This window comes from Hoplias malabaricus, chromosome 7 (assembly GCF_029633855.1).
Source record: "Hoplias malabaricus isolate fHopMal1 chromosome 7, fHopMal1.hap1, whole genome shotgun sequence".
NCBI classification, from domain to species: Eukaryota; Metazoa; Chordata; class Actinopteri; order Characiformes; family Erythrinidae; genus Hoplias; species Hoplias malabaricus.
The window spans coordinates 40,896,625-40,962,199 of record NC_089806.1 but is presented as its reverse complement, the minus strand read 5'-3'; the positions used below and the strand labels follow the sequence as shown (position 1 = coordinate 40,962,199).

Genomic DNA, 65,575 nt, shown 5'->3' with positions numbered 1-65,575 from the left:
CATGTCTTTCAAATCAGGAGTGAGCTGAGTGTTAGGAAAATCATCCTCCATTCTGGGCACTACTTTTCTGGTCCAAAAGTCCTCCAGCATGGACCACTCCTCTGGTTCCAGTCTAGCTCTCCACAGGTTCAGCACAGACCTCATAAGACGAAGAGACGAAGACCTCAGGCCTAGATGAGAGGCGATGGCGTGGACATCCCTCAAACCTGGTCCTGCTACTTCCACTAGGTGCCTGAGTGTGACCACCCCTGAGGCACACAGCGCTCGAGTGAGACCAGGTGTCCCTTCGCTCGCCACGTCCAGGCACTCTCCATACACAATAGGCTCCTCAAGCAGCCAAAACAAAGAGTCACACTTCTCTGGTCTGTTCACTTTAATGTGCTTCTCGGAGACATGGCTACACCAGAACATTCCAGATGATAATGTTTCAATCGCTGGCTTTCAGACTGTTCGGGCCAACCGGAACCGCACAGAGAGCGGTAAGCGTAAAGGGGGAGGGCTGGCTGTGTTGGTTAACAACCGCTGGTGCTCTCCTGGTCACATTACCATCAAGGAGCGTATCTGTTGTCCGGACATTGAGCTGTTGGCTGTTGGACTCAGGACATATTATTTGCCGAAGGAATTTTCCCATGTTGTTGTGGTCGCTGTGTACATCCCCCCCTCTGCCAACCCGATGTCGTCGTGTGACGTCATCCACTCCACCATAGCGCGTCTCCAAACTCAACACCCGACTGCCTTCATTGCCATATCAGGTGACTTTAACCATGTCACTATGGCCAGGACATTACCAAACTTCACTCAGTATGTGGACTGTCCTACCAGAGAGGAGAGAACATTGGACCTGCTGTATGCTAATGTTAAGGAGGCATACAGCTGCTCCCCCCTCCCCCCTCTGGGTGGATCTGACCATAACTTGGTCAACCTTAGTTCAAAGTATGTGCCACAGGTGAAGAGTCAGCCTGTGACCATGAGGACAGTGAGGAGATGGTCAGTGGAGACTTCTCAAGTGCTGCAGGACTGCTTTGAGAGCACAGACTGGACAGCACTCTATGAGCCTCATGAAGAGGACATTGACGGGCTCTCTGAGTGCATTACAGATTACATCAACTTCTGTGTAGAATCCACTGTCCCAACCAGGACTGTTAAATGTTACCCAAACAACAAGCCGTGGGTAACAAAAGACATTAAAGCACTCCTCAACAAGAAGAAGAGGGCTTTCAGAGCTGGAGACCGGGAAGAGGTGAGAACGATTCAGAGGGAACTGAAGAGAACCATCAGGGAGGCTAAGGAAAGATACAGGAGGAAGCTGGAGTGGAAACTCCAGCAGAACAACATGAGGGAGGTCTGGAGTGGTATGAGGACCATCTCTGGCTTGAGGTCCAGCAACAACAGGGGAGAAGAGGGCAGTGTGGACAGGGCGAACGAGTTAAATTTGTTTTTTAACAGATTTGACACTGTGAGCCCTGATCTCCCCCTCCCTGACTCCTCTGCTGTCGGGCCTCAACAGCCCACTCCACTCCCCCTCCCTCCCCTTCCTGATAGCCTCCCCCCCTCCTGTGATAGTCCACGTCACATCTCCTGTCCTCCCCCACCAGGGACCTCTACAGTGAATCTCACAGCTGACCAGGTGAGAAGACAGCTACAGAGACTCCACACGAACAAGGCTGCAGGCCCTGATGGTGTTCCCCCCAGGATGCTTAAAGCCTGTGCCACCCAACTTTGTGGAGTCCTGCAGCATGTCTTCAACATGAGCCTGAGTCTCCAGAGGGTCCCGGTGATGTGGAAGACGTCCTGCATTGTTCCTGTGCCAAAGACTCCGCGGCCCAGTGACATCAAGAACTACAGGCCGGTGGCACTGACGTCCCACATCATGAAGACCATGGAGAGACTTGTTCTGGATCACCTCCGGCCCATGGTCCAGCCACTTCTAGACCCCCTCCAGTTCGCCTACCAGCCTCGTCTGGGGGTTAAGGATGCCATCATCTACCTGCTGAACCGAGCGTATGCTCACCTGGATAAGCCAGGCGGCACTGTGAGGGTCATGTTTTTTTACTTCTCCAGTGCGTTTAACACCATTCAGCCTGCTCTTCTGGGTGACAAGATGAACGTGATGCAGGTAGACGCCCCCCTCATGTCCTGGATTGTTGACTACCTGACTGGCAGACCACAGTATGTACGTCTGCAGCACTGTGTGTCAGACAGAGTGGTCAGCAATACTGGAGCCCCATAGGGAACTGTCCTCTCTCCCTTCCTCTTCACCCTCTACACCACTGATTTCAACTACTGCACAGAGACTTGCCACCTCCAGAAGTTTTCTGATGACTCTGCACTAGTTGGATGTATCAGCAGGGGTGATGAGGATGAGTACAGGGAGACGGTGAACGACTTTGTTGCGTGGTGTGAGCTGAACCATCTGCAGCTCAACATGACAAAGACAAAGGAGCTGGTGGTGGACCTGAGGAGGGACAAAACGCCGGTGACCCCTGTGTCCATCAGGGGGGTCAGTGTGGACATTGTGGAGGACTATAAATATCTGGGCGTACACATTGACAATAAACTGGACTGGGCTAAGAACACTGACGCCCTTTACAAGAAGGGCCAAAGTCGTCTCTATTTTCGGAGGCGTCTGAGGTCCTTCAACATCTGCAGAACTATGCTGAGGATTTTTTATGAGTCAGTTGTGGCCAGTGCCATCCTATATGCTGTTGCATGTTGGGGCAGCGGGCTGAGGGTGGCAGATGCCAACAGACTTAATAAACTGATCCGTAGAGCCAGTGAGGTTGTGGGTGTAGAGCTGGACTCGCTGACGGCAGTGTCTGAGAGGAGGATGCTGTCTAAACTGCAGGCTATTATGGATAATGGCTCCCACCCTCTTTATCACATGGTAATGAGACACAGGAGCACGTTCAATGCAAGACTCATTCAGCCAAAATGCACTACAGAGCGCCACAGGAGGTCATTCCTACCAGTGGCTGCCAGACTTTATAACTCCACACTTAAAGCACGACACCTTTCACATGTACAGTAATAACAATAGAACACATTTTTTAATTATGAGTGTAACAACTCAAATGTGCAATATTCTTACTGCTGTATACAGTATATCTGTATTTATTATTATAGATGTGTACATATTGTAAATTTCCTTTTGTGTTAATTTTTTTATTAGAGTGTTTATTCTTTTACAACTGGTTGCTACTGTAATAATTGCAATTTCCCCCTGGGATCAATAAAGTATTTCTGATTCTGATTCTGATTGTAAAGGGTTTGCTCTGTTGCTGTTCCTGCCCCGGCCACAGGGAGGAGTCTAGTGCACCACCAGAGACAATCAGTGTAACCCCCCTACACCAGGAGCTGGGGATATATAAACCTGCACGACCAACCCTTTCTGCTGGCTCGTTTGTCTCAGGTGGGCTACAGATACAGCCAGGTCAGGAGATTTCACACTCCCTCTTGTTCTGTTTCTTTTCCAGTCGTCTCAGGTTTTCTCGAATCCTCTCACCCTTCCTCTGTCCCCTGAGTCTCCCAGGACTCTCTGTTTTATTCTCTTCTTGTGTTCAGAGAAACACTTTTTAGTTATTGATTGGTCTCAGTCACTAAGGAGACAGACTGTTTCCCCTGGGGGCCTCTGTTCTCTTTCCTGTTCAAACTTTCACTAATATGGGTGGGTTTTGTAGTGGTCTTTATTTCTCCACCTGTTTTCAGGTCGTTTGAGTGTTGTCTCTGTTTCTGGGTCCTCCTTCACAGCGCCCAGTGACTCTGGGTTAGAGCTTGTGTTCAGCTGAGACTGAATCCTGCTGATGTCTGTATTGCCTTAAATTAACTATATTGCTCTGCTCTTGGGTTCCTCTTTCCTGGTACACAGCAGCTCATCCTGTAGGACTCCTGTCTCGTAACAAAGTCCTCAGTTCAAATCCCTCAGAGTGACTGCTGTTTCTATAGTGACCTCTCAGACAGTTTCAGCCTTGGTTTAAACAGAGGATATCTCTCTGATCCACTTTTCATTACAGAGCCTTTGCTGTGGTCACTGGTCTTTCTGCAAATGGTGGAGGTTGTGATCTGACACCAAGAGAAAGAAAGGCACCAGCTTCAGTCCTGCTGTGGGCAACCGTCTACACGTCTTATGAGGTGGTCAGGTTTCAGTTATTGTCTGTCTCCACCAGGTCCGGTCTGAGTCCACTCCAGAAGGGATGGAGTGGTCAGTCTGGAGTAATGGAGTTGTGCAGCTCTGCTGTGGTCTTAAATATTTACATGCTGTAGAGTTAATGTTTATTGAATGCTCCACAGATGAGGCTGTGTGGCTTATTTTTGTGTCTCATAGTTTACTAAAGTCGTGTGATGCTGTCAAAGCTTTCTTCACCTTTTAATAATCTCAAAACAATGTCCAGTTTCCATCCTTATCACTTGTTATATATTATGCTTCACAATGAATGACATGTTCCATCAGTAAATAAAAGCCTTCACTCTCTCACCAGTCTAGTGTCTCCATTGTCTTTATTTATTTTATGTAAAACTGGAATATACTGAGAAATAACAATTCTTTTGTGTAAAGTCTGGGGGTATGTTACAGTGGGAGTTGTTTGCTGCCCTTTTGAAGGAGGACATGGGAAACAGGGGCAGTTCGGTCCAAGGTCATCCACGTCTCACATCCATGTTGTAATGTGACTGACAGGTTCTGATATAGTGAGAAGCCCCTCCTCAGTCTGTGCAGCCCAGCTCCAGCTCTGCCTCCTGCTGCGTGACCAGAAAGACTTTAGCAGCCACCTCCATCTCATCTCCATGGGTTTGGGTCACAGTGGGGGTTTATTCTGATGTAGACAGATGGGTGAATGTCTCATGTCTTCGTCCTTGTTCCTACAGTCAGTTCTCTCCTAATCAAAGCTAGATGCAGGTTCCACACTCTCCCCTGGGCAATAAACACTGACCACATTCACCTTCTGACAGTGTGGCTTCATCTGCCAAGACATAAAATAGGAGCCGCAAAAGCGGAAGTAGTGAGTGTTCTCATGACTCTGACAGTTCCTTATCAGCTGGGTGTGGACTGATTTCTCACTCAGCTGCTGATGAAAACGTTGGGTAAAGTCCAGTCTCATGCAGATGCTCGGTGCTGGTGGACATTATACTGTGTGTGTGTGTGTGTGTGTGTGTGTGTGTGTGTGTGTGTAAACAGTGTGTGTAGAGAGTGTGGAGTGGTCACTGTGCTGGAACCCAGTGCTGTTTTACTAGGGACAATGTTGCTGATATTTTATCTTCTCTTCACTGGACCTCAGGGCTCTGAAGGTGAGTGAGACAGTTATTTAGTTATTATAATGTAAATGTGTAATGTTCCTCATCAAAACTGCTTCTTCATCTTTACCACAGTCAGAGTTCACATTATTTAACATTATTCAGACACTTTGGTCAGACATCTTCATCTTTAACACGTGGCCTAAAGAGTGAGCAGTTACTTTGGGCAATGAGCGGACATTGTGGTTATAAACAGAGGAAATGAGCATTAGTATAAAAGTGATCTGACTAAGACACCTGAGGAGTTTCACCACAGGAAACGAATGTCCAGTTATTACCCGTCATTAAGAGATTAAAAAGACATCCAGGTTCGATTGTTGGAGGAGACAGGTTCCCTGCTGTGTGTTTGACTGACCGTGTTCTGACCCCTTCTGGTCCTGACTATGATTCGAAGGTTAACTCTAATAACGGAACTCAGCACATGCTCCATCTACAAATCATACGTTACTTTATTTATTTAGAATCAGAAGTTCAATCAGAAAGGGCTCATTCTGAACTGTTGTTGTGTTCATGTTCCTCAACAAAGTCTCTTCACTAAATCAGCAACAAGCTCAACTTATTTCACTGCTCTGTGTCTCTGCAGGTTGTACACTGGTCTACACTCGTAGAGAAATAAAAGACCCTAGACACATCTCAGCGTATCTAGGAGGGTCAGTCCTGCTGCCCTGTTACTGCACTGACCTCAGCACCACACCTGAGAAACTCACCTGGAAGAAAGACAACATGAAAACATCTGAATGGGAGGAGGTGTCTAATGAGAGCGGTCAGTACAGAGACAGAGTCCAGCTGTTTAACTCTCACTCTCCAGGAAATCTCTCTCTGCTCATATCACACCTGACTGAAGAGGATGGAGGACAGTACACCTGTGACAGTGAAGAAGATCGCATCATCATCAGACTCAGTGTTCAGACTCCTCCAGGTAACCCATTCATCCTCTCTCTCTCTCTCTTTCTCTCTGTTTGTGTGTGTGTTGTGCTGCAGCACTGATCTCATTCAGCCGTGTAGAGCCCCTCAGGAGTTTGATGGGTCTGTGTTGGACTTCCAGAACAAATCCTCCCAAGGTGTTGGCTGAACTGGAACTCAGGGTTCTGTAGTGAGGAGACGCTGTGATGATTCTCTTACAGACTCAAAGCTTTCTACTGAGCTCTTTGTTGGAGAGAGACAGTTAAATAATGTCCACTCTGCTGTCCTTTAATCAGTGGGCGGAGCAAAGTGGTGGAGGTGGAGGACTCTTAGGTGGAGAGCAGTGGTTAGAATTGTTGTGAATGTGATGATGATGGTGGTGTTATTGTGGGTGGAGTTTGGAGCTGGGTGCTCTCTCACTGGTTTGTTAGAGGGGGGTCCTGCTGATTGTTCTGATGTGGATGGTGTTTGGAATTTAACCCTTTCCTCAGTTTTGAATGATCTTTAGCTGTTGTTGATGGTTTACTCAGCGATGCTTTTCCAGATGTTAATGATCAGAGAAAGAGGTAAAACACGGGGTGGATTTGTGACACTGCACTGAGTTAAAGAAGGTCATGGTGTTGTTAGTGAACAGCGTGATTTATCATAACTCTGTCCTTAATGAAGAGCTTAATGCCCAGTTCCTGCTCTCACAATCACACCTTTCTCTCTCTACAGGCCTCACATCTACAACTACAACTGCCCCAACTACAACTACCCCAACTACAACTACAACTGCCCCAACTACAACTACAACTGCAACTGCCCCAACTACAACTGCAACTGCCCCAACTACAACTACAACTGCCCCAACTACAACTACAACTGCCCCAACTACAACTACAACTGCAACTGCCCCAACTACAACTACAACTGTCCCAACTACAACTGCAACTGCCCCAACTACAACTACAACTGCAACTGCCCCAACTACACCTACAAATGGCCCAACTACAACTGCCCCAACTACAACTACAACTGCCCCAACTACAACTCCTTCATCGACTGCAGTGGTGAAGGTCTCACTGAGTCTGAGCACTTCATCCACAGCGTCGTCTCAAACTCCTGCTGAACACGAAGCAGTGACTCCAGCTGAGCGTAAGAATTAACCACTGGGAGTTTTTAAAAACACCTTTGAAACATTCTTTAAAACCTTCTGTAAATATACTGTACTTTACAGAGTTTATAACACTGTGTTATTGTTATTCTCTCTCTCTCTCTCTCTCTCTCTCTCTCTCTCTCTCTCTCTCTCTCTACATGTCACACACACATGTCCAGGTGCTGAACTTCAAAGCATGTATTTCCTCATCTTTATTCCTGTCCCACTTCTTCTGTTGGGACTTGGAGGAGCCATCTATTGGAGATATAGAGGTACACACACACAGTCACACACACACACACACAGTCACACACACACACACACACAAATACACACTCACACACACAGACGCAGAGACACACACGGTCTCTCTCTCTCACACACACACACACACACACACACACACACACACACACACACACACACACACACACACTCTGAGATGTGTGAAACACCTGCCTCCCTGGTTTATTTGTGCAGGACAGTGTGGAGGTCAGAGTGGAGAGCAGAGAGGGAGAAAGAGAGAGCAGGACACAGCGGTGAGTTTAAACATCACATCATCTCATTATATACCTTCACACCACATTACATGCAGTGTGTTAATAAACAGTAGTGTTTTCTTTTGCAGGATCAGGTGACCTACTCCACTGTGAGTCCACAGGAAAAACCACCGCAGTGACTGACTCTAGAGAGAGGTCCGAGTACGCCACCATCAGACTCAACTAATCCCTAATGACCCTATCACACCCCGTCCCTTCTAAAGAGTCACATGGCTGTGTGTTTGAACTGGTCCTTTTCCTTTGATGATGTTATTTGGACTGTATTCTGTAATAAAAGCTCATACTCTCGGGGCTCCTGAGCTGCTGTGGGGTCTCTCTCCTCCTCCAGCAGCATTAGTTATTAGAATATGCTCCTTTTTATTCAGAGTTGATGACGTCTGCTCTTGGTTTCATTTGAGGAATTAAATAGTGCCACTGTTTGATCTCAGTCTATATCTATAGCTTTTATATTTTCTAACGCTCTGTTTTATATTTACCCTGTATTAGCTTTATCAACTGCACTGATATATAATAAATAAACATTATTCATTGTGAATATTCCATCTGTGTGTATCTCATTTTAATGGTTAAAGTGAAGGAAAATTCAATTACATTTGGGTGTGTGTAGGTCTTCACTTTATACTAATTATATGATGATCACTGTAGTTTAGAGCTGTGAATTCTGGGAAATGGAGTTCTGAGACGACAGATAAGCCATGGCACTCATTTCATCATCTAGTCTGTAAAACATCATCTGTAAAACATCTGGACAGAACCTATATGAATGTTGTACTTGTTGATATTGTATTAAAACCAGGAGCAGCTGTGGTCTGAAGACCCTTAAGACCTTCTCAGCTTCATCAGTGTGGGTTTCTCTGAGCTGTGAATTCGTGGAGCACCAGTGAGGAAGTGGTGAGTGTTGTCACGGTGCACATTCTTCTTTGTGGTGTCGACATTAAGGTGTGGTCCACTAACGTCCTGCTCTGTGTTGATTTCATCATTGTTGTTTGAGAGCAATGTCATTACTGAGAGTGTTGCTGAAAGCTAGCAACAATGTGCACAGCATAACACAGCCTCCATCTGAATCATAGACCCCCAGCTACGTTAAGGTGCCCTCCCCCCCCCCCTCTGTGGACACAGACATTCACTTCTTGCACACATCTCAATAGAAAAGTATGGGATTAAATGGGAGACCTTAAAGCAGCCGTACATGATCTAGAGTCACCATGCTCAATGCCAAGTGTTGCCTAAAAGGGTGTAATCCCCTCCAGCACTGAGCTGTGGAGCAGTGGAACTGTGTTCTCTGGAGTGATGGAGATCTAATACCTTAGGCCTGAGTCGGTACCTGACCTCTCTCACGGCAAACTGACCACAACACACCACAGAGCACTGAGTCATCACCTCATCACCACCTCTGTGACAGGGGGAAAGGGGGCTGGCAAAGTATGCAGAGCCACAGCTGGACTACAGTCTGTGATTGTAGAACTACAAAGTGCTCCTGTGTGGTCAGTGGAGCTGATAAAGTGGACAGTGAGTGTAGAAACAAGGAGGTGGTTTTAATGTTATGGCTGATCTGTGTTTACCCCCCATCCCCCACCAGTGTGCTGAAGAGAGTCCAATAAGAGGAAGTCAATGAGGAAACACACTGCTGCAGAGGCTCAACAGGAAGTGTGTGTGTGTGTGTGTGTGTGTGTGTGTGTGTGTGTGTGTGTGTGTGTGACAGAGTGTTAAAGCAGGTCACATGACCACTGTGGGCTACTCAAGGCCTAGACTGAGACTCCCATCAGCCTCCATCAGTGCACAGCGTCTAAGAGAATGATTTAAATTGAATATATATTTCCAATGGTTTCTGCTTGGATTGTGTTTCCTCCAGGTGAATGTCTCAGGTGTAGAGTTGGTGTCAGTGCAGTAACAGGGCAGCAGTACTGACTCTCTAGTGTATGCAGTAATCTCTGTTCTCTGCCTGTGGTTTTCCAGTGTGCATCCTGCAGAAACACAGCAGTGAATGTTCTTCATCTTTAAACACCTCTGAACTTATAGAATTTTATAAAAAGGCCATTATTGATCAGCCGGTCATCATGTGACTTTCCTATTTTGTACATAATGATGTACTTGGTCATTTAAATGTAATGTACATGTTCATTTTACTATAAAAAGCAAACATTCTTAAGGTAGATATTGTTCAACAAGGTGAAGAAAAATGTGTAAATGTACGATCAATAAAACAACAGTTGTCTTAAAACAAAGTCATGTGCCTTGAAGGTGTTTTAAAAATGACAATGTAGCAGCATCAGTTTAGGTTTTGAATCGATTCAAACAAATGACTCCAGCCTTTGTTCAGTTTTAACCCTTAAACTCCCAAATCTACAGTGAGACTGCAACATAATTCTGAAGTGTGCTTTAAATGGTGGTGTTGTGTGTTGGAGGATCTACAGTAGGAGAGAGAATGAACTTACCTTCAGCCACATGGAGCACCAACAGCAGATAAACACACACCTGCATTCTTACTGAGATCCAGAACACACTCACTACACACAGCCACAACAACACTACAGCAGTTACAGCCACAACCCCACCCTGATACTACTCTACTACTGTAGCTGTGCAGCTCTGTCCTCAAGTGTACACTCGACCTCACCCAGTCTACACTACACTACACTACAGTAAATTACACTACACTACACTACACTATACTACATTACACTACACTACAGTACACTACACTAAACTACACTATACTATACTACATTACACTACACTACAGTACACTACACTAAACTACACTACACTATACTACAGTACACTACACTAAACTACACTACACTATACTACAGTACACTACACTAAACTACATTACACTACACTACACTACACTAAATTACACTAAAATACACTACACTACAGTACACTACACTACACTAAATTACACTAAAATACACTACACTACAGTACACTACACTACAGTACTCTACACTAAACTACACTACAGTACTCTACACTAAACTACACTAAACTAAAGCCTGTACACACACTGCTGCAGAGGACCAACAGGATGTGTTGATTTGTGTGTATATGTGTGTGTATTTGTGTTTGTGTGTGTGTGTGTGTGTGTGTGTGTGTATGTGTGTGTGTAAATGTGCATGTGCAGACTACAGCAGGTCACATGACCACTGTGAGCTACTCAAAGTCTTGACTGTGACTCTCTATCAGCTTCCATCAGTGCACAGCATCTAAAATAATTATTATGAATTTTATAATGAAATATTGCGTTTATGTTGTTTGATGTTGACCTGTGTTTTCTGAAAAGCTGTAAGTTTCTTCAGAACTTTGCCACAATGATTTTACCAGGAGTGTGTGGAGGAGGCAATACTTCCTGCTGTGTATAATACCCCTGCCCTGTGACACAGTCCCAGTGTTACTCAGTAACTCTTCAAATCAAATAAAATCAAATTTATTAATATAGCACCTTTGATTTAAAGCCCAATGAGAGAAGGCCGAGGGCAACAGTGGCAAGGAAAAAACTCCCTTGAGGCTGGAGGAAGAAACTTGGGAGGAACCAAGACTCACAAAGGGGATCCATCCTCCTCGGATCAAACTATAGATTGAATTTTTACTTATCACCAATTAAGTGTCATTATGCTACAGTACAATAATAGTAATAATAATAATACTAATAATCACAATAGTGACATCAATCTTGGGGCATAATAATAGTGCATCAGATTGGATGAATCAGTCAGTGTTGCTAATCTGAGTCCATTTCTACTTCAGTGTAGTTGATCAGGGTGAGTGGTCAGAGACTGGCAGCAGTAGATGGAGGTGAGCAGCTGGTCTGGTCTGGTCTGGGTTGTTCAGTTCCTGAAATGACAACCTTAAACTAGAAAGAGGTTAGTTGCCAAAGACTAAGCTGAACAAGTGTGTTTTGAGCCTAGACTTAAACATAGTGACTGTGTCTGCGTCCCGAACACTAGCTAGAAGATCGTTTCAGAGCTGAGGGGCTTTGTAGGAGAAAGCTCCCCCCCCCCCCGCTAAAGTCTTATGAATTCTGGGTACTAGTAAGAGGCCAGCGCCAGAGTAATCTTGGTGGTTTATAGTGTGTGATGAGGTCTCGCAGGTATTCAGGGGCAAGACCATGCAGGGATTTATACGTGAGTAAAAGAATTTTGTAATCAATACAGAATTTAACTGGAAGCCAGTGAAGGGCCGATAAGACTGGGCTGATATGATCAAATTTTCTAGTTTTAGTGAGGACCCTGGCTGCAGCATTTTGAATAAGCTGGAGTTTACTCAAGTTTCTGTTGGAGCATCCTGATAAAAGTACATTTTAATAATTTATTCTTGTTGTAATAAAAGTGTGAACTAATTTTTCCGCATCTGGGAGGGATAAGGAATTTCTTAACTTAGCAAGCTTCTGAAGATGTAGGAAAGCTGTTCTTGTAATGTTACCTATATGCTGATCAAATGATAGATCTGAATCAATTATAACACCCAGATTTTTAGCTGATGAGCTAGGGAGAACAGGGAAGTCAAAATTATGATTTAAGTCTGATACCTTATTTATAGCAGGTTTTGGACCTAGAAGGAGAACCTCGGTTTTGTCGCTGTTTAGCAGAAGGAAATTATATGACATCCAATGCTTCACTTCTTTAACACAGTCCTCCATTTTCTTTAGTGTTGGTTTGTCATCTGGTTTGGCTGATATGTAAAACTGTGTGTCATCTGCATAACTGTGGAAGGCAATGCCATGCCTGCTAATACCTCTGCCAAGTGGCAGCATGTATAATATGAATAATAAAGGTCCTAAAATGGAACCTTGGGGAATTCCAAATCTCATTTTTGTATGAATAGAAGAAAAATTATTTACTTTTACAAACTGGTAGCGATCTGTGAGGTAAGACTTAAACCATGATAGGGCCATTCCTGTTATTCCAACCATGTTTTTTTTAATCTTTCTAGCAGAATAGTATGATCAATTGTATCAAAAGCTGCACAGAGGTCGAGTAGAACTAGCATGGATACGCAGCCTCGATCAGAGGCGAGAAGAAGGTCATTTGTTATCTTAACTAAAGCCGTTTCGGTGCTATAGTGTGGCGTAAAACCAGATTTAATATTGTCATATATGTTATTCTTATGCAAGTATGACCTAAGTTGTTGGGCCACAACTTTTTTCTAAGATCTTAGATATGAAGGGAAGGTTAGAGATAGGTCTGTAATTGGATAGTACACTAGGATCGAGATTCTGTTTCTTGATCAGGGGTTTAATAACTGCTAGTTTAAATGCTTTGGGTATGTAACCCAGTCTAAGGGACGAATTTATGATTGTTAAAAGGGGATTGATTATGACTGGTAATACTTCTTTAAATAGTTTTGTTGTTATTGCATCAAGTGTGTGAGTGAATATGTGAGTGTTACCCTGTGAAGGACTAGCGCCCCCTCCAGGGTGTATCCCCGCCTCGCGCCCAATGATTCCACGTAGGCTCTGGACCCACCGTGACCCTGAATTGGATAAGTGGTTACAGCTAATGGACGGATGGATGGATGGATGGATGGATGGTATTGCATCAAGTGTGCAGGTCGTACAATTTGACGAGTAGATGATTTTCACCAATTCTAGCTGTGGTAGTAGGTCAAAGTCCTCTAGTCTTCTATGTTTTGTTCTATATCATAGACACCAGATGACAGACAGGCTTGATTTTGTAATATGGCATTTATTGTTTGACTACAATTTTCAATCTTGTTGTTAAAAAAGTCCATAAAACCATTGAGCATTGAATGGCTGGGATCTGTGGATCAGTAGCTGCCAGATTGTTTGTAAGTTTAAAGTGTGCATTATTGAGCGCTTTAGATAGTAATGTGGGCATGTACATTTTTTAATATCTAAACTCATTCATTCATTCATTATCTGTAACAGCTTATCCAGTTCCAGGTCGCGGTGGGTCCAGAGCCTACCTGGAATCATTGGGCGCAAGGCGGGAATACACCCTGGAGGGGGTGCCAGTCCTTCACAGGGCAATACACACACACTCACACATTCACTCACTCACTCACACCTACGGACACTTTTGAGTCGCTGATCCACCTGCAACGTGTGCTTTTGGACTGTGGGAGGAAACCAGACCACCTGGAGGAAACCCACGCGGACACGGGGAGAACATACCAACTCCTCACAGACAGTCACCCGGAGCGGGAATCTAACCCACAACCTCCAGGCCCCTGGAGCTGTGTGACTGCGACTCTACCTGCTGCGCCACCGTGCTGCCCTATCTAAACTCAGTTCATATGAAATTAGGTAGTGTTCTGAGACTGTGGAAGACTGAGGGAGAATATATATGTTAATGCCCAGGGTCAAAACCAAGTCTAGTGTGCGATTATGACAATGCGTAGAACATGATACATTTTGTGTGAAACCAACTGAATCTATGATTGACATGAACACCTTTTTTAGGGGATCATCACTTTTTTCAAAATGAATGTTAAAGTCTCCTACAATTATTAATTTATCACAGGACACTGCTAAATTAGCAGCTAATTCACCAAATACATTTATAAATTCTGAATAGGGCCCTGGTGGTCTATAACTGTTTAATAAGGAGATTGTGTTCTTATTTGTGACTGGGTTAATTATGTTAATGTACATAATTTCAAAGGTAGTAAAGTTGTAACCATGTTTTTGGTTAATAATTTAATTATTTTTTTAAATTATACATAATCCACCCCCTTTGCCCGTCAGTCTGGGGCTCTGTACATATTTATAGCTTGTAGCTGTTTCTTGATTTAGTGCTAAATATTCATCATTTCTGACCCAAGTTTCACCAAGGCATCCATCCATCCATCCATTATCCACCGCTTATCCGGGTCCAGGTCGCGGGGGAAGTAGTCGGAGCAAAGAAACCCAGACCTCCCTCTCCCCAGCCACCGCCTCCAGCTCTGGTGGTATACCGAGGCGTTCCCAGGCCAGTTGAGACATGTAATCTCTCCAGCATGTTCTTGGTCTGCCCCGGGGCCTCCTCCACATTGGACATGCCCGGAACATCTCACCAGGAAGGCGTCCAGGAGGCATCCGAACCAGATGCCCGAAAAACCTCAACTGGCTCCTCTCAACGTGGAGGAGCAGAGGCTCCACTCCGAGTTTCTCCCGGATGTCCGAGCTCCTAACCCTGTCTCTAAGGGAGAGTCCAGACACCCTGTGGAGAAAACTAATTTCAGCCCGCTTGTATGCACAATCTCGTTTCTTCGGTCACTACCCAAAGCTCGTGACCATAGGTGAGGGTTGGGATGTAGATTGCATTGTAAATTGAGAACTTTGCTCTTCTGCTCAGCTCTCTCTTCACCATAACGAACCGGTACAGAGCCCACATTACTGCTGACGCTGCACCGATCCACCTGTGAATCTCCCGCTCCATCTTTCCCTCACTCGTGAACAAGACCCCGAGGTATTTAAACTCCTCCACTTGAGGCAGGATCTCACTTCCAACCTGGAGAGAACACTCGACCCTTTTCTGACTGAGTACCATGGACTCGGAATTGGAGGTACTGATCCTCATTCCTACCACTTCACACTCGGCTGCAAACTGGTCCTGGCACGATGAAGCCAACAAGACCACATCATTCGCAAAAAGCAGACATGGAATCCTGAGACCACCAAACCAGAAACCTTCTGCCACCTGGCCACGCCGAGAAATTCTGTCCATAAAAGTTATGAACAAAACCGGTGACAACAGGCAGCCCTGATGGTGTCCAACTCTGACTTTAAACCAGTTGGACTTAATGCCAGCCATACGAACCAGACTCCTGCTCTGTTTATACAGGGACTGGATGGCTCGTAGCGAAGAGCCCAGTACCCAGTACTCCCCAAGCACCCGCCACAGAATACCCCAAGGGACATGGTCGAATGCCTTCTCCAGATCCACAAAACAAATGTTGACTGGTTGAGCAAACTCCCATGTACCCTCCAGGATCCTAGCGAGGGTAAAGAGCTGGTCCTGTGTTCTATGATCGGGGCGGAATCCGCATTGTTGTGCTTGGATCTGAGGTTCAACTATTAGTCGGACTCTCTTCTCCAGCACCCCCGCATAGACCTTACTGGGGAGGCTGAGGAGTGTGATCCCCTATAGTTGGAACACACCCTCCGATCCACCATTTTAAAAAGGGGAACCACCACCCTAGTCTGCCAGTCCAGAGGCACTGCCCCTGATGTACACGTGATGTTGCAAAGACATGTTAGCCAGGACTGCCCCACAACATCCAGAGCCTTGAGGGACCTGGGGCGAACTTCATCCACCCCTGGGGCCCTACCACCAAGGAGTTTCCCTACCACCTCGGCCACCTCAGCCCGAGTGATAGACGAGCCCCCCCGTTGAAAGTTGTTTTCCATGTTCTCACTGAACTCCTCCTACATCTGAGTTTTTGCCTCAGTGACAGCTGAAACCGCGAGCCGCTTGGCTCCTCGGAACCTGTTGGCTGCCTCTGGAGTCCCCCGAGCCAACCAGGCTTGATAGGACACTTTCTTCAGCTTGACAGCCCCCCTCACCCAGGGTGTCCACCACCGAGTGCGGGGATTGCCACCCCGACAGGCACCAACAACCTTGCAGCAACAGCTCTGTTCAGCTGCCTCAACAATGGAGGTCCAGAACATGGCCCACTCTGACTCAATGTCACCAGCCTTCCCCAGGATGCAATCGAAGCTCTGCAGGATGAGGGAGTTGAAGATCTTTCTGGCAGGTTCCTCTGCCAAATGTTCCCAGCAAACACTCAGCACACATTTTGGGCCTGCCAGGTCTGACCGGCATCCTCACCCGGCATATGATCCAAATCACCAAGGTGGTGATCAGTTGAAAGCTCAGCGCCTCTCTTCACCCAAGTGTCCAGAACATATGGCCACAGGTCTGATGATACGGCTATAAAGTCGATCATCAAAATGCGGCCTAGGGTATCCTGATGCCAGGTGTACTTGTGGACACCCTTATGCTCGACCATGGTGTTTGTAATGGACAAACTGTGATGGGCACCAAAATCCAATAACTGAACACCACTCGGGATCAGATCAGTGGGACCATTTCTCCCAATCGTGCACCTCCAGGTCTCAATGTCATTACCCACGTGAGCATTGAAGTCCCCCAGCAGAACAATGGAGTCCCCAGAATAAGTGTTCTCCAGCACCCCCTCTAGGGTCCCCAAGCACAAATAACAGTCAGAGCCCTTTCCCCATCCCAAAGGGGCAGAGAAATTACTCTCTTGTCCACTGAGGTAAACCCCAACATACAGGCGCTAAGCCGGGGGGCTATGAGTAAGCCCTCTCCTGCCTTATGCCTCTCACCCTGGCAATTCCAGAGAGCATCCAACCACTCTCAAGGAGATTGTTTCCAGAGCTCATACTGTCGAGGTGAGCCCAACTATATCTAGCCGGTACCTCTCAAACTCGTGCACCAGCGCAGGCTCTTTTTCCACCAGAGAGGTTACGTTCCATGTTCCAAAAGCCAGTTTCAGTAACCGAGGATCAGAACGCCAGGGCCCCCGACCCCAGCTGCCACACTATCCACAATGCACCAGACCCGGATTACAACTTCTCCAACAGGTGGTGGGTCCATGGGAGAGTGGACCCTTATTACTCCTTCAGGCTGAGCCTGGCCGGATCCCATGAGTGAAAGTCCAGCCACCAGGTGCTCGCCAATGAGGCTCACCAGGCCTGGCTCCAAGGTGAGGCCCCAGTAACCCAACTCTGGGCAAGGGAGGCTGTGTCCCTGTTCTTAACCTATTCATCCTTGTATTTATGTATCACTCTTTGTCTGGCCCATCACCTAGGACCAATTTGCCTTGGGAGACCCTACCAGGGGCTATTGCCCCCGACAACATAGCTCCTAGGCTCTAGGAGGCACGCAAACCCCTCCACCATGTTAAGGTGGTGATCCAGGGAGGGATCACTAAGGCATAAACATCAAATTTCTGATCCATTATTATTTCATTTATAATGACTGCTTTAGCCTTAAGTGCTCTTATATTGAGTAGGCCAAACTTTAGGTCTGAGGAAATGATACTACGCTCTGTTTCTGATGGTTTAATAGTGATTAGGTTATTGGGGCATGCTGTTTGATATTTTCTGGGTTTAAGTTTGATTCGGGGGACAGACACAGTCTTGATACTGTAACAAATGTTTATATTTCTTAGAGCAAGCTTTTGTAGATACACTCTTACTATGGGCAAAAAAATAGCCATTATCTGTAAGTGTATCCTTAAAATCACTTACCTGTTCGCTGTGTAATCTACTTGCCTGGTTTGCGCTGGTGGGTGGGATTAGTCAAGCCTGGTGTAGAACGTCCTTAATGTTCCCAGAGAGAACTGCAGAACCTAGACGACTAGGGTGAAGCCCATCCCGGTGCTAGAGGGCAGGACGTTCCCGAAACACTCCCAGTGGTCGACTTAGTCCATGCCGACAGTGCCACAACAAACCTGCAGCCAGGAGTGGAGTGCAAAGAGCCTGCTGTATGCCTCATATCCTCGTATGTAGGTGGGTAGGGGGCCGGAGACAACAATCCTGGCGTCCATCTTCTTCCGAGCGGTATCCAGAAGCGAATGGTAGTGCTCCTTCCGGACCCCGCTGCGGCGGGCAGAAGTGTTGTTCATTCCCACATGGAGAACGACGGTGCCAGAGTCCTCAGGCTGCCGCAGCGCTGAGGAAAGTCACCTGGCAACATCCAGGACTCGAGTACCTAGAAGACAGGAAACAGTAGTGTTACTTTTAGTGCCTGAGACTCTTAAATGTCTGACTATAGAGTCGCCAATAATAAGAACACAGCCCTGTTTAGCTCTCGGTCCCGGTGCAGGTGAGGGCCAGGAGCTGAGCACCTCAAACTGGTTGGTAGAGGTGAAAACTGGTTGCGGTAAACCAGTGGTTTTAATGAAGGACAATAAATTCATATGTGTAGTGCTGCAAATAATTTGTTAAATTAATTAACTGGCAGCAGAGAAGTAAGATTGTTTACTCAGATTCTATGACAACACAAAAACATCAGTGTGTTCGAGGCAAAATGACACATTTCTAAAAATGGTCTGGACATGTCGCTCCCCAGTGTCACTGTTATAAATTAGACCGATGTTAATCCCTTGAGGGTGAGCCTCTACCTGACCTCTGTCATGGCTAAATGCCATCAAAACCTCACAGAAATGTCTAGTGTAAAGCTTTCTCAGAAGAGTAGAGGCTCATTCTGCACCAAAGAGGAACATTCCCCATGTTGACTGAGCAGGTGTCCCCAAACTTTAGTCTCTGTAGTGTAGTATATAGCAGTGACCTGGCAACATAAGCCCCACTGTCTGTGAGTAGTGTACACTGCGCAGACTCAGAGAGAAACAGGCCCCATCTCTCTTAACCACAACTGTGGCCTTGTTGCTGTGACAACAGAGAGGAAGCAGAGGCCCAAGATAGTGCTCTCTCTGACCATCAGCAAACTGACCAGAACACACCACAAAGCACTGAGTTATCACCTCATCACCCCTCTGTGTACACACCTCCACTCTGCAGCACCGTTAGCAATGCTAATGCTAATCCTTTAGCCTGGAGGGCTGTGTGGACTGGGGGGCTGAGTTGAGTGTATGGTGGATATCTGTCTATATGATCTGACTATGTCATTTAAATCAGATCAACAACAAAGGGCAGGACACAGACCTCATTTCTCAGACACAGAAGGGTGATTTACATTTAGATTCACAGCATTTGAAAAAGTAAGAGAGTCTTTTTAGAGAGAAAGTGTCCTGTATCTATAAACAGAAGCACAGACACACACAGAGGGTGATATTTATTTATTAATGAAACAATATGAACACTCAATGACAAACACAGCACAATCCGGATTCCTTTAAGAAGCTAATTATGTTAAAACCATAAGAAATATAAACACAATTTAAAAACATTTAATGGATAGTAAAATATGTTTAAACTTATAATAAAATAAGTGCAGCTGAGAGACGAGAGAAAACACTATAATTAGATAATTAGAATAATCATAATTAGAACGCTGATGTAGACTGACCACATCAACTAACACTACATACAATAAATTTACATTAAAATTAAAATGTGTTTTAAGTTTTTTGTTTTGATTTTGCAACCCGGTCTCACAACTATTTGTGATATAGTCAAATATATAGTGGACTGCAATTTGTGACATAGTCTCATATTTTTGACATTTTATGTGACAATATCACAATCATACGTGTATGGGTAATTACCATACAAATCGTCATATCCGTGCCCCGTGTTATGTGACAGTAACACGGAAACTTCTTCTCATTAAGGCGTCATTATCATCCATTAATACCACAGTCTTATTTTTATTTACGAAAAATACAACATTACTAATTCATTATTTGCTAAAATATCGATGTTTTTTAGTATTAACCTTTTGAAAATTTGTCAAAATAGGGTTAATAAATGTTCTTGTTTGAGTTTAAGCTGAAGTAGGACACCAATAATAAGCATTGCTTAGGAGAAATTTTTTAATAATAAAATACTTTATGCCTTTGTTGGAATAAGAACCTTTTTTTTTTTTTTCATTCATTATCTGTAACCGCTTATCCAATTCAGGGTCACGGTGGGTCCAGAGCCTACCTGGAATCATTGGGCGCAAGGCAGGATTACACCCTGGAGGGGGCCGCCAGTCCTTCACAGAGCAACACAGAGACACACACACACACACACAAACACACACACACACACACATTCACTCACACACTCGGACACTTTTGAGTCGCCAATCCACCTTCTAACGTTTGTTTTTGGACTGTGGGAGGAAACCGGAGCACCCGGAGGAAACCCACGTGGACACAGGGAGAACACACCAACTCCTCACAGACAGTCACCCGGAGCGGGAATCTAACCCACAACCTCCAGGTCCCTGGAGCTGTGTGACTGCAACCCTACCTGCAGCTCCACTGTGCCGCCAGAATAAGAACCTATGTTATGTAATTCGCATTATGCCTTTTTCTTTGTTATGAGTAATGACGCCTGTAATGAGGAAGAGTTTTTGTGTTACTGTCACATAGTGTTTGTATGGTCATTGCTCATACGCTTATGACTGTAATATTGTTGCATAAAATGTTGAAAATATGCAACTATGTCACGAATATATGTGGCTATATCACAAATAGGGGTGAGACCGTGTTGGAGTTTGACTGTGAGAGAAAGAAAGATGGCACAAGGTGATAGTTTGATTAGATGTTTATGTGCTCCTCTGACTCTGTTTTTCTTCTCCACTAAAGACTCACTGCTCCTTCTCCATCCACAGTGTTGTAGTAAACGGGGGAGGAATCTGGTGCTGAATTGGAGATGAACAAAAGCATAGAGTAAATACACACACACACACAGAATCATAAACAAAATTGTGGTGGTTTAATGAGTAGGTCATACCTTTGCTTCTCTTGGTGCAGTAGACCACCGCTACAACAATGTGGAGAAAGACCACCGTGACCAGGGCAAAGGGGACGAAGGGCAGTGACGGTGGAGACTCTGCAATAAGAACATCATTCACTGACTTACACAAAGATCATGGAGCAAAACATTAAAAACTATCCTCAGTCTTAACAACGCTTTAGAAAAATGTGTCTCCGACACACACCCCACACATTTCTAAAAGGAGCAGCACATTCGCTGTGAAACGGTAATTACAGAAATGTGAAATCTGGGCCTGGAATTAGCTTTTACCTTTTTGGGAGGAAACTGTGGAGGAAGGTTCAGCTGCAGATGTGGGAATGATTTGATCAAGTGTTGAACTCGGTGTTGGAGGTGGGATCCCTGCGAGGAGAGAAGAGTCCATGATGAATGTTGTAGAGATGAGCACTGTGCTGGAACTACACTGGAAACTTCCAGAATCCCAAACATTTTACACAACTACATTAATTCTACAACTGATCCACACTCAATAATTCATCACACACTGATGACCTCAGGACTGGTCACTGGTAAAGACCAGCACTACCTTATGAAGATGGTCCTCTACCTGCATCACAACACATTCACACTGTTTTACCTTCGACAGTGAGACTGATGACTCTGTGTCCACTTCCTCCAGCATCACATCTGTACCATCCTCCATCCTCTTCAGTCAGGTGTGATATGAGCAGAGAGAGATTTCCTGGAGAATGAGAGTTGACCACCTGGAATTTCCCTTGGTACTCAATTTTCTTATTGGGAACTATTTCCCATGAGTCTTTCACAAAATTCCAATTTATATTCCTAGGTTTGGCTCGTAGTTCAGTGCAGTAACAGGGTAGCAAGACAGACTCTCCTTCATACGCTGTGATAAAACTTGTTTGACCACTTGCCTCCAGAGAACAGCCTGCAGAGTCACACAAGCATAAAGACTTTATTGTGAATTCAGGGTTGAGGAAGTGATGTTCGTTTTGGAATGTCAACATGATTTTTGTAGGATGTGTTAATAACTCTAACACATTGCACTGATGTTGTTCTACTGCTACAACAATCAGAAACTTCACACAATGACTTCACACACTTTACACACTTCACAAAGACTTCATTTCTGAAGCAGCGCAGACAAAGACCAAAGGTGTGTGTAGAGTGTCCCCAACACAACTGTAGACACCAGTGAAGATAAATGTAGTTCTGACATCATCATTACATTATGGATATTGATCAGAGAGGGTTTACCTTTAACAGTGAGTCTGACATCTATGTATTGACCCCATTTAGCCTCACACCTGTAATCTCCTCCATCCTCTTTAGTTAGTTGTGATATGAGCAGAGAGAGATTTCCTGGAGAGTGACAGTTAAATAGCTGGACTCTGTCTCTGTACCGAACACTCTTACTTGACACTTCTTCCCATTGCAACCCATTTATTTTCCATATTTTCCAGAAGTGTCCCTGAAGTGTATAGTTGGTGTCAGTGCAGTAACAGGGCAGCAGTGTATGCTCTCCAGTGTATGCAGTAATCTCAGTTTTCTGCATGTAGTTTTTCAGTGTACAACCTGCAGAAACATACCAGTGAACAAGGTAAAACAATGGAAAAGTATGATCACTGAAACACCCATGGACTTGGTCTATTGGAATATACTGTCAATGGCACAGCTGCATTGTATCTGAGATATACAACACCGTCACTACACACAGCAACAACAACACTCCTGAAGACCCACCTCCTCACAAACTACACAACTGAACCCCAACATATCATCACCCCTTTGTACACACACCTCCACTCTGCAGCACTGTTAGCAATGCTAATGCTAATCCTTTAGCCTAGAGGACTGTGTCAGAAAGTGGACTGGGGGCTGTGATGGTGCTGAAAAATGTTTGAAAGCAGCCATTCACATTGTTCAATTTTAACCCTTAAACTCCCAAATCTAGAGTGAGACTGCAACATAACTCTGAAGTGAGCTTTAAATGGTGGTGTTGTGTGTTGGAGGATCTACAGTAGGAGAGAGAATGAACTTACCTTCAGCCACATGGAGCACCAACAGCAGATAAACACACACCTGCATTCTTACTGAGATCCAGAACATACTCACTACACACAGTCACAACAACACTATAGCAATTACAGCCACAACTCCACCCTGATACTACTCTGCTACTGTAGCTGTGCAGCTCTGTCCACTCGACCTCACCCAGTCTACACTACACTACTCTAAACTACAGTAAACTACACTAAACTACAGTACACTACACTACACTAAACTACACTATACTAAACTACACTACAATAAACTACACTACACTACATTAAACTACACTAAACTACGCTACACTAAACTGCACTACACTAAACCACACAACACTACACTACAATAAACTGCACTAAACTACACTACTCTACACTAAACTGCACTACACTAAACCACACAACACTACACTACACTAAACTGCACTAAACTACACTACTCTACACTAAACTACATTAAAGTCTGTAACTCTCTCAGCAGAACTTCACCGGACTCTTCGCTGTTCTCTAATGAACACAGTAAACAGGAAAAAGGGTCTCTCATGCTCTCGCTCTCGCTCCCTCACTCTGCCCTTCTCAGACATTAAATATAGGTATGGGGTTGTGTTCTGTTGCATCCTCATTTCCTTTTCTATCACATCATCTACTATGTCACACATGCAGAAGGTAGAGAGTGGTCTAAGTCCATCCTTCAGTAAAAGCACTGTTACTTGTTAAAATAATGACTACGTTTGAAAACCTGGATCCAAAGAAACAAAAAAAAAAAAAAATCACTGTAGGAATGTTTGGAAATGGTCCTCATCAGTGGACACTGATGTTCACAGAAGTAAGTCCTTATCCAATTCAGGGTCACAGTTGGTCCAGAGCCTGCCCAGAGTCACTGGACACAAGGTGGGAACAAACCCTGGAGGGTGCGCCAATCCTTCACAGGGTGACACACACTCACACATTCACTCACACACTCACACCTATGGAAACTGTTCCTCCTCCCAGTGTGTGTTTTTGGACTGTGGGAGGAAACCGGAGCAGCCATGTTTCAGTAGAAGACATTAAAACTGACCCCATAAAGAGAGTCTTGTTCTCTTTCTCTGATCTTGTGTCATGGCCTTAAACAGCACCAGAGGGACTTCTCTCTGTTTCTAGTTCAAGGGTCAGGGCTTATCTCCAGAGGAACACATTTTTGATTCCAGCTTTTCCTCAGCAGTGAACCGCACACAAACAGCTGACTGTGTTTATTGTCTGCTCCTACTTCATTCCCCATGTTGACTGAGCAGGTGTCACCAAACTTTAGTCTCTGTAGTGTAGTATATAGCAGTGACCTGGCTACATAAGCCCCTCTGTCTGTGAGTAGTGTCCACTGCACAGACTCAGAGAGAATCAGGCCCCATCTCTCTTAACCACAACTGTGGCTTTGTCGCTATGACAACAGAGAGGAAGCAGAGGAAAAAAAAATATATCTCTCACCATCTACAAACTGACCACAACACACCACAGAGCACACCATCATCACCTCTGTACACACTGCTGCAGAGGACAAGCAGGATGTGTGTGTGTGTGTGTGTGTGTGTTTGCAGACAACAGCAGGTCACATGGCCACTGTGAGCTACTCAAAGTCTTGTGTGACTTTCCATCAGCCTCCATCAGTACACAGCGTCTAAAAGAATAATGTAATACTGTGGGCGGTTCTGGGGTTGTGGGTTCCAACCCCACATAAGGTGAATGTATGTGAGGAGTGTGGTGTGTTCTCCCTGTGTCTGCGTGGGTTTCCTCCAGGTGACTGTCTGTGAGGAGTGTCGTGTAGACGCAAACTAGATGTAACACCACTGTACAAAGTGAAGACAGATCTTGACCAATAGAGAAGGGGATGTCTGAGACGTTGTGTTCTTCTGTTAAGCAGATAAATATGGAACACTCTACTAACTTCTGGAACACTTCTACTAAGAAGTAGCTGTGGTCTGAGCTCGTCACAGTTTCACTTCCTGAATCTTAAAGTCATCAGCTTGTCTCTAAATATAAAGCGTGGTTAATCCATGTTCAGTCAGAGACACAATCAACATCTGTGTATCATTCAGAGGAATGGAGATCAATGTATAGATTCTGATGTAAATTATTAACATGTTGACACTGGTATAATTCATTCATTCATTGTCTGTAAGTCCTTGTGTAGTTCAGGGTCGCGGTGGGTCCAAGGTGGGAACACACCCAGGAGGGGGCACCAGTCCTTCACAGGGTGACACACACACACACATTCACTCACTCACTCACACCTACAGACATTTTGGAGTCACCAATCCACCTACCAACGTGTGTTTTTGGACCATGGGAGGAAACCCGAGCACCCGGAGGAAACCCATGCAGACACAGGGAGAACACACCACACTCCTGACAGACAGTCACCTGGAGCAGGAATTGAACCCACAACCTCCAGGACCCTGGAACTGTGTGACAGAGACACTACCTGCTGCATCAGCGCGTGGGTCAGTGGTATTATTATTAATTATTATTATTATTAATATTATTTTTATTATTATTATTATTATTATTATTATTATTATTATTATATGACCATGATGGAATATAAAGGCTGTTGTTGTTGGTGGGGGTCGTGGTGGTGTATCTTTCTGTTTTCAAATAAAGTGCCCTTCCACAGTTCTCTCTATAACTGACCACCAGGATGTGTGTGTGTGTGTGTGTGTGTCTGTGTGTGTCTGTGTGTGTCTGTGTGTGGTGTGAGTGTGTGTGTGTGTGTGTGTTAACTCCAGTGTAGAGCTGCTGAGAGAGTGTGTATCAGTGTGTGTTAAACTCCAGTGTAGAGCTGCTGAGAGAGTGTGTATCAGTGTGTGTTAAACTCCAGTGTAGAGCTGCTGAGAGAGTTTGTATCAGTGTGTGTTAGACTCCAGTGTAGAGCCGCTGAGAGATTGTGTATTGGTGTGTGTTAAACTCCAGTGTAGAGCAGCTGAGAGTGTATGTATCGGTGTGTGTTAGACTCATTCAGCCGTGTACAGCCCCTCAGGAGTTTGATGGGTCTTTGTTGGACTTCCAGAACAAATCCTCCAAAGGTGTCGGCTGAACTGGAACTCAGGGTTCTGTAGTGAGGAGACACGGATGTGTCAGGGTTCAGTGCGGGTCGTCCCTCCTCTTTCTACAGGAGAAGAGGCTGCTGCAGTGACCTGAAGTGACCGAGTGCAGTGTGTTAATAAACAGTAGTGTTTTCTTTTGCAGGATCAGGTGACCTACTCCACTGTGGTCCACAGCAACAACAGAACAACACCCGCAGTGACTGACTCTGGAGAGAGGTCCGAGTACGCCACCATCAGACTCAACTAATCCCTAATGACCCTATCACACCCCGTCCCTTCTAAAGAGTCACATGGCTGTGTGTTTGAACTGGTCCTTTTCCTTTGATGATGTTATTTGAACTGTATTCTGTAATAAAAGCTCATACTCTCTGGGCTCCTGAGCTGCTGTGGGGTCTCTCTCCTCCTCCAGCAGCATTAGTTATTAGAATATGCTCCTTTTTATTCAGAGTTGATGACGTCTGCTCTCGGTTTCATTTGAGGAATTAAATAGTGCCACTGTTTGATCTCAGTCTATATCTATTGTTGTGTGTTGATTTCATCATTGTTGTTTGAGAGCAATGTCATTACTGAGAGCGTTGCTGAAAACTAGCAAAAGTGTGCACAACATAACACAGCCTCCATCTGAATCATAGACCCCCAGCTACGTTAAGGTGCCCCCCCCCCCCCCCCCCCGTGGACACAGACATTCACTTCTTGCACACATCTCAATAGAAAAGTAAGGGATTAAATGGGAGACCTTAAAGCAGCCGTACATGAGTCACCATGCTCAATGCCAAGTGTTGTCTAGAAGGGTGTAACCCCCTCCAGCACTGAGCTGTGGAGCAGTGGATCTGTGTTCTCTGGAGTGATGGAGATCTAATACCTTGGGCCTGAGTCGGTACCTGACTTCTCTCACGGCAAACTGACCACAACACACCACAGAGCACTGAGTCATCACCTCATCACCACCTCTGTGACAGGGGGAAAGGGGGCTGGCAAAGTATGCAGAGCCACAGCTGGACTACAGTCTGTGATTGTAGAACTACAAAGTGCTCCTGTGTGGTCAGTGGAGCTGATAAAGTGGACAGTGAGTGTAGAAACAAGGAGGTGGTTTTAATGTTATGGCTGATCTGTGTTTACTCCCCATCCCCCACCAGTGCGCTGAAGAGAGTCCAATAAGAGGAAGTCAATGAGGAAACACGCTGCTGCAGAGGCTCAACAGGGAGTGTGTGTGTGTGTGTGTGTGTGTGTGTGTGTGACAGAGTTTTAAAGCAGGTCACATGACCACTGTGGGCTACTCAAGGCCTAGACTGAGACTCCCATCAGCCTCCATCAGTGCACAGCGTCTAAGAGAATGATTTAAATTGTAAATTAATTCTATATTTAACCATTGTGTGTTAATGATATTTGATGCTGTATTCACTCGAGAGTCTTATTTATTTATTAAACCACATTATACACCCATCATGACACAAACAGAATCTATAACACACTGAATCACTGTCCGTCAGAATCAGAATGATATATTATATTATAGAAAAGTTCAAATGGAAAAGATCAACAAGAAATTTAGACAAATAATAAAGTAAATGCAGCAGAGAGTCGAGAGGAAACTTTAAATTTACTGTAGAATGAACACAACGCAAACTGTAGACAATATTAATACTTCATAATCAATAAAAATATCAAATAATCGTTTGTGTTTGTGTGTGTGTGTGTGTGTGTGTGTGTGTGTGTGTGTGTGTGTGTGTGTGTGTGTGTTAACTGTGTTTGATACAGGCATATTCTGTAGTATCTCCAGTGTCCAGCAGTGTGTGTGCTGATGTTGATGGTTTGTTGTGGACCACAGTGGAGTACGTCACATCGTCCTGCAGCAACAACACATTCAGAAACACTACGTTACCCCCTGGGCTTATTAACCTTTAACAAACAGAGTGACACTGACCCCTTACAGTGAGTTTTACCAGAACTAGAAAACACATTTCTATAAATCTGCAGTGTGTGTTATTACATGTGTGTGTAATGTTGGAGTAAACACACTCCTACAGAAACACTCACCTGTTCCTGCTCCTCCTGGTGTGTGTCCTTTTTGTTTACAGTAGCGTACAGCACGAGAGCATCATCCTGTTGAAACACAAATTCAGCCAATCACACGCTTTCTGAACACAATAAAACCTTCCTATGGAGCTTTTGCCTCCACATCTGAAAAGCAGCTTTAAACCCTGGATGGAAACCACAGAGTCTCAACAAATGCCTGAGAACTGCCGAGAGAGAAACAGCGGAGGTGGAAAACTAAAGGAAAACACAGGGAATGCTCCCGGATTCAGGAGTTTGGAAAAAGCAGTGAGGTCAGTCTCTGTGCTGCAGTGGCGTAGTGCAGGTCTTACCTGAGTCTCCTGACCTCCTCTACTTCCTGTCTGACTCTCCGTCCGTCCTCGTCTCTGAGCTGTAGAATTAAAGCAGAGACTCACACACAGCAACTGGACTGAGCTCCCAACACTGTGTGTGTGTGTGTGTGTGTGTGTGTGTGTGTGTGTGTACCTCTATATCTCCAGCAGATGACTCCTCCAAGTGCCATCCACAGCAATGAAACCCCCACAGCAGCGCAGATGGTGTTGTTCTTTGATGAATCTGAAAGAACAGAGAGAGTGATGTGTGTGTGATGGTGGGGGTCTCTGATTAAAGACCTGTGTATTTTTAAATGAATTGACTCCAATCCTTTTGTGACTGGGTCTGGACCTTCTCTGCCTTGTTCCTCTGTAGTGGATGTTGTAGGAATAGCTGCTATTTTGGAATCTGCAAACAGAGAATTGTCCATTGAGTTTACTGTAGGTTCAGGTGTATGACAAGCACAACAGTCCAACCAAGTATAGAGCTGGTGTAGTCTTCAGAATAATGGAGTGCTCTGAAACTCTGAAGTTGCCAGACAGGAATCTATGGTCACACTGTCCAGTGCCAAGCATCAGTCAGAAAACTGCCGCTCAGACTTGGGTTGTAGAGCAGGTAAAAGACACTGTGGAGTTACAGTTGTCCATTCAGTACATCTAGAACTAGCCTGTAGAGTCACATAGGTGTAGATCCATGTCCCCACTCTTGCTCTTAAGGAACACCAACACTGCTCATAAATGTAATGTAAGTGTTACTCCAACAGGTTTAATGGGTTCAAATCAAGTAAAGCATAACCACAAAACACAGAAAACACACTTAAGTGATAAAGCAATATACAGACATACAACACTCCCCCAGACATTAAACTCCAACTTTGACATAGACCATTCTAAATCACTAATAACATTCATTCATTCATTATCTGTAGCCCTTATCCTGTTCAGGGTTGTGGTGGGTCCAGAGCCTACCTGGAATCATTGGGAGCAAGGCGGGAATACACCCTGGAGGGGGCGCTAGTCCTTCACAAGGCATCACTAATAACATTAATTTATTAATTCATTATCTGTAACCGCTTATGCAGTTCAGGGTCACGGTGGGAACCTACCTGGAATCAGTGTGCGCAAGGCAGGAATACACCCTGGAGGGGGTGCCAATCCTTCACAGGGCAACACACGCTCACCCATTCACATTTACAGACACTTCTGAGTCACCAATCCACCTACCAACAAAGAAACCGGAGCACCCGGAGGAAACCCACACAGACACTGGGAAATCACACCAACTCCTCACACCCTGAGTGGGAATTGAACCCACAACTTCCAGGACCCTGAAGCTGTGTGACTGTGACACTACCTGATGCGCCACCATGCCACCCTCACTAATAACATGTGAGAACAAAATAATAAAATAATGGTGGCAGAGCAGAGACCCAAGGTCAGAAGAATTACTCTGTAAATTTCCAGAATTGCTGCGTGACTCATTTTACACTTCAACATTTAATCTAACACACACCAAGACTAATTCCTTACACATAGAAAACCTCAGGATGAGTCACTGGTAAATACAAACATCGCAATAGATTCACATTGTGTTTTACCTTCAACATCTAGAAGGATGGGAGTGATGTCACTGTATCCACTTCCTGCATCTTCTTCTCTGTCCTCTTCAGTCAGGTCTGATATGATAACAGAGATTTTTGTTACAGTGAACATTAACCAGCTGGATTCTGTCTCTAATATTTTAAGGTTTGTCACTTCCCATGTGCTCTGGCTCTTTTCCCACCTGAGTTACTTATGCTGAGCTTGTAGAGAAGTGCAGTAATAACGCAACAGCATCCTATTAAGGCTGTGATAGTGTTTTGACCTCTTCCCGACAGAGACATATACAAGAATACAGACTTCACTTTGAATCTGGTTTTGAGGAAGCCATTCAGGTTTGTTTTTATAAATGATTTAATAGACTCTGTTTTGCATGGACTGAGGAACTGCACTTAATACACTGTAAAAAGTGGCAAACTATATCACTGAAGTGGTTTATTGAAGTCAAACTGTGGATGATCAGTGTTTATTGGAGTTTAATAAAACTATGTAATCTTCTTGTTCCCACATGAAGTGTTTGGAGGGTGAGCTGATGAACTGTGTGTTACAGTGGAGGCTGTAGATTTGCTGCATTTCCTGACCAATGAGCAGCTTAATGATAAAGAAGACTGACCACACACCTGACCACTGCAAACAGAAGCATTTCACAACACTTTCATTGCACTGATGTTGTTCTACTGCTACAACAATCAGCAACTTCACACAATGACTTCACACACTTTACACACTTCACAAAGACTTCATTTCTGAAGCAGCGCAGACAAAGACCAAAGGTGTGTGTAGAGTGTCCCCAACACAACTGTAGACACCAGTGAAGATAAATGTAGCTCTGACATCAACATTACATTATGGATATTGATCAGAGAGGGGTTACCTTTAACAGTGAGACTGATGAATGTCAATCCACTTCCTTTAGCTTTACATCTGTACAGTCCTCCATCCTCTTCAGTCAGGTGTGATATGAGCAGAGAGAGATTTCCTGGAGAGTGAGAGTTAAACAGCTGGACTCTACCTCTGTACTGAGCACTCCCACTGAATATATCTTTCAAACGGTTTTTGCTTGGATTATGTTTCCTCCAGGTAAATGTCTCAGGTGTAGATCTGGTGTCAGTGCAGTAACAGGGCAGCAGTACTGACTCTCCAGTGTATGCAGTAATCTCTTTTGTTTCCCTGTAGTTTTCCAGTCTGCATCCTGCAGAAACACAGCCGTGAATGTTCTTCATCTTTAAACACCTTTGAACTTATAGAATTTCATAAAAAGGCGATTATTGATTAGCCGGTCATCATGTGACTTTCCTATTTTGTACATAACAATGTACTTGATTGTTTAAATATAATGTACATTTTAATGTTACGATAAAAAAAGAACATTCTTAAGGTAGATATTGTTCAACAACGTGAAGAAAAAAGTGTAAATGTATGATCAATAAAACAGTTGTCTTAAAACAAAGTCATGGACCTTGAAGGCGTTTTAAAAATGACAATGTAGCAGCATCAGACCGGTTTTGAATCATATGACTTCAGTCTCTGTTCAGTTTTAACCCTTAAAGTCCCAAATCTACAGTGAGACTGCAACATAATTCTGAAGTGAGCTTTAAATGGTGGTGTTGTGTGTTGGAGGATCTACAGTAGGAGAGAGAATGAACTTACCTTCAGCCACATGGAGCACCAACAGCAGATAAACACACACCTGCATTCTTACTGAGATCCAGAACACACTCACTACACACAGTCACAACAACACTACAGCAGTTACAGCCACAACTCTACCCTGATACTACTCTACTACTGTAGCTGTGCAGTTCTGTCCTCAAGTGTACACTCGACCTCATCCAGTCAACACTACACTACACTACAGTACTCTACACTAAACAACACTAAACTACACTAAACTAAAGCCTGTAAATCAGCAGAACTTCATCGGACTCTTCACTGATCCTTAATGACAACACAGTAAACAGGAAGTGTGCTCTTTCTAACAAACACTAAAAACAGTGTTGCACCTGATATCAATCATGTGTTTCATCCTCTTTTTTCTTCTTTTTCACATCCTCCACTATTTCTCACATGTAGAAAGTGATGGTCTAAGTGCACCTTTCAGTAAAAGCCTGTTTTTTGTAGAATCACCACTGCAGTAAACCTAAATGAACCAGTAAAAAACTTGAGAACAAGAACAAAAGCAGCAGCTCAGAGAAGAACTGAAGAACTGAAATGTGGAAATGTTTGGAAACACTCTTTAGAATAGCATCTTTAAGCTTCTTTAAAGTGACCCTCTAGTGGACACTGCTGATCTATAATTAGTCAGGGGTCAGTAAATTAAGATCAAGCTTAATCAAGTGAAAGGAGACAAGTCAAAATTCAAAGCATGTTTTAATATGTTATTTATGTGTGACACTATACAACCAATCACAATTACTTTAATAATATTAAAAAACTGTGGAATCCATTCAACAGACAGCCTGCAGGTTCTGGGGCTCACTCTCTATCCGAGGACACTGTGGTCATATATGGAGTGTTGATCAGTTTGTAGGTGCCTTAATGCTCTGGTGATCACTTCTAAAGGTCCACTGTTAATGTGTGGATAAGACATGTAGCTCATTGGGTGGTCTTTTGATTAGATGTGTACAGAAGAAGTTGGTCTGTTGATCAGGTTGAAGGGTGTCATCCTGATTTTCAGTTGTTTTTTCTCTACTGTAGATTCAATGACACTTTCTCATACACAGTGTCATAAGGAACCGTGGAGGACTCTGATGCTTAGATGGAGAAGATGAAAATAGCAGAGGATAAATACACACACACACACACACACACACACACACACAAACACACACACACTCACACAGAAACATAAACAGGATGTTGGTGGTTGAATCAACCTGATATTATGGCTGAAAAGTGCCTATGCTACTAAAAGACCACACCAGCTAAAACGTACATTTAACTACGTTAAACTTGATTTTACCCCCTAGCCTCTAAGGCCGCTTGGAAAACGGCATGCTGAACCACAGCATTCAAGTAGAAGATTATTTAACTTTTTTTAGTGGAAAAATGTGTAGGGCAGCACGGTGGTGCAGCAGGTAGTGTCACAGTCACACAGCTTCTGGAGGTTGTGGGTTCGAATCCCGCTCCAGGTGACTGTCTATGAGGAGTTGGGCCCAATGATTCCAGGTAGGCTCTGAACCCACCGCGACCCTGAATTGGATAAGCAGTTACTGATAATGATTGAATGAATGAATGAATATATATATATATATATATATATATATAATATCTGTCTGTGTAGGATATTTTATTTTGCTTGACACCAAGACCTCCCTCTAGACTTATGTGTATATATATATATATATATATGTGTGTGTGTGTGTGTGTGTGTGTGTGTGTGTGTGTGTGTGTGCGTGTGTGCTTTTGTATACTGCATTTTTTGTGTTTCTATACATGTGGCATATCATTTGATTGTAAAAATTTTCTGAACATTTTTCCAGTAAAAAAAGTTAAATAATCTTTTACTTGAATTCTTTGGTTCAGCATGCCGTTTTCCAAGCGGCCTTAGAGGCTAGGGGGCGCATATCAAGTTTAAAGTAGTTAAATGTATGTTCTAGCTGGTGTGATGTTTTAGTAGCATAGGCACGTTTCAGCCATGATATCAGGTTGGGTTGAATGATGTAGGACATACCTTTGCTTCTCTTGGTGCAGTAGACCACCGCTACAACAATGTGGAGAAAGACCACCGTGACCAGGGCAAAGGGGACGAAGGGCAGTGACGGTGGAGACTCTGCAATAAGAACATCATTCACTGACTTACACAAAGATCATGGAGCGAAACATTAAAAACTATCCTCAGTCTTAACGCTTTAGAAAAATGTGTCTCCGACCCACACCCCACACATTTCTAAAAGGAGCAGCACATTCGCTGTGAAACGGTAATTACAGAAATGTGAAATCTGGGCCTGGAATTAGCTTTTACCTTTTTGGGAGGAAACTGTGGAGGAAGGTTCAGCTGCAGATGTGGGAATGATTTGATCAAGTGTTGAACTCGGTGTTGGAGGTGGGATCCCTGCGAGGAGAGAAGAGTCCATGATGAATGTTGTAGAGATGAGCACTGTGCTGGAACTACACTGGAAACTTCCAGAATCCCAAACATTTTACACAACTACATTAATTCTACAACTGATCCACACTCAATAATTCATCACACACTGATGACCTCAGGACTGGTCACTGGTAAAGACCAGCACTACCTTATGAAGATGGTCCTCTACCTGCATCACAACACATTTATTTAATTCACCTTCAAAAATTATTTCAATGTCTCTGTATCCACTTCCTTCAGCTTCACATTTGTACCATCCTCCATCCTCTTCAGTCAGGTGTGATATGAGCAGAGAGAGATTTCCTGGAGAGTGAGAGTTAAACAGCTGGACTCTGTCTCTCTCCTGATGAATGTCAATGGGGAAAATTTCAATTTGGCTCTTGACTCTCTTCCAGGTGAAATTCTTGGGTTTGGCTCGTAGTTCAGAGCAGTAACAGGGCAGCAGGACTGACTCTCCTAGACGTGCTCTGATAGATGTTGTACTGTGGTCCAGAGCACAACCTGCAGAAACACAAGAGCATAAAGAGTCTGCTCTGAATTAACAGAATAACTGTGCTTTAATGTAACTCAGTAAAATGGTCAGAGGGAGTTAGTGGTGAACCTGGTCATCATCAGTTAAACAAGATTTTAAAACTACTGTAAATATGAACCTAAAGTGGGTGACTGAAGTGGTTTATTGAAGTCAAACTGTGGATGATCAGTGTTTATTGGAGTTTAATAAAACTATGTAATTTTCTTGTTCCCACATGAAGTGTTTGGAGGGTGAGCTGATGAACTGTGTGTTACAGTGGAGACTGTAGATTTGCTGCATTTCCTGACCAATGAGCAGCTTAATGATAAAGAAGACTGACCACACACCTGACCACTGCAAACAGAAGCATTTCACAACACTTTCATTGCACTGATGTTGTTCTACTGCTACAACAATCAGCAACTTCACACAATGACTTCACACACTTTACACACTTCACAAAGACTTCATTTCTGAAGCAGCGCAGACAAAGACCAAAGGTGTGTGTAGAGTGTCCCCAACACAACTGTAGACACCAGTGAAGATAAATGTAGTTCTGACATCATCATTACATTATGGATATTGATCAGAGAGGGGTTACCTTTAACAGTGAGTCTGATGCCTGTGGATGCACTCCATTTAGTCTCACACCTGTATTGTCCTCCATCCTCTTCAGTCAGGTGTGATATGAGCAGAGAGAGATTTCCTGGAGAGTGAGAGTTAAACAGCTGGACTCTGTCTCTGTACTCAGCAGAAAGGGTTATGGTAGTCCGACTGTTTCCATTTTCTTTCTTCCAAATGACTGTCTCAGGTGTAGAGTTGGTGTCAGTGCAGTAACAGGGCAGCAGTACTGACTCTCTAGTATATGCAGTAATCTCTTTTATCCCCCCGTGATTTTCCAGTGTGCATCCTGCAGAAACACAGCAGTGAATGTTCTTCATCTTTAAACACCTCTGAACATGTGGAAGTTCTTCAAAATGAAGCTTGACGTTCTCACAACAATGTGTCATCACCTGCACAACACCCGCTTCATCACAAACAGAGCATTACTTTAAAGACGTCTTTATAAAAAGAGATCACTGACCAGTCCAGACTCCAATCTACTGTTCCTCATTTTAACCACACTGTCAGAAACAGAGAGGATTGTACAGGTACATTTCTGTTTAACAAGTAAAAACAATGGAAATGTACCATCAAAGGAACAACAGTGGTCTTGGTCTATTGGAATATCCTACTCTCATGTTTCTAACTGAAGTTACTGAAGACCTGTGCTTAAGGGGACCACCCCAGTGATGTGAGGGGGATCACCCCAGTTACAGTGTGGTATCTGTTACTGAGAGTGTTCTGGAGAGAACGCTGTTCTGACTCTATCACAATGATGGGAGAAAATCACCTCGGCTTGAGTGGAGGTTCCATACAGAACCATGAAGACTCCAGGAAGCTCTTGTGTTACTAATGTTTCATGTCCTGGTCACATGCTTCACGAAAAAAGGCTCCCACCACTGCTACAAGTCAAGGAGCCCATTTCAGTTCCAATCTAGCATCTCTTCAGCAGAATCTGAAGCTCTAACTGGACTGTGGTGGACAGTGGACAGTAGGAGAAGAGATGAACTTACCTTCAGCCACATGGAGGACAAGCAGAAGATAAAAACACAGCTGCATTGTGTCTGAGATCTACAACACCGTCACTACACACAGCAACAACAACACTCCTGAGGATCCACCTCCTCACAAACTGCACAACTGAACACTAACACACACCAGTGTCCTCAACTCCACAACATTCCCCACAATATCAGCACTAAACTAAAGCCTGAGTGCTTTACTGGACTTTTCCACAACGTCAGAGAGGAACTGTGAAATCATTATGAGAACGTTGTGAATGTGAAAGGCTATGTTTATGGTCAGAAATGTGGAGCAGGTGCTGTATTTAGTTTAATGTGAAGTAAGTGGTGTGTCCTAAGCAGAGATTAGAAATTAATGAATATGTTTACTCGCGTTACTGTATTTGGGTAGTTTTTTTTTTTGTACTCTGTACATTTTTAAGTTGTTTTTAAATAGTAGGTTTTTTTTTAAAAGTAGTTTTTACTAATGTACATTTTGCTTAAAGTATTGCACTTCACTACATGAGTAAAATAGTAAATCTAAATGCAGGAAAAAATAAGAGACTACCTGAGTGAATGCTGGCCTGGAGAGCAATCTACTGCTAAAATCACAAGAAATATGGAGACGTACACTTGTATTACCAGAGCAGACCCAGGTGATTGTGAAACCCGTCCAATTAAGAGTTGATCAGGAAAGAAATGAACCCCAGGCCATATTTTAGGGACCACTTCGGCTTCAAGTGCAAGAAAGGTGACATGTTTATAATGCAGTGTGAGCTGTGATTGCCGTGAGAGAATTATCAATTTATGAAAACCCAACATCAAACATGCACATGTACATCACATACTGGTAGGTGAAATAACAGTTGTACCATTGTGTTGGTAGTTAAAAATAAGTTTTCTCATTTTAGTAAGAGGCTCAAATTAGCAGAAAATACATCAGTCTGTGACTCTATTGGCCTTTGTGTTACAACCCGATCTGCAATAGTTTTTTTTTTTTCTATCCCCCACACTTTCCCATGATTTATTAATGTTTTTTAATACATTTTCTGTTATTTTGAAGTGGCTAAATATGAAGTACTTACAGTTCAGGGTCTAGAGCCTACCCAGACTCATGGGACACAAGGCAGGATCCTAGAGGGGGTGCTAGTTCTTAAATTTAATTGGTAAAAAAAAAAATATTATTTTTTTAATTAAAACCAACTGGTTTGAAATGTATATCCCCTTGTCCTTTTTGCACTACACAGGAGTCCCTCCCCCCCACACACACACATATACAGATAAAAAAGTAAAGTTTTACCTGTACCTGAATAAAATATCATCAAAGTTACAGTACTTTTACTATAGTAGAATATTTTAGTACTCTTTCCACCTCTGGTCCTAACTGCACGATAAGAGATGTTTTCTTTGTTCAGACAGGGATCTTGTTCCAGGGCTGGAGCTACTTATTTCCTGGGTATTACACATGGTCTGTTCCACAACAGTGACCCAGCTTAAATAGCTGACATTCCACAGCACTTTGCATTTATCTTATCCTCAAACTAACCATAAAGGAACAGGAACCCATTTACTCAACAATCTGCAGCAAAGTTTTATATAAAATATTTTCAGAGCACTCTTTTAGAAAGTGGTGGGGACAAAATATCACATTTCATAAAGCGGTGGGGACATGTCTCTATTGTCCCACTGTAAACTAGTACTATGTTTATACGTGGCTGACCTCATGTGATGAGAGACTCAGAGAGAAACAGGCCCCATCCCTCTTAACCACAACTGTGGCCTTATCGCCATGACAACAGACAGGAAGCAGAGGCCCAAGATAGTGCTCTCTCTGACTTTCAGCAAACTGACTACAACACACCACAGAGCACTGAGTTATCACCTCATCACCCCTCTGTACACACACCTCCACTCTGCAGCACCGTTAGCAATGCTAATGCTAATCCTTTAGCCTGGGAGGCTGTGTCAGAAAGTGGACTGGGGGGCTGTGATGTTGTTGAAAAATGTTTGAAAGCAACCATTCACACTGTTCAGTTTTAACCCTTAAACTCCCAAATCTAGAGTGAGACTGCAACATAATTCTGAAGTGAGCTTTAAATGGTGGTGTTGTGTGTTGGAGGATCTACAGTAGGAGAGAGAATGAACTTACCTTCAGCCACATGGAGCACCAACAGCAGATAAACACACACCTGCATTCTTACTGAGATCCAGAACACACTCACTACACACAGCCACAACAACACTACAGCAGTTACAGCCACAACTCCACCCTGATACTACTCTACTACTGTAGCTGTGCAGCTCTGTCCTCAAGTGTACACTCCACCTCACCCAGTCTACACTACACTACACTCCAGTACACTACACTACACTACACTACACTAAACTAAAGTGTGTAACTTCAGAGGAACACATTTTAAATACATTTTTGATTCCTGTCACGCCCTCGTCTCGTCACCTCTGTTTTCCCCGGTCATGTGCTCTTTTTAGCACATGGCTATGTTTTGTTTATGTCCTTGTCTCCGCCCTTTTCCCGCCTTTGTTCCGCCTCCTTGTCCGTGTCATGTGTTAACCCGTCCTCCTCGTTATCTGTCCAGGTGTGTCTCATTTGTGTCAGCATTTAAGCCCTCTTGTCTCACGTCCTGTTTGTCATACATTTCTCCTTTCACATTTCTCCTTTGTCTAGTTGGTCATGTTATATAGTCTGTCCGTCTGTCTCTACAGTTGCCCCGTTTCTTGTCCTTTGTCGTTGTTTCGCTTCTTATCTGTCTGTCCCGTTTCACCTGTCTAGTTCCCCATGTTTAATTTAGCCTGCTTGGCTCCCTGTTTGTTTTCGTTCGGTTTAAGTCTCGTTGTTAAGGGTAGGGGCTGTTAGCCTCCATCCTCAGGACTACGGAGGTGGCGCTAACAGGGGCGCACCTCTGAGAGATCTAAGGGGTGCGCCTGTGAAACCCCCTAAACCCTCTACAGCTCCAGTGCGAGCCCGGCGAGCAGCACAAACCCCTGTCCTCGTAAACGCGGCGCCAACGGCCGCTCCTGTCCTCGTAAAAGCGGCGCCTCCAGCCGCTCCTGTCCTCGTAAAAGCGGCGCCTCCAGCCGCTCCTGTCTTCGTGAGCGTGGCGCCAACGGCCGCTCCTGTCTTCGTGAACGCGGCGCCTCCAGCCTCTCCTGTCCTCGTGAACGCGGCGCCTCCAGCTGCTCCTGTCTCTGTGAGTGCGGCGCCCGCCTCTCCTGCCTCCATGGACATCGTCGCAGGTTCCCCTGTCTCCGTGGACGTCGTCGCAGGGCCTCCTGTCTTTGTAATGGCGGCTCCCTCAGCCGTTTCTGCCCCTGTGACTGTGGCTACGGCCGTTTCTGCCCCTGTGACTGTGGCTTCGGCCATTTCGGCACCCGTGACTGTGGCCCCAGCCGCTCCTGGTCGTGTCCGAGGGACGGCCCCAAGGACTACGGGGCCGATCCCCAGAACTGTGCCCAGGCTGGTTCCTCAGACTGCCCCACAGACATTTGCCAGTCCTGGGCACCCCCCTGTTATATTGGTTCCCCTGTCTGTCCCTGTCCTGGTTCCTGTCTCTGTCCTTGTCCCTGTCCTGGTTCCTGTCTCTGTCCTTGTCCCTGTGCCCGTGTCGGCCTTTGTATCTGTCTCAGTCCCTGTCACTGTATTCGTGTCTGTCCCCCTGAATGTCTTGGTCCCTGTTCCCCTGCCAAGTCCTGTCCAGTCCCCTGCCAAGTCCTGTCCAGTCCCCTGCCAAGTCCTGTCCAGTCCCCTGCCAAGTCCTGTCCAGTCCCCTGCCAAGTCCTGTCCAGTCCCCTGCCAAGTCCTGTCCAGTCCCCTGCCAAGTCCTGTCCAGTCCCCTGTGAGTCCTGTCCAGTCCCCGTTTCAACCCTCTGTCCTGTCTCATGTTCAGTCCCCTGTTAGTCATGTCCAGTCTCCGTATCCGTCTAGTGTTCAGTCACCTGTCTTGTCTCCATTCCAGTCCCCTGTCCTGTCACCTGTCCCGTCTTCTGTCCAGTCCCAGTTCCCATCCAGTGTCATGTCTCATGTGTCCACTCCTGTCAAGTCTAGTCCTTTCCAATCCCAACTCCTGTCTCCTTTTCCCTTTTTTCAGTCTCCTGTCATGTCCCCAGCTCCAGTGTCTGTTCCCGTATTGTCCTGAGTCCTGTCACCCGTTGGTTTGTTGTCTTGTCTTAGTCTGTCTTGTTTTCCGTGCCCTCTCCTGTGCCAACTCCTGGGGGGTTTAGGTGTACGCGCCCCGGGAGTTGCGCGTTCATGGGGGGGGGGCATCTGTCACGCCCTCGTCTCGTCACCTCTGTTTTCCCCGGTCATGTGCTCTTTTTAGCACATGGCTATGTTTTGTTTATGTCTTTGTCTCCGCCCTTTTCCCGCCTTAGTTCCGCCTCCTCGTCCGTGTCATGTGTTAACCCGTCCTCCTCGTTATCTGTCCAGGTGTGTCTCATTTGTGTCAGCATTTAAGCCCTCTTGTCTCACGTCCTGTTTGTCATACATTTCTCCTTTCACATTTCTCCTTTGTCTAGTTGGTCATGTTATATAGTCTGTCCGTCTGTCTCTACAGTTGCCCCGTTTCTTTTCCTTTGTCGTTGTTTCGCTTCTTATCTGTCTGTCCCGTTTCACCTGTCTAGTTCCCCATGTTTAATTTAGCCTGCTTGGCTCCCTGTTTGTTTTCGTTCGGTTTAAGTCTCGTTGTTTTGGTATATTTCTATTAAAAACCCTGTGTTTTAGCAAGTGCGTCCGTTTCCGTCAGTCCGCCAAGTGATCCGTGACAATTCCAGCTTTTCCTCAGCAGTGAGCCCCACACAAACAGCTGACTGTGTTTATTATCTGCTCCTACTTCAAAGACTTCAGCTTCACCAAAGAGGGACATTCCCCATGTTGACTGAGCAGGTGTCCCCAAACTTTAGTCTCTGTAGTGTAGTATATAGCAGTGACCTGGCTACATAAGCCCCTCTGTCTGTGAGTAGTGTCCACTGCGCAGACTCGGAGAGAAACAGGCCCCATCTCTCTTCACCACAACTGTGGCCTCGTCACCATGACAGCAGAGAGGAAGCAGAGGAAAAAGTGATATATTTCACCATCAGCAAACTGACCACGACACACCACAGAGCACACCATCATCACCTCTGTACACACTGCTGCAGAGGACCAACAGGATGTGTGTGTGCAGACAACAGCAGGTCACATGACAACTGTGAGCTACTCAAAGTCTTGAGTGACTTTCCATCAGCCTCCATCAGTGCACAGCGTCTAAAAGAAAAATGTAATACTGTTGGCGATCCTGGGGTTGTGGGTTCAAACCCCACATCAGGTGACTGTCTGTGAGGAGTGTGGTGTGTTCTCTTTGTGTCTGCATGGGTTTCCTCCAGGTGACTGTCTGTGAGGAGTGTGGTGTGTTCTCCCTATGTCTGCGTGGGTTTCCTCCAGGTGCTCCGGTTTCCTCCCACGCTCCAAAACCACATGTTGGTAGGTGGATTGGTGACTCAAAAATGTCCGTAGATGTGAGTGTGTGAGTGAACGTGTAAGTGTTTGTCGCCCAGTAAAGGACTGGCTCCCCTCAAGCATGTGTTCCCGTCTAGTGCCCAGTGATTCTGGGTAGGCTCTGGAACAACCGCGACCCTGAACTGGATAAGGACTTACAGACGATGAATTAATTATTCATTCATTCATTATCTGTAACCGCTTATCCAGTTCAGGCTCACGGCGCAAGGCGGGAATACACCCTGGAGGGGGCGCCAGTCCTTCACAGGGCAACACCGACACACACACACATTCACACCTACGGACACTTTTGAGTCGCCAATCCACTTACCAACGTGTGTTTTTTGGACTGTGGGAGGAAACCGGAGCACCCGGAGGAAACCCACAGAGACACGGGGAGAACACACCAGTCACAGTCACAGTCACCCAGAGCGGGAATCGAACCCACAACCTCCAGGCCCCTGTGTGACTGCGACACTGCCTGCTGCCCCACCGTGCCGCCCATGAATTAATTAATTAAGAATACAATTATTTGTTGATGTTGTTTGATGTTGACCTGTAATTTCTAAAAAGCTGTAAGTTGCTTGAGAAGCTGTGCCACAGCTCATCAGCTGTAAATCAGCAGCAGCACCTGCGATATTTACTGAGAGAGAGAGAGAGAGAGAAGGGTCACTAGACATAACATCACTGGACGAAGTGAAGACAGATCTAGACCAATAGAGAAGGGGATGTTTAAGACGTTGTGTTCTTCTGTGAAGCGGCTAAATATGGAACACTCTGCTTCTACTAAGAAGTAGCTGTGGTCTGAGCTCATCACAGTTTCACTTCCTGAAGCTTAAAGTCATCTACTTGTCTCTAAATATAAAGCGTGGTTAATCCATGTCCACCATTAATCCAATCACCATCTGTGTATCATTCAGAGGAATGGAGATCAATGTATAAATTCTGACATAAATTATTAACATGTTGACACTGGTATAAATTATTAATTCATTTTCTGTAAGTCCTTCTCTAGTTCAGGGTCCCGGTGGGTCCAAGAATCACTGGGTCCAAGTTGGGAACACACACTGGAGGGGGCACCAGTCCTTTACAGTGTGACACACACACTCACACATTCACTCACACACTCACACCTACAGACATTTTTGAGTCACCAATCCACCTACCAACATGTGTTTTTGGACCGTGGGAGGGAACCAGAGCACCCGGAGGAAACCCATGCAGACACAGAGAGAACACACCATACTCCTCACAGACAGTCACCCGGAGGAAACCCATGCAGACACAGAGAGAACACACCACACTCCTCACAGACAGTCACCCGGAGGAAACCCATGCAGACACAGGGAGAACACACCACACTCCTCACACACAGTCACCCGGAGGAAACCCACGCAGACACAGAAAGAACACATCACACTCCTCACAGACAGTCACCTGGAGCGGGACTCGAACCCACAACCTCTAGGACCCTGGAGCTGTGTGCCAGGGACACTACCTGCTGCACCAGCGTGTGGCTCAGTGGTATTATTATTATTATTAGTTATTATTAATTATTATTAATGTTATTTTTATTATTATTATATGACCATGATGGATTATAAAGGCTGTTGTTGTTGGTGGGCGTCGTGGTGGTGTATCCTTCTGTTTTCAAATAAAGTGCCCTTCCACAGTTCCCTCTATAACTGACCACCAGGCTGTGTGTGTGTATTCTGTTAACCAAAGTAAAACGAAAAGGGGAAATGACAGACACTTATGTCAGTGTGCACTCTGAGTTCTAATGAACTGCTGATGAACACTTTAAGAGTCTGAAGATTTCCAGAAAAAATCAGTCTCTTACAGCTGCTGAGAGAGTGTGTATCGGTGTGTCTTAAACTCTAGTATAGAGCTGCTTAGAGAGTGTGTATCAGTGTGTGTTAAACTCTAGTGTAGAGCTGCTTAGAGAGTGTGTATCGTGTGTGTTAAACTCTAGTGTAGAGCTGCTGAGAGAGTGTGTATCGGTGCGTGTTAAACTCTAGTGTAGAGCTGCTTAGAGAGTGTGTATCGGTGTGTGTTAAACTCTAGTGTAGAGCTGCTGAGAGAGTGTGTATCGGTGCGTGTTAAACTCCAGTGTAGAGCTGCTGAGAGAGTGTGTATCGGTGTGTGTTAAACTCTAGTGTAGAGCTGCTTAGAGAGTGTGTATCAGTGTGTGTTAAACTCTAGTGTAGAGCTGCTGAGAGAGTGTGTATCGGTGCGTGTTAAACAGTGACAATGTTGCTGATCTTTTATCTTCTCCTCACTCGACTCCAGGACTCTGAGGGTGAGTACATGATGATGTCTTTAATTGTACCACGATAACACCACAATAATGTTAATATTTATATCAGTTCATAATTCACACGCTCAAATATCACTTTATCTAACACTACTTTGACCCTTAAGTCTTAAACGGGGCAAACTGACGAGGATAATGTTCACAAGAATAATTCTGGGTGTAAAATGGTGGTCTGCTCCAATTCAAACTGTAGCACAAGTTGTAGCTTTTAATCTGTAAATATCCAGAGGTGTATTTCTCATGAATGTAGATCTAGATGAAGTCACTATGACACAGTTATAAAGTATGAATGAGTAAATGATCTGGACAAAGTAAACTCATCACATGAATCTGTACTGTCTTAGAGATGTCACAAACTCCAACCCAGTGTCACTGCAGAGTGTATAACACACACCACGGTGCAGCAGTGTGTTCCTGAACCTAACCCTAACCTTACATCATACCAGTGCTCCTACTCCAAACCCTTTCCCTGACTCCACCTCTGACATTCTGTCTTACCCCATCGCTGGTGTAATGGGATGTGAAAGGGGAGACTTTAGTTAGATCACAGTTATTTGATTGTTTCTCTGTTTATAATCTCCTTCTGCAGGATGTACACTGGGAAAACATACTGCACTATCCCCTATCTCAGCTCGTCCAGGAGGGTCAGTCCTGCTGCCCTGTTACTGCACTGACCTCAACACCACACCTGGTAAACTCACCTGGAAGAAACACAGCATATACAACTGGGAGGAGGTGTCTAATGTGAGCGGTCCGTACAGAGACAGAGTCCAGCTGTTTAACTCTCACTCTCCAGGAAATCTCTCTATGTTCATATCACACCTGACTAAAGAGGATGGAGGAGACTACAGTTGTGCGGTTGAAGGGGAACTCATCAACCTCAATGTCCATGTTGAAGGTAACCCATTCTGTGTGTGTGTGTGTGTGTGTGTGTGTGTGTGTTGTGCTGCAGCACTGATCTCATTCAGCCATGTAGAGCCCGGAGTTTGATGGGTCTTTGTTGGACTTCCAGAACAAATCCTCCAAAGGTGTCGGGCTGAACTGGAACTCCGGGTTCTGTAGTGAGGAGACGCTGTGATGATTCTCTTACAGACTCAAAGCTTTCTATTGAGCTCTTTGTTGGAGAGAGACAGTTAAATAATGTCCACTCTGCTGTCCTTTAATCAGTGGGCGGAGCAATGTCACATGGCAGGAAGGTGGAGGACTCTTAGGTGGAGAGCAGTGGTTAGAATTGTTGTGAATGTGATGATGATGGTGTTGTTAATGTGGGTGAAGTTTGGAGCTGGGTGCTCTCTCACTGGTTTGTTTGAGGGGGGTCCTGCTGATTGTTCTGATGTGGATGATGTTTGGAATGTAACCCTTTCCTCAGTTTTGAATGACCTTTAGCTGTTGTTGATGGTTTACTCAGCGATGCTTTGCCAGATGTTAATGATCAGAGAAAGAGAGTGACACAGCTGCATAATTCCTGCTGTAGTCATTTACACTGGAGTCTCATTGATAATCTGAACATAACACATTTACACACGGGTCACAGACAATTTAGTGTAAACCAACAACACAACTCCATATCACAGCACGTCCAGGAGGGTCAGTACTGCTGCCCTGTTACTGCACTACAGACTAAACCTCACACATTTAGATGGAGGAGACTCTACACGACATGGAGAGAGATATGGAGAGAGGGTCACTCCAGTAACAGATAGCAGGTGTTTAACTTTCACTCTCCAGGAAATCTCTCTCAGTTCATATCACACCTGACTGAAGAGGATGGAGGAGTGTACAGCTGTGAACGTGGAGCTGAATACAGACACGTCACACTCACTGTTGGAGGTAAAACACGAGGTGGATTTGTGACACTGCACTGAGTTAAAAAAAGTCATGGTGTTGTTAGTGAACAGTGTGATTTATTATAACTCTGTCCTTAATGAAGAACCTAATGTCCAGTTCCTGCTCTCACCATCCAACCTTTCTCTCTCTACAGGCCTCACACCTACAACTACAACCGTTAAATAAATTAAAGTGTCACCACTGACCCAGCCCTGGAAACACCAGGAGCCCAGTGGCTGACTTGTGCTTTTGCAACTGAAGTCAATTTATGGTGCTCCTATCGCATGACTTGTGCTACTACATTTAAAGTCTCCCTGGTGCACCCTTGTGTATGACTTGTGTAAGTGCAAGTTCATTAAAAGCAGTTGCCTTTCATATGGCATACTAAAAACTGTAAAGTTATTTTTGATGTACTGCTTCTGTCTTTTACTCAGTCTTCCATAAGTGGAAGTAACCAATTACTGATTATAAAATCTATATTGGTTGAGGTGAAATAAAATAAAACTGTGTATCTAATTAAACATTAACTAGTATTAAATCTGACACACAACCCAGTCACCAAGCATCAGTGGTAAGACCCCTGACTGTAAGAGGTCTGCCTGGAGCTGGGGTGAGGCTGCCTGCTAAGCCACCCCCAGTCACTAGAGGGAGACAGATACACTCTTAATTTGAGGCAATTAGTTCCACCTGGGCTACTCCTACTTAAGGGAAGCCAACACTCACCTCATTGCTCAGTCTTGGGTTTCTCTTTTTAGAGTGCCATGCAAGCCTGGCTGGTAATTTGGTAAAGACTCTTGAGTTTTCTCCTGGGTCTCCCTTTCTCTCTAGCCTCTTTTTCTCCACCAGAGCTTTCTCTCTGAGGGTTTCTCTTGGGATTCAATATTTTATTTACCATTTTTTGGTATAAATAATTAGAAATAAATCGTGTTCTATCTTTAATTTATTTTGTCTTGTCTTGTCCGACCCTTTTGTTTTGGGAAACTCTCTTGCCTTTTTCTTTTGCTCAAATTTGAGCTGATCAGTTGTCCCCTGATAAGTTTTCCTCTCTTGTGTTTCATTTTTTTCCCTGACACTCTTAACATCCAGAGGGGTTGTTTGTGTGTCTCTGCACTTGAGGCCTATTTCTCTAGTGCTCTGTTGGTGGCTTGCCCTGTTCCAATACACCCCTGGGTGAGCTGCCACATTACGCTGACTGAGGTGTATTTGTAATTAGCCAAATGGCTACACGAGGAACAGAAAAACTTAAACACACCTGCAGTCAGAGACAGAAAGCAAGCTAAACATTGCTAAAGCAGAGCTAGAGGAGGTACGTTCACAGCTATTTAGCAACCAACAGAGGACTACTTGCAAAGGTTCCCTTGTGTGACGGTAGATGACAGAATCTACCTGATCAGAATGACATCCTGTAGGGAAGTCAGCAGGTTCAATGAACGGCAACCTAACTATGTTAGGAAACAATATGATGTGCTCTGTGATGCTATGAAGAAGTTCTCCAATCATCTGTTACAGGCAGGAATGATGGTAGCACTGCAAGTTAAACAACAAAGGCAGGAGTCACCCCATCAGTACTAGCACCACCTTAGACAAGCTTATATTGGGCACTGAAATGAACCAGGAATGGAAGAAGAGTTGAATTTCAAAACACTCTGTCCTAAATCTTTCCCCCACCATTCATCCTTTACCCAAGAATGTGAATAAAGATCAGCAAAGCGCTGACTTCAAATGGGTTCACCACAACCAGATGGAACCTCACCAAATCACCATGGGACTTTGTAGGGAACAGCTGCTGAGAGTGTGTGTATTGGTGTGTGTTAAACAGTGACAATGTTGCTGATCTCTTATCTTCTCCTCACTTGACTCCAGGGCTCTGAGGGCGAGTACATGATGATGTCTTTAATTGTACCATGATAACACCACAATAATGTTAATATTTTTGTCAGTTCATAATTCACACGCACAAATATCACTATCTAACACTACGTTGACCCTTAAGTCTTAAACAGGGCAAAATGACAAGGATAATGTTCATGAGAATAATTTACACCCAGAAATTGTAGGGAACAACAGCACCTGTTAAGTATATAAATATAAAGTATTTACATGGGTAACTACCCCAATATTTCCTAGTTAACAAACTTTTTAAAGTAAGGTGAACACACATGCCAGCATATTGGATCAAGTCCAATAAAGGATTATTCCCATATTAAATGATCCCACAAAGGTATCAGCCCTGAGTGTATGAATGAATGTCTCCACTGACATTACTATCTACATTAATCTCCATATTGATAGTCCACTGTTTCTGTCATCAAACTTTTTATATCAAACCAAAAAGGGGGGACTGTAGTGGAGATTTTAATAAAATATATACTTATTATGCTGAAAGATCTCTCTTAGCTCAGAGACATCCCGAAGCCAAGATTGGAATTTGAGAAGTATTTCATCAAGAACTGGCCTAAAATTGGTGCCTAAAGTTCTGTGTCAGAGTCATAAACACTGACACTATAGACCCTTTTTAAGGACAGTTTACAACACTGGGTCTTGGAGGGTCATGCAACTCTTCTCAAATGCAGAGAGACACACAGACTCAACCTTAATGTCTTCTCACACATTTTGAAAGATTGTTAAACAAAAAAAATCACACATTCCTTAATTCCTTGGTTTATCTGATGAACAAGTTGCCTATGGGCACAACTGTTTGAAATTAATTCTATTTGGACAATCAAAATGAGTGGGATTAATTTACATGGGTTTAAAGTCTTAAGGAACGCCAGCGGCTGCGTGCTACAGGCCAGCATCTGCAGTGCTCCAGGAAGGCACACCGGAAAGCACTGGGCATCAGCAACATGCTCCCAGCTATCTCCAGGGATACGTAAAGTTACATGGTTTCTTTTCTTCATAGCTCAGGAGTGGTGCTGAATGCTTGCTGGGATAAACAATAGCCTTTTTAGAATTTAGGGTAATTGTCATAGAAACATTTCCTCATGTATTAATCTCCCTGTTCCCTCATGTATTGCTGTAAACAATTTCATTATATTAATGTATGATCAATATTCATCAGTTGATATCACAATAACAGTTGTGCGATAAAACCAATCCTTGGTTATTTGTTTGTGTGCACTTTTCTTGTATGAAATTATTCCTTCTAGTTCAGATTCAATTTCAGAACCACTAACCTATGGTGGGTCAATGAGCATAATTCATTAATAATAATTCATTCTAACTTATTCTGCTATAACGGAAACTGTAGGCAATATTAATACTTCATAATCAATAAAACATAAAATAATTGTGTGTGATAACTGCATCTGATATAGGCATATTCTGTAGTATCTGGGTCAGGGTTAAGGTTAAGATCTGGGTTAAGTTTAGACTCTCAGTGAAGTTTAGGTTTAGAGTGATACCTGATGTTAAAGCTAGAGTTAGGGTTTAATTTAACTGTGGGATTTCATTAATATCAGGGTCACACTGCTGTGTGCATTTCACATTCTAGTGACACACACATGACCCTGACCCACAGGCTTTTGTTGAGACTCTATGGTTTCCATTCAGGGTTTAAAGCTGCTTTTCAAATGTGGAGGGAAAAGCTCCATGTGAAGGTTTTGTGTTCAGAAAGCGTGTGATTGGCTGAATTTGTGTTTCAACAGGATGATGCTCTCGTGCTGTACGCTACTGTAAACAAACAGGACACACACCAGGAGGGTATCTACTCTGTCCCCTTTCCCCAATTACTGCTCGTACTCTCGATTCCTCCACCTTCTGGGGCAGGAGAGGAGCAGTAGTGAGGGAGGGGTGGGAGAGGAGCAGTAGGAACACTTTCTGGGCAGACCCAGAGACTACACAGAGTAGTGTTCCCACTAAGGGTTAAAGTAGGTGCAGGTAGGGGCAGATACAGGAAGGACGTAGAACAGTAGTTAATTATAAACAGTCATTAAATGTTGTGTTGAGTTTGTGTCCAGATCATTCACTCAGAGCTTCTTCAAATAGATAAACACAAAAAAAGCTTAAAGAGGAAATGATGAGTGCTCTTGGAAACCTTTTTGTTCCTCATCAGCTGGGTGTGGTCTGATTTCTCACACAGCTGATGACTTCCAATAAAGTTTAGTCCAGTCCAGTCGACCCGCTGCTCTGTGCTAGTGGACCTTAGACTGTGTGTGTATATGTGTGTGTAAAGAGGGTGTGTGTAGAGAAAGTGAGGAGTGGTCACTGTGCTGGAACTCAGTGCTGTTTTACTAGGGACAATGTTGCTGATGTTTTATCTTCTCTTCACTGGACCTCAGGGCTCTGAAGGTGAGTGAGACAGTTCTTTAGTTATTATAATGTAAATGTGTACATTCATGTTCCTCATCAAAACTGCTTCTTCATCTTAACCACAGTCAGAGTTCACATTATTTAACATTATTCAGACACTTTGGTCTGAACTGGGGACACTGTGGATCAAGGTTATTGTGTGGAACGTGACGTTGGCTCCAGATGAATCTCACTGACGTGGACAGAGTTTGAAGCAACCCGAATCCCGCATTTTGCGGGGTGAAAAACACACCTTATATAATCAGCTTTGTAAGTCTTGAATGTCTGAACGCGTCTGTGAGCTCCGAATAACGTTAGAAAGCGCAGATCCTACCGTTTCTAAAAATAGCGCTCTCATCGCGGTGCTGTGAAGCCTCTGGGAGTAATCCAGTGTGAAAAAACACCTAAAAATCAAGGCGCTCCTTCAAAATGTTTGTCTTATGTCCTTGCGATGAAAGACTCTAATGATATCCGCTATAATCAGAAATAAAGACGCTGCAAAGGGACAAGAAAGACACTGTTTACTTTCAGTTTCGTTTTGACTCACAAAGTCAACCCATGCTGTCTCTGGGCAGAAAAATGAGCAAAAACATATTCCTATTATTGATTTATAGTTTTTCAAGGTTTTTGTAGGTTTCACATCAAATAACACTGCATTAGATCAACAAATATAAACTAAAAAACTTAAATAATTATTTATTGTGTGTTTTCTAAATAAACAAGTTGTCACGCCTTTGTCTTGTCACCTCTGTTTTTCCGGCCATGTGCTGAGAGAGAGCACCTGGCTATGTTTGTTTATGTTCGAGTCTCCGCCTTTGTTCCGCCTCCTCGTCCGTGTCATGTGTTAACCCGTCCTCCTTGTTATCTGTCCATGTGTGTCTCGTTTGTGTCAGTATTTAAGCCCTCTTGTTTCACGTCCTGTTTCTCGTTCATTTCACTTCACTTTGTATTGTTAGTTTCACAGTCAAGTCGTGTTTCTACTATGTTCCGTGTCCTGTGGTGGTGTATCTTTCCCCTCTCCTAGTCAAGTCATGTCGTTTTGTTTGTTCCGTAGTTGCCAGTCTTTGTTTTGTTATATATTTTGTTTAAATAAAATCCTGTTTTAGCAAGTGCGTTCGCTTCCGTCAGTCCCCCAAGTGATCCGTGACAGAATGAGCGACCACTATATAGACGCAGCTAGCACGGACTATTACCTCAAGGGGTGTGCCGTTCGCCGGACTCCATTCCGTACAGGCCCCAAAGATCCTGTGAAGGAGGTTTTGAAAGCGGCCTCGGAATGGAGTCGCCGACTGCAGCTCCTGCCTGACGCTGTTCCCGAATCCTATACCAGAGGAGTCGACTGGTGAATCGAGTAGTTGCGCCAGCGGGAGTCGAAAGAGTCGGCGGAAGAAGCGTGCTGGAGTCCCCCCCTCGACGTTGGATTACCCCCTTAGGTCCAGGGAAATTTTTTTTGGGGGGTTAAGCGTAGAACAAGTTGTGAAACCCCCTAAACTCTCTACAGCTCCAGCGCGAGCCCGGCGAGCAGCACAAACACCTGTCCTCGAGAGCGAGGCGCCTCCAGCCGCGCCTGTCCTCGAGAGCGCGGCGCCTCCAGCCGCGCCTGTCTCCGAGACCGCGGCGCCAACGGCCGCCCCTGTCTCCGAGAGTGCGGCGGCAACGGCCGCCCCTGTCTTCATGAGCGCGGCACGCGCCTCATGTCTCCGTGGACGATGTCGCAGATTGCTCTGCCTCCGTGGACGTCGGCGCAGTATTTCCTGTCTCCGTGGACGATGTCGCAGATTGCTCTGCCTCCGTGGACGTCGTCGCAGTATTTCCTGTCTCCGTGGATGACGTCGCAGATTCCTCTGCCTCCGTGGACGTCGTTGCAGCAGGGCCTCCTGTTCCCATGGACGTCGTCGCAAGGGCCCCACCTCCCAAGCACCTCTCTGCACTCCCTCCTGACCTCCAAGAGATGCTTGAAATCTTGGCAGGTCTGGAGGTCCGCTCGAAAGCGGCGCAGTCGGCCACTCTTGTCTCCGTGAGCGCGGCTCCCTCGGCCACTTCTGTCCCCGTAGCTTTGGCAGTCTCTGCCCCCGTGAGTGTGGCCTCGGCCGTTTCTGCTCCCGTGACTGTGGCTACGGCCGCTCCTGTCCCCGTGACTGTGGCTACGGCCGCTCCTGTCCCCGTGACTGTAGCCCCGGCCGCTCCTGGTCGTGTCCGTGGGATGGCCCCAAGGACTTCGGGGCCAATCCCCAGAACTGTGCCCAGGCTGGTTCCTCAGACTGCCCCACAGACATTTGCCAGTCCTGGGCACCCCCCTGTTATATTGGTTCCCCTTTCTGTCCCTGTCCTGCTTCCTGTCTCTGTCCTTGTCCCTGTGCCTGCCTTTGTCTCTGACCCAGTCCCGGTCACTGTGTTTGTGTCAGTCCCTGTGAATGTCTTGGTCCCTGTTCCCCTGTCAAGTCCAGTCCAGTCCCCTGTCAGCCCTGTCCAGTCTCCGTTTCAACCCTCTGTCCTGTCTCATGTTCAGTCCCCATTTTCGTCCAGTGTTCAATCAAATCCCATTTCAACCCTCTGTCTCGTCTCAGGTCCAGTCCCCTGTTAATCATGTCCAGTCTTCTGTCCCCAAACATGTTCAGTCCCTGTATCCGTCCAGTGTTCAATCACCTGTCTTGTCTCCTGTCCAGCCACCGTTTCAACCCTCTGTCCTGTCTCAAGTCCAGTCCCAGTACCCAGCCACATTCCAATCCCAAGTCCTGTCCCCTTTTCCCTTTTTTCGGTCTCCTGTCATGTCCCCAGCTCCTGTGTCTGTTCCCGTCCTGTCCTGAGTCCTTTCTCCCATGGTTCCTTGTCTTAGTCTGTCATGTTTTCAGTGCCCTCTCCTGTGCCAGCTCCTGGGGGGTTTAGGTGTACACGCCCCGGGAGTTGCGCGTTCAGGGGGGGGCATCTGTCACGCCTTCGTCTTGTCACCTCTGTTTTTCCGGCCATGTGCTGAGAGAGAGCACATGGCTATGTTTGTTTATGTTCGAGTCTCCACCTTTGTTCCGCCTCCTCGTCCGTGTCATGTGTTAACCCGTCCTCCTTGTTATCTGTCCAGGTGTGTCTCGTTTGTGTCAGTATTTAAGCCCTCTTGTTTCACGTCCTGTTTCTCGTTCATTTCACTTCACTTTGTATTGTTAGTTTCACAGTCAAGTCGTGTTTCTACTATGTTCCGTGTCCTGTCGTGGTGTATCTTTCCCCTCTCCTAGTCAAGTCGTGTCGTTTTGTTTCCTAGTCACGTTCCTTAGTTCGGTTTGTCTGTCTTTGTCGTTTTCCTCGTTTCATTTCATATGTCTTGTTTTTTACGTAGTTGCCAGTCTTTGTTTTGTTATACATTTTGTTTAAATAAAATCCTGTGTTTTAGCAAGTGCGTCTGCTTCCGTCAGTCCGCCAACTGATCCGTGACACAAGTATTATTTCATCATTTTTTAAAAAGATTATAATAATAATAATTGTAAATATTATCAGCATCTGAGAAAACTGCCAAAGTACCAAAATGTTATTTATTTGTTGGGAAATTGTCCATATTTGCCCCGAACTAAATTCCTGAAAGTCTGGGCCTGCTGTGACTGTCAGAACTTTATCAGTCATACATCCCAGAGCTTAGAATATCAAGAAATGTCCGTCTGATGCTACAAATTTATTTTGTCACAGTAATATGACATTTAATAAATTAGCATCAAAAATGCTTATGTTTTCAACTAACAGACACCTCACACTAACAATCTGGGTGAAGATATCCGATGTGGGAGTATGATTTCAAGGCGATACATTGATAAATATGAAAAAAAAAAAAAAAAGCAGGCGCTAGGTAAAATTTTGGTCAAAACATGACAAATTGATTTATCGGTCAGCATGAAAACCTCAAGTGATTACATATTTGAGTAGCAAAGGTTCTTTAGAAAATAAAACAACACAGCCATATTCAATATGTCACATAATTACTGTTTAAATGCAACTGAAAGAGGCACTGACAAATAAACGGAATAGCAAAATAGCTATATATATAGGGTCCATCGAGCTAATGGTGCTGTGATTCTCAGTAAATGAACCCACACTGACCACAGTACACTGTAAAGAAAAATCCATAAGACATATGGTAAAAAACCTCCCAGTCATTGTACACTCGCACAGCCCCCTAATGGTTTGTGCCATTAACAGTGAAATAATGTAATTTTTACACTAAAGAGATGTAAAAAAAAAAGTTTGTCTGATAAAAGTAATTATGGTATTTCACTGTTACAGAAACTGTTCTCAACCTTTTTATAGTTTACAGTCATGATTTTACTTTTGTTCACCGAAAAGTCACAGACATTTTTTACAGTGGACTGAGATACACCTGCAGATGTGTGTGTGTGTGTGTGTGTGTGTGGTATGAATAGCTTTGAGTTAGAGCCGTAACATTAAAATCACCTTGTTTCTACACTCACTGGTCCACTGACCACACAGGAGCAATGTGTAGTTCTACACTGTTCTGCACAGAGCCCCACTGTTACCAGGGAGTGAGTGTGAAAATGAAGCTGAGGTCACCACAGACGCTCTACAGTCTCAGGTTATTGTTTTCATTGCCACTGCCACAATGTTTCTATCAAACAAATGCATCATCAGTTCATTTTACTGAATCAGTGAATTTATAAAGAAGATTCAGTGAGTTTGTTCACTGCTCAGACTGCTCTCAGGTCAGTACAGTCACACAGTAAACACAAAGACAAACAGAAATATTAATAAACAACCCTGAACTTCACAACTTGAAACAATAGGTGTAGAATTTAAATAAAAAATAGTAATAAAAGTAATAAACCACTGGCAATACCCCCAGGTTTTCAGAGTGTTAAACACAATTCTCAAATATCGTCATTATGGTCCTTATGTTGTGGTCGATCAGGGTATATTTCTAGCGGTGAACTGACCCCACTGATGTAGAGCTGCACTACTCCAGACTGACCGCTCTGTCTCCATCAGCAGCGCGGTAGTGGACTCTGGCTGGACCTGATGGAGGTGTAGAGGTAAAACAGAGGTTATTTTTCACACAGAGTACAATTGGTCTCATACTGGATCCTGATTGTGTGGATTGTACCTTTGTTTCTCTTGGTGTAATAGACCACACCCACCACCATGTGGAGAAGGATCACAGTGACCAATCCAAAGGGGATGAAGGGCAGAGACTGTGGGGAACCTGGAGAGAAGATGATGATGATCAGTGCTGTCTCAAAGCTCTAAGGATTCCTGTGTTTACAGTTGTTCACGTTGAGGAAAATGCAATTCAGGATTAGAATCAAGATCAGAGTTTCAGTCCGGGTTTAAATTTGAAGCTGGACTCGGGTCGATCGGGTCAACGTCAGAACGGTTTACATTATAATAACTAAAGGACTGTCTCACTCACCTTCATTGCCCTGGGGTCCAGTGAAGAGAAGATAAAACATCAGCAACATTGTCCCTAGTAAAATAGCACTGAGTTCCAGCACAGTGACCACTCCACACTCTCTCTACACACAGTCTAATGTCCACCAGCACCGAGCATCTGAAGGAGACTGGATTTTAACTGACTTTTTCACCAGCAGCTGTGTGAGATATCAGTCCACACCCAGCTGATAAGGAACTTTCAGAGTTATGACAGTGTACTGCTGTGTACTAGGGAAGACGAACCCAAGAGCAGAGCAGTGTAATTAATTTAAGGCAGCACGTAGATTTCAGCAGGACTCAGTCTGAACACATGCTCTAACCCAGAGTCACTGGGCGCTGTGAAGGACGATCCAGAAACAAAGACAGCACTCAAACGACCTGAAAACAGGTGGAGAAATAAAGACCACTACAAAACCCACCCGTATTAGGGAAAGTTTGAACAGGAAAGAGAACAGAGGCCCCCAGGGGAAACACACTGTCTACTTACTGACTGAGACCAATCAATAACTAGAGTTAGAAAGGAGAAAAGAGAGTCCTGGGAGACTCCGGGAACAGAAAAAGAATGAGGTAGTGATGTGACATTTGAAGCGAGGCGTCGGAGCTTGTGTCAAGCTAAAAGGTGCATGTCAGATAAAGCTCTGGTTCGAGGCTTGTGTTATTACGGTAAAATATCACATGACTGGTAAAAAACAAGGCCTCAGATTCTGTGGCCACTTTGTAGGTTTTATTCATATTGGTATCAGCTAGAGTTTAGCTAGCAAATGGCCTCAACCCCAACACAGTTCATTCATTCATTCATTATCTGTAACCGCTTATCCAGTTCAGGGTCGCAGTGGGTCCAGAGCCTACCTGGAATCATTGGGCGCAAGGCGGGAATACACCCTGGAGGGGGTGCAAGTCCTTCACAGGGCAACACACACACAGACACACACACACATACGGACAATTTTGAATCACCAATCCACCTACCAACGTGTGTTTTTGGACTGTGGGAGGAAACCGGAGCACCCGGAGGAAACCCACACGGACACAGGGAGAACACACCAACTGCTCACAGACAGTCACCCGGAGCGGGAATCGAACCCACAAACTCCAGGTCCCTGGAGCTGTGTGACTGTGACACTACCTGCTGCACCACCATGCCACCCCCAACACAGTTAAAAAGCTTAATTTCTGAATAAGAATAAATACGTTTTATTTGTCCCTTTCCCCACACTGCTGTGTTACAGTTTACTGTCCTTCACGCCCAGTTCCATAAGCACTCTCGCATTCAGTGTCCATAACATTACGTTAAGTGTCCTGCTTTAACATGCATTTGTTCAAAAACACACACGCTGAAACCCCTGTCCCCCAATCCGTGTCATTCCCGCTTAAAGCGAGGCAGCCTATACGGTAAACGTGTGGGTCTCTAGGTGACGCTATGGTGAAGGAGTTGACTGCTAAGCTGTTGGTAGTGGGATGTTAAGAGAGCAGTCTCCCACAGCAGTGGACTCTATTGAGCTCCGTAGGCTGTGAATGAAAAAATATACATTTTGAATTCCACCTTTAAAAACAATTCCACCTTAAGAAACCCAGAATTGTATTGAGATGTCCACATTTAAAAATGACCACTGTAAATAAAGGTTAAAATGTTGAAAAAACAGCCAGTATATTTTGAACAAGGTATTCCAAAAATATTCCACCTTAAGAAACCCTGGATACTTAAAACGCCCCCCTTAAAAATGACCTTTAAAGTGTTAGAGACTGCCTATGTATTTCAGTGTCCGTCACACCTCTTCCCCTCAGTATCTGACTCTGCTCCTCCCCCTCTCTCTCTCACACACACTTGCGCTCACAGAACTAAACTCACAATTCAGTGAATTTCGACCAGGGAGGGGGGACCCTCCAAAAAATCACCCGTAGCTCAAAAACTTTTCAGGTCCAAAAATGAATGAAACATACCTTAGCGACTAGAAAAGTCTGGCGCTCGAGATGGTGTAAAAAGCTTTGCACTTTGAGCAAGAATTGATGGTGTAATGGCGAGTTAAAAACAGTCAAAATTTGGAAAATCTGTGTGCACTCTTAAAATACATTGAGCTCTATGGGAGCTGAAACCCTCCCAAGTGACGAACAAATATGGCAAATTGTTTGGCTGAAAAGTGAAAAAACGGTTTTCGGGCAGAGAAGCTACAGTGTGGTGACATCACCCACTCTAACTGCCACCCATTGAAATGAATGGAGGGATTTTGAAGGAGGGATAGAAAGGGAAGGATGAGTGCAAGAGGTCCGAAAACAGAGTTAGAGCACTTTGAAATTTAATTCCATAGAAATGACTGGGGAAAAACGGAGTGAAAAACGAGTGTAGTGGGCGAACGAGTGCAGGTATCGGAAAGCTGTATACAAGCCCACACCGTTGCTATAAGATGCATGATTTCCAGGTGGAACGGAGTCGATAGCTCGAAAACTGCAAGACGAGTTAAGCGGACAAGGAAACGCGGAATAATAAGAATACTGAAAAAGAGAAGAACAATATATTGTGCCGCTGCTTATTGCAGCAGGCACACCATAATGCACCGCTGCTTAAAGCAGCAGGCACAACATAATTAAACTGTCACCACTGACCCAGCCCTGGAAACGCCAGGAGCCCTGTGGCTCACTTGTGCTTTGCAACTGAAGTCAATTTATGGTGCCCCGTTTCGCATGACTTGCGCTACTGCATTTAATGTTTCTCTGATGCACCCTTGTGTATGACTTGTGCTACTGCAACTGAAGTCAATTTATAGTGCCCCTATCGCATGACTTGTGCTACTACATTTAAAGTCTCCCTGGTGCACCCTTGTGTATGACTTTATGTAAGTTCATTAAAAGCAGTTGCCTTTCATATGGCATACTAAAAATCTGCATGTAAATTGTAAGGTTATTATTGATGTACCGCTTCTGTCCTTTACTCAGTCTTCCATAAGTGGAAGTAACCAAATACTGATTATAAAATGTATATTGGTTGAGGTGAAATAAAATAATTTGGTAAAGACTCTTGAGTTTTCTCCTGGGTCTCCCTCTCTCTAGCTTCTGTTTCTCCACCAGAGCATTGTCTCTGAGTTTCTCTGAAGGTTTCTCTGGTTTCCCTTGGGATTCAATATTTCCTTTTCTTTACCATTTTTTGGTATAAATAAATAATTAGAAATAAAATAAGTTGTGGTATATCTTTAATTTATTTTGTCTCGTCTTGTCCCACCCTTTTGTTTTGGGAAACTCTCTTGCCTTTTTCTTTTGCTCAATTTTGAGCTGATCAGTTTTCCCCTGATATCTTAAGTTTTCCTCTCTTGTGTTTCATTTTTTCCCTGACACTCTTAACATCCAGATGGGTTGTTTGTGTGTCTCTGCACTTGAGGCCTATTTCTCTAGTTCTCTGTTGGTGGCTTGCCCTGTTCCAATACACCCCTGAGTGAGCGGCCACATTACACTGACTGAGGTGTATTTGTAATTAGAAAGCTCAACAGAAGCCACAGTGTCAGAATATACAGCCATGATCCACGGCGCTGAGCCCTCTCATATGGCAAATTTGATGTCACAGTTAATGGTTCTCCATCTAATGAAGGAACCTAAAGGTCTTAAAAGGCCTTAAAAGGGTAGCCAGCCAAATGGCTACATGAGCAATAGAAAAACTTAAACACACCTGCAGTCAGAGACAGAAAGCAAGCTAAACATTGCTAAAGCAGAGCTAGAGGAGGTACACTCACAGCTATTTAGCAACCAACAGAGGACTACTCGCAAAGGTTTCCTGGAGCCATGGTAGATGACAGAATCTACCTGATCAGAATGACATCCAGCAGGGAAGTCAGCAGGTCCAATGAATGGCAGCCTAACTATGTCAGGAAGCAATATGATGTGATATGTGATGCTACGAAGAAGGAGTTCTCCAAACATATGTTACAGGCAGGAATGATGGCAGCACTGCAAGTTAAACAACAAAGGCAGGAGTCACCCCATCAGTACTAGCACCACCTTAGACAAGCTTATTTTGGACACCGAAATGAACCAGGAATGGAAGAAGAGTTGAATTTCAAAACAATCTTTGTCCTAAATCTTTCCCCCACCATTCATCCTTTACCAAAGAATGTGAATAAAAATCAGCAAAGTGCTGATTTCAAATGGGTTCACCACAACCAGATGGAACCTTACCAAATCACCATGGGACTTGTAGGGAAAAACAACACCCTTGTTAAGTCATAAAGAGCAGCAGACACCCAGAATACGTTTAATGGTATTAATCGTCAGCTTCCACAACCGAATATATATATATATATATACGAACTTCCATCTGTACTTACTTTGCGTCCACCTGATAAAGTAATCAGTGGTATGTCAATCTAGAAGAAAAATTCTAATTTCTACTTTAAGCATTATATTCCATTCTAACTTGTGTATCGCCATCTGCCACAATGCACAGCTAATTAATTAAGCCATGAAAACTATTCAAAAGGGGGGTGATGAAGTCAGCACACAGTGCTGTTTTAAAAATTGTTACTGGAAATTTTATTTTTCTTTGTTTCTTCAGTTACCTAAGGTGACAACGCTTACATTCAATGCTGAACAGGCTTATGCCCACTAGTTATGTTAAATCAGTTTTAGCTCAATTATCGAGGAACACTCTGCTTATCCAGTAATTATCACTAGGGCAAATATTTTTTTTTTTTTTTTTAAAGTATTTACATGGGTAACTGCCCCTGAACATTTTCTTTGATAACAATAATATTTCCTAGTTAACAGACACTTTTAAAGTAAGGTGAACACATATACCATCATATTGGATCAAGTCCAATAAAGGATTATTCCCATATTAAATGATCCCAGAAAGGTATCAGCCCTGAGTGTATGAATGAATGTCTCCACTGACCTTACTATCTACATTAATCTCCATATTGATAGTCCACTGTTTTCTGAGGGGAAAATATCAAACCAAAAAGGGGGGGCTGTACTAGAGATGAACAGATTATTAATTTTAATAAAATATATTATACTTTTTGGGGACTTAATATGCCTGAGTTATAGATAGATCTCTCTTAGCTCAGAGACATCCCCAAGCCAAGATTGGAATTTGAGATAAGCTTTTCAGCAAGAACTGCCCCCAAATTGGTGCCTGATGGTCTGTTTCAGAGAGTCATAAAACTGAGACTATAGACACTTTTAAGGACAGTTTACGACACCGGGTCTTGGAGGGTCATTCAACTCTTCTCAAATGCAGAATGCAGAGACTCAACCTTAATTAAAACTGTCTTCTCACACATTTTGAAAGATTGTTAAACAAAATAATCACATATTCCTTAATTCCTTGGTTTATCTGATGAACAAGTTGCCTATGGGCACAACTGTTTGAAATTAATTCTATTTGGACAATCAAAATGGGTGGGATTAATTTACATGGGTTTAAAGTCTTTAAAGGAATGCCAGCAGCTGCATGCTACAGGCCAGCGTCTGCAGTGCTTCAGGTAGGCACACCGGAAAGCACTGTGCATCAGCAATATGCTCCCAGCTATCTCCAGGGATATGTAAAATCACATGGTTTCTTTTCTTCATAGCTCAGGAGTGGTGCTGAAATCTTGCTGGGATAAACAATAGCCTTTTTAGAATTTAGGGTAATTATCATAGAAAAATTCCTTCATATATTAATATCCCTGTTCCCTTATGCATGTATAATCAATTTTCATCAGTTGATATTACAATTAATAAAACAATTGTGTGATAATACCAAACCTTGGTTATTTGTTTGTGTGTGCACTTTTCTTGTACGAAATTATTGATTCTAGTTCAGATTCAATTTCAGAGCCAATAAACTATGGCCACTACAGAATGGATTCTAATTGTGATTCTAAGACACTGATGATGATGGGACTGAACCTCCTCTGCTGTGGTCACCAGTGGTGGAATCAGAAGATGTAGGTTGTGGTGTGGTGTCTACAAGGAGTGAACAGTTTAATGAGTTAAACATACAGTGTGTGTTCAAAACAATGATCTGTTCACACACTGTACAATCTCCAGAGAGATGAGGAGCTCTAACATAGCCAGACATCAGCCTAAGTTCCACGTGTCCTGTGCCAAACATGACTTGGAACAGGATAAAGACCCTCAGTACTGGGCTGTGGGGCAATGGGTCTCCAGTCTGGAGTGAATGTTAGAGGTTAGCTGGAGAACCAGATACAAATCAAACCTCATGCTAATGTGGCTGAACACCACTGACACTTTCCCTGGAGATTAGAGGATGAAACTACACACAGAGATGAAATACCATGAGTATTTACCCAACTAACTCACAGAGCTCAGGACTGAAGACACAGGACTAAAAATATAACACTGATAACAAACAGATAAAAGATAACAGAGGAGACACAGGTGGACAGTGATGAGGACAGACGGTGCTGGAGAGTTCCATAATCCCACTGTGAAACGGTAATTACAGAAATGTGAAATCTGGGCCTGGAGTTAGCTTTTACCTTTTTGGGAGGAAACTGTGGAGGAAGGTTCAGCTGCAGATGTGGGAATGATTTGATTAAGTGTTGAACTCAAGTGTTACTTTATTGGTTCCTTCTTTACCATGATGGACCCATCTCACAAAGGCAGAATATGGATTTTGATCACAAGACATCTGTTCACTGCGCCAGAGTCCAGTGTTTATGTTCCTACAGAAGACTGAAGCCTTGTTTCCGATCAGAATCTAACACTAATCATTTAGTTCAGTTTTCTTATTGTCACACAACTGTTTAGACCCAGTCCTGTGAGCTGTCAACACACTGTGTGTGTGGAAATGCTCTTAGGTTCAAAATTAAACACAGTCCGTAGTTCTCCCAAAACAGTTTACAGTGATATTTTGTAATTTTCCTTCACAAATGTAACAAACAGTTTGTACTTTTACATGCACTGTAACTTCAGGGAACACGTTTGACCCTCAAAACACTGCTGTACATTTTACAGGAACATTTACACAGTTTCTACCTTAAGAGACAATATGTGTGCTTCTGCCATACCTTAGCTGAAATTAGCTGGAGAACCAGATACTATTCAGAACTCAAAAAAATCAGAAATGTGGCTGAACACCGCTGACACTTTCCCTGGAGATTAGAGGCTGAAACCACACACAGAGAGATTACATACCACAAGTATTTAGCCAACTAACTCACAGAGCTCAGGACTGAAAAAAGGGGACTAAAGATTTAACACAGATAACAAACAGATAAAAGATAACAGAGGAGACACAGGTGGACAGTGATGAGGACAGAGATGGCACTGGAGAGTTCCATAACCCCACTTTGAAATGGTAATTACAGAAATGTGAAATCTGGGCCTGGAATTAGCTTTTACCTTTTTGAGAGGAAACTGTGGAGGAAGGTTCAGCTGCAGATGTGAGAATGAATTGATCAAGTGTTGAACTCGCTGTTGGAGTTGGGATCCCTGCGAGGAGAGAACAGTCCATGATGAATGTTGTAGGGATGAGCACTGTGCTGGAAATACACTGGAAACTTCCAGAATCCCAAAACTTTTGCACTACTACATTAATTCTACAACTGGTCCACACTCAATAATTCATCACACACTGATGACCTCAAGACTGGTCACTGGTAAAGACCAGCACTACCTTATGAAGATTGCATTCCTCTAATTGCATTACAACACATTCACACTGTGCTTTAACTTCAACGGTGAGACTGATGTCTCTGTGTACATTCCAGTCTACTTCACAGGTGTAGTATCCTCCATCCTCTTCAGTGAGGTGTGACATGAGCAGAGAGAGATTTCCTAGAGAATGAGAGTTAAACAAATAACTGTAGAATGAACACAACGGAAACTGTAGACAATATTAATACTTCATAATCAATAAAACATATAATAATTGTGTATGTGTGTGTGCATGTGTGTTTGTGTATGTGGTAACTGCATTTGATACAGGCATATTCTGTAGTATCTGGGTCAGTGTTAAGGTGAAGATCTGGGTTAAGTTTAGACTCTCAGTGAAGTTTAGGTTTAGAGTGATACCTAATGTTAAAGCTAGAGTTAGGGTTTAATTTAACTGTGGGGTTTCATTAATATCAAGGTCACACTGCTGTGTGCATTTCACATTCTAGTGACACATAAACATGACCCTGACCCACAGGCTTTTGTTGAGACTCTGTGGTTTCCATCCAGGGTTTAAACCTGCTTTTCAGATGTGGAGGGAAAAGCTCCATGTGAAGGTTTTATTGTGTTCAGAAAGCGTGTGATTGGCTGAATTTGTGTTTCAACAGGATGATGCTTTCGTGCTGTATGCTACTGTAAACAACCAGGACACACGCCAGGAGGATATCAGCTCTGTCCCTTTTCCCCAATTACTGCTTGTACTCTCCATTCTTCCTGCTCTTGTCCTCTCTTTGTTTCCTCCACCTCCATCTGAGGCAGGAGAGGAGCAGTAGGGAGAAAGGGGTGGGAGAGGAGCAGTAGGAACACTTTCTGGACAGACCCAGAAACTACACAGAGTAGTGTTCACACTAAGGGTTAAAGTAGCTGCAGGTAGGGGTATGGTAGGGGCAGATACAGGAAGGATGTAGAACAGTAGTTAATTATAAACAGTCATTAAATGTTATGTGTTGAGTTTGTGTCCAGATCATTCACTCAGAGCTTCTTCAAACAGATAAACACAGCTACATTTATGAGATTTTCAGCTTAAACTACAACCTGCTTCAAACTCTACGTCTCAAAGTCTACGTCAGTGAGATTCATCTGGATCCAACGTCACGTTCCACACAATAACCTTGATCCACAGTGTCCCCAGTTCAGAACAAAAAGGTTTCCGAGAGCACCCACACTGACCATGGTACACTGTAAAGAAAAATCCATTAAACATATGATAAAAAACCTCCCAGTCATTAGACACTTGCACCGCCCCCTAATGGTTTGTGCCATTAACGGTGAAATAATGTAATTTTTACACTAAAGAGATGTTAAAAAAAATGTGTGTTTTGTCTGATAAAAGTATTTATGGTACTTTCACTGTTACAGAAACTGTTCTCAACCTTTTTATAGTTTACAGTCATGATTTTTTTTCACCGTAAAAGTCACAGACATTTTTTTTACAGTGGACTGAGATAAACCTGCAGATGTGTGAGATGTGAATTGCTTTGAATTAGAGCCGTAACATGTTTTTACACTCACTGCTCCACTGACCACACATGAGCATTGTGTAGTTCTACACTGTTCTGCACAAAGCCCCACTGTTACCAGGGAGTGAGTGTGAAAATGAAGCTGATGTCACCACAGACGCTCTACAGTCTCAGGTTATTTTTTTTATTGCCGCTGCCACAATGTTTCTATCAAATAAACGCAGCATCAGTTCATTTTACTGAATCAGTGAATTTATAAAGAAGATTCAGTGAGTTTGTTCACTGCTCAGACTGCTCTCAGGTCAGTACAGTCACATAGTAAACACAAAGACAAACAGAAATATAAATAAACAACATTGAACTTCACAACTTGAAACAATAGGTGTAGAATTTAAATAAGAAATAGTAATAAAAGTAATAAACCACAGGAAATACCCTCAGGTTTTCAGAGTGTTAAATAAACACTGTCCTCAGATAACGTCATTATGGTCCTTATGTTATGGTCGATCAGGGTATATTTCTAGCGGTTAACTGACCCCACTGATGTAGAGCTGCACTACTC

At 44.1% G+C, this 65,575-nt stretch overlaps 3 protein-coding genes and 1 long non-coding RNA gene across 4 annotated transcripts; 2 read left to right on the top strand and 2 right to left on the bottom strand.

Moving 5' to 3' along the window:
- The first annotated feature begins 5,231 nt into the window (after positions 1-5,231).
- Positions 5,232-7,337, top strand: LOC136702752 (salivary glue protein Sgs-3-like). Its single transcript, XM_066677893.1, has 3 exons — positions 5,232-5,280; positions 5,870-6,205; positions 6,907-7,337. Exons 1-3 carry the CDS (start codon positions 5,232-5,234, stop codon positions 7,335-7,337), a joined length of 816 nt encoding a protein of 271 aa, XP_066533990.1.
- Positions 7,338-7,524: 187 nt separating this feature from the next.
- LOC136701514 (uncharacterized) lies at positions 7,525-8,232 on the top strand. Its single transcript, XR_010803810.1, has 3 exons — positions 7,525-7,599; positions 7,808-7,866; positions 7,956-8,232. It is a non-coding gene; the product is annotated as an uncharacterized lncRNA (long non-coding RNA).
- Positions 8,233-28,132: 19,900 nt separating this feature from the next.
- Positions 28,133-32,140, bottom strand: LOC136702751 (uncharacterized). The gene is made up of 8 exons (XM_066677892.1): positions 32,009-32,140; positions 31,233-31,550; positions 30,358-30,435; positions 29,112-29,168; positions 28,914-29,003; positions 28,760-28,818; positions 28,431-28,496; positions 28,133-28,240 (listed from the first exon to the last, which is right to left on the bottom strand). The coding sequence occupies exons 1-8, from the start codon at positions 32,052-32,054 to the stop codon at positions 28,133-28,135; spliced, it is 822 nt and encodes a 273-aa protein (XP_066533989.1). The 5' UTR covers positions 32,055-32,140.
- Positions 32,141-34,311: 2,171 nt separating this feature from the next.
- On the bottom strand, positions 34,312-38,987 carry LOC136702750 (polymeric immunoglobulin receptor-like). The gene is made up of 4 exons (XM_066677891.1): positions 38,713-38,987; positions 35,561-35,869; positions 34,647-34,949; positions 34,312-34,412 (listed from the first exon to the last, which is right to left on the bottom strand). Exons 1-4 carry the CDS (start codon positions 38,756-38,758, stop codon positions 34,312-34,314), a joined length of 759 nt encoding a protein of 252 aa, XP_066533988.1. The 5' UTR covers positions 38,759-38,987.
- Positions 38,988-65,575: the final 26,588 nt, after the last annotated feature.

Coding starts and splice junctions, on each gene's coding strand:
- LOC136702750 (XM_066677891.1), bottom strand. CDS start 38,758: ATGCAGGTGTGTGTTTATCTGCTGTTGGTGCTCCATGTGGCTGAAG. Junction 35,870..38,712: donor GGTGCTCCATGTGGCTGAAG/GTAAGTTCATTC, acceptor GTGTTTCTGCAG/GATGCACACTGGAAAATCAC. Junction 34,413..34,646: donor CATTGAAATAATTTTTGAAG/GTGAATTAAATA, acceptor CTCTCCTCGCAG/GGATCCCACCTCCAACACCG.
- LOC136702752 (XM_066677893.1), top strand. CDS start 5,232: ATGTTGCTGATATTTTATCTTCTCTTCACTGGACCTCAGGGCTCTGAA. Junction 5,281..5,869: donor TGGACCTCAGGGCTCTGAAG/GTGAGTGAGACA, acceptor GTGTCTCTGCAG/GTTGTACACTGGTCTACACT. Junction 6,206..6,906: donor CAGTGTTCAGACTCCTCCAG/GTAACCCATTCA, acceptor CTCTCTCTACAG/GCCTCACATCTACAACTACA.
- LOC136702751 (XM_066677892.1), bottom strand. CDS start 32,054: ATGCAGGTGTGTGTTTATCTGCTGTTGGTGCTCCATGTGGCTGAAG. Junction 31,551..32,008: donor GGTGCTCCATGTGGCTGAAG/GTAAGTTCATTC, acceptor GTGTTTCTGCAG/GATGCAGACTGGAAAACTAC. Junction 30,436..31,232: donor CATCAGTCTCACTGTTAAAG/GTAACCCCTCTC, acceptor TTATCATATCAG/ACCTGACTGAAGAGGACAGA.